This window comes from Lytechinus pictus, chromosome 3 (genome assembly GCF_037042905.1).
Source record: "Lytechinus pictus isolate F3 Inbred chromosome 3, Lp3.0, whole genome shotgun sequence".
Classification (NCBI taxonomy): Eukaryota; Metazoa; Echinodermata; class Echinoidea; order Temnopleuroida; family Toxopneustidae; genus Lytechinus; species Lytechinus pictus.
Window position 1 is genome coordinate 81,805,177 of NC_087247.1, and position 63,882 is coordinate 81,869,058.

General features: G+C 36.4%; 1 protein-coding gene across 1 annotated transcript; it reads left to right on the forward strand.

Moving 5' to 3' along the window:
- Positions 1–37,398: 37,398 nt before the first annotated feature.
- On the forward strand, positions 37,399–59,556 carry LOC129257840 (uncharacterized). The gene is made up of 8 exons (XM_064096117.1): positions 37,399–37,584; positions 39,567–39,685; positions 45,872–45,947; positions 46,676–46,799; positions 49,042–49,075; positions 49,706–49,792; positions 54,215–54,348; positions 59,510–59,556. The coding sequence occupies exons 1-8, from the start codon at positions 37,399–37,401 to the stop codon at positions 59,554–59,556; spliced, it is 807 nt and encodes a 268-aa protein (XP_063952187.1).
- Positions 59,557–63,882: the final 4,326 nt, after the last annotated feature.

Sequence of the window (63,882 nt, forward strand, 5' to 3'; positions counted from 1 at the left end):
GTTGTGGGCGATTCCATCAAACTTAAAACACGTGTAATACAGAAAGCAACTCGGACGCAAAAAGAAAGCCTATTTTCTTCTCTTTCGACTGATGATACATATATTTTGATTGCTTGAAAACACTTGGTTATTTACCATCTAATCAAAAGATACATAACATAATTTCACCCAAGACCACAATAATATATGCATGTGCTTAAGCCCGTTTTTATACAGTATTCAATGGGGCTTCAGCAATGTGCCCGTACCGCACGTTCCAGGCACAAATTTTGTGTTTAATTTTTAGCCATCGAACCCATGACGATATACATTGTTTAGCTCAAAATTTTACATTTTCTTGTCGAAAAATTATGAATTCCACGATATATAATTTGCAAGAGAAGTTCAGTTGTTGAAATCTATCATATGCGATATAGCTCCCATCGTTTTGCCTGTAAAACGGGAAATCTACGCAGTTTCAGACTCGTAGCAAGGATTGGCGATAGTACCATGACAAATCTGTGTGGTGGAATAGTGTATTCCATGGAGGGTGAAATCAAGCTCATACAACAACGGTCACCCTTCGCACCCATTGTTCACCTGACATGTATATCTACCATGCACCCCTATCGACGTGTCTTTATGTATTGGTGATACGCTTAAGTGCACTCGAACGTTTGCAGTGAAAGGGAGAAGAAATTTGAGGTCTTATTTTTCGATATGCATGGCGGCCATCTTGGATTTCAAAATGGCGGCCGACCCGATGGTCAAATCACTTGGGGCCGGCAATATTTGAAATCAGCACCCCGAATTAAGCCTATATGCCAAATTTCAATACCGCAGTTCACATAAAACTCGAAAAAATGATTGCAATAATACATCATGTTGGCCATCTTGGATTTCAAGATGGCGGCCATTTTGCCTCTGACCAAATGGTCGAATTGCTGGGGCTGGCAATATTTGAAATCAGTGCCTCAAAATCCCGTAACTGTGCCAAATTTTAGTGTCACATGTCACGTAAAACTCAAGAAAATGACATTTAATGATTTTTCATGGCGGCCATCTTGGATTTCAAAATGGCGGCCGACCCAATGGTCAAATCGCTTGGGGCCGGCAATTTTTTTAATCAGCACCCCAAATTAAGCCTATGTGCCAAATTTCAGTACCGCAGTTCATATACAACTCGAAAAAATGATTGCAATATTATATCATGGCGGCCATCTTGGATTTCAAGATGGCGGCCATTTTGCCGCCGGCCAAATGGTCAAATTGCTAGGGGCCGGCAATATTTGAAATCAGTGCCCCAAAATACCCATATATGCCAAATTTCAGTGTCACATGCCATGTAAAACTCAAGAAAATGACATTTAATGATTTTTCATGGCGGCCATTTTGGATTTCAAAATGGCGGCCGACCCGATGGTCAAATCGCTTGGGGCCGGCAATTTTTGAAATCAGCGCCCAAAAATACCCCTGTATGCCAAATTTCACACTTTCTGCCAGATCCGAGCATCTTGGCCATTTTTTGTCACATAACCGCTCCACTAACGCTCACCTTTAACACAACACACACAACCTTAGAACAATATGCACACCAGGACGCACATACACTACACATCAGACTGGTAGTTGAAGACAATTTGAGCATGTTGATGGGCGACATTATGTGGTTCAAGGTTTCCTTTTTGCTTACACAAATTGGCGCCTCGCGAGACGACAATTTGTGCAGGGGTGACAATTTGTGGTGTCAGTATATTTTTGCACAAATTGTCGCGGGGTGACGATTTGCGGTGCAACAGAGGTCGAAGGCAATGCGAGTATAATTCTTAAGTGGGCCACACATGGTGTAAAGGGCAAATTAAAACAGCGAGAGTGCAAAAATTATGACTTTTTAAAATAAAATGAAATTTAGTAATAAATTATTTTGACATATTTTAACATATATATCATATTCGCCATTTGTCTTTTCCTTTCTTTCTAATGTGAGATATACATGTATCCTCCATCCCCGAGATCAATCCTTTTAATTTCTCAGAATGTATAGATGAATTAAACCGAGTCGATAAGTGTTTACTATTAAATGTACATCTGATCTCTTCATCATAAAAAGAAAAGGTTCATAGTTCTTCGTATGTTACGTAATAAGGGATATTAAGTACTCAAGTTTGAAATATCATTTACTTTGGATATGAATGTCATCTCTTGATATTAAAATTTTATATTTGTGCTAGTGCTTAACATGTTTGTCATTTTTAATTTTTGTAAAAAAATGTCGATTTCGATAGAACGTCAAATCAAGCAGTAAACTGCATTCCATAAAAACAATCATCAAATAATCGGATTTAAAATCTGAATGTTCCCAGGTAACAATACAGCGTTGGACCAACGTTGGATCAACGTTGGGAAATTTTTTCCCAACGTTGCCTCAACGTTGGCAGGCCAACGTTGCATCATCGATAGAAGTGCACGCGCATACATCGTCAGACCAACAACATTTCCAACGTTAGTTCAACGTTGTCCAGCAACAATGTTTCAACGTTGTCTGGCAACGTTGATCCAATGTTGGCTAAATAGTCAAATACAACATTGCTACAACGTTGGTAAGCAACATTGTATCATCGATAGAAGTGCACGTCCATACATCGTCAGACCAACAACATTTCCAACGTCAGTTCAACGTTGTCCACCATCAATGCTCCAACGTTGGTATAATGTCGGCTAGTCATCAATAACAGCGCTGCTGCAACGTTGATGGGCAACGTTGAAGCAGCGATGGACGTGCACTTGCATACATCGTCAGTCCAACTATGTTTACAACGTTGGTTCAACGCTGTCCAGCAACAATGCTCCAACGTTGTCTGGCAACATTGCTCCAACATTGTTACAACGTTGTCACAACGTTGCTCCAACATTGCTCCAACGTTATTCCAACGTATGGCAGTAATTAACAAAACATTAATTGGTTTCAAGGTGAAGTCCACCATTACAACTCTACACTCAAATCTTTATCATCATATGTCTTATCCTATCCTAAAATCCTACATCCTAATCCTATATCCTATTCCTATCATCCTACACCTATCCACTGTATCCTGTCATTGACTCCTATATATAGAGCAACTTTGCTATACTTGGCAGAATACAGTTAATATCATTTTCCACACTTAACCTTGAATATTTCACTTAGAATAATATGTTTTGATTATATATGATATGGTAATGGAGCCACATACTTTTCTGAAACTTTTCATGGTGGAAATATTGAATAAACATAAATACTCTAATTATTATAGCAATATTACCTAAAATTTTGGTCATTTACTGATGTAATGAATATTCATGAGTGCATAATCATTGTCCAGATGAGGCAGGTATGGCAGCGTTGGTCCAATGTTGGTCCAACGTTGGGTGACGTTGATCCAACGTTGGTATAATGTTGGTCCAATGTTGATGGAAAGTTGATTCAACTTTAGTCCAATGTTAGTCCAACGTTGGCGTAAACGTTGATTCAATGTTTGTCTAATATCGGTTAAATGTTGTTGTAACGTTGATTCTTTGTTGGTCTAATTCTAAACAAATCCAACGATGCGCCATCTCCATCAAACAGTTTTCAACACTGTGCCATCATCATCTGTAATCTGTTCATGATTCTATCAAAAAACATTACAACTATTATTACAGCTATTCATTTCTTTTCATTCTTTCTGTTACAAGTCTCTTCACATAATTAAGAGAAATCAAGATAATTACGTGTGATATTTATTGAGGCCTTTGTAGCATTCAAACTTTTTTGACATCCTCTTTTTCTCAAACAAGACTAATACCAAAAAAACATATGCATATGTAATAAAAATTAAGATGTATTACATTTTCTTGCGAGTTGCAATCTCTGTTTCTGTCTACAATTGTTTAATGACTCGGTATGCAATGCCAATTGCAACGTCAGTAATCATCACAAAAACTCACATGTGTAATTGCAGTCTCTCAGTATTTACAAAATCAAAAAAGGAGGTCGCGTAACTTGGCCTCACTCAGAGTAACGTAGCTACTGCCTACTGTAACTAAAGAGTGCCTCTTTTTGATTAAGATAGAAGTCAACTGATATCTCAATATGCATGGCCATGGCCTAGTCTCGCTCGTGCCATAACTATTAAATGATATTTCAGCGTCAAGTGTAGCATGCCTCACATAGCAACTACAGGTTTGACTGCAGTTGGAAAACACTCGGTCCAGGCTAGGCCAGGCAGGACCGACCAAGTCAATTCAAGGCAGCGTATAATAAATAAGGCAGGAATGCCAGGTAGCAAGTCATTTGGGTGATTTCAAGTACGGTGTACGGTGTTGAGAGCGTGAAAGGGCTGCTGAACTGAGCTCCAACACCAAGCGTAATATTAATTTTCATTGAAATGTATTAAAACTCAAATGATTTGCTCTCATCTTAAATGTAAAAGATAATTTTACGGAGATGGTTCGTCGTGTTCGCCCCCTGTTCGTAATTAAGCTACAGTTCATCAACACCAACACTGAACTTTAAATCACGATTCTCCCAATCCCTGGGGTACGTCGGTGTTGCTGAATGGGGAAATTGCTTGTAGATCATCAACACCATGCAGCCACAGTGCAGTGTTGGGTTCAGCAGATGACAATCAACACCAGCCTTCAACACAAACTGCCGGAAATACACCATATTTTCCGAGGTCAATCTTAACACCAGCCTGATTCAAGTACGGTGTTGTCACAACACCAACACTAACCCAGGGAGCTCCGGCCTGCTCAGCGGGCCGGAGCCCAGGGGCTTACCGTGTAATTCACCATACCCACGGTAGTAGCGTGAAGTATGGTCTAAATAATTATCCGAATAAATAGTTAAAACAGAAATTAAGCACTTACCACGATTATATGGATGAAGGTCTAACGATTGGCAGCTTCCTGACATCGAGGCACAGACTGGAACCTCAAAAAACGAAAAAGTTATGTCGCGGTAGCTCTCCTTCTTTCAGAATTCATAGCAAAATGGCCGTTCGAGACCGGTACCGAGGGTGTAGGGCGCATGCGCGAATTTGACAAAGTCTATATCATAGAGATGTATACTAATGCACTAGTGCTATTAGTCTCGGTCTCAAACGGCCATTTTGTTTTGAATTCTGAAAGAGGAGAGCTACCGCGACAGAACTTTTCGTTTTTTTAGGTTCCAGTCTGTGCCTCGATGTCAGGAAGCTGCCACTCGTTAGACCTTCATCCATATAATCGTGGTAAGTGCTTAATTTCTGTTTTAACTATTTATTCGGATAATTATTTAGACCATACTTCACGCTACTACCGTGGGTATGGTGAATTACACGGTAAGCCCCTGGGCTCCGGCCCGCGCAGCGGGCCGGAGCTCCCTGGGTTACACTCACACGTATTGCCAGGTTAGTATTAGTATACTAACCTCGCACCACGAACCGCGTTTGGCAGTGGATTTCTTACTAGTGGGTCGCACGTGCTGGGATCTCACTTCTTGGGTCCACAACACACGACTTCTATGGCTTGATTTTTCTGTGCGCGGCGGCATGTAATGAACCCTTGGGTGCCTGGGTTACACCAACACCAGATTTCAACACTGTAGGCTACTTGAATTTTGAAAATCATCCAATGACTGTTGCCTTGCCATTGCCTTGGTATCGCATACTCGTTCCCACTCACACGTATTGCGAGGTTAGTATTAGTCACTCACACAAGCTAATTACGAGGTTAGTTAGTATGTTATACTGTGCAGTGACTGGTGTTAAGTACTACTTTACTACTACTTACGGTACACGAATATACTAGCGTCGGACTGTACGCACACAGAAGCTGACTCCGTGATCTTTCGGAGGGGATCAATGGTTGCAGTTACCGATTATCTGCAAGTGCAAAGAAAATTCAACTGTAGATTGTAGGTCCTAAATATACAGCTTATAAGTACTGTTCCAGATCACTAGATATTCTGGAATTTACTTATCTATATCCACTATCCAGTCCAAATTCTGCCAGATTCTTCAAGTTCAAAATTGAAGGAAGCAGACTACACAGACATGACAGAAGGAGTCCGACGTCGCGACTAATTCTGCGCATCAGAATAGTATGGTATTTTTAAATAGGCACATTTGATGCTTGTATTTCCTTCTTCAATTTCTTCTAGTTATGTGACGGTAGGCCTATGACATATCTCGTACTTACTGTGAAAGGCCTTGCCAGCTGCAAAGGATCGACGAGGGCGTTTCTGGAAATTCTGGTCTTGAACTACATTTTTTTTCTTGTTTTTCTTCTTTATTTTCTATATTAATCGACACATTTGCATCCCCAGGTGCATGCAGCCTCTCTATTCTACCCCATCTTTATTTTTGTTTTCCCCTTAGACTTAGTTTTAGTTCCTCTTTCCCTTCCCATTATTTTCCTTCTCTCTCGATTTCTTTTCCCCTTATTGCTGGGGGATACCAAGGGTGACATGGATAGACAAGCAAACTTACTTGATCGACCCCCCCCCCCTTGGCCCCATTGGAAATTATGCCAGTAGTCTTGTCTTGTCTTGGGTTAAGTCGGCATATGCAGACTTGCTGTACTCCGCCAACTTTATCAATTATCAATTCTCCAATGAACCAATTTCTAACGTTCTCAACACTGTGTATATTATGCCGGGATATTATGTTGACTGTCAAACAAATATCCAACAAACTATAGTTTCCAACATTGTGTCAATGTTAACTGTCCAATAAACTATTCCAATTACGCTGTCCACGTTGTGCCATTGTCCGTTGTTCAACAACTCTCCATCAAACTAGTTTCCAACTTTGTCAACGTTGTGCCATTGTCGACTGTCCAACAAATCTCCAAGAAAATAGTTTCCAACGTTGTTCCTTTGTCGGTTGTTCAGCAACTCTCCATCGAACTAGTTTCCGACGTAGTCAACGCTGTGCCTTTGTTGGCTGTTCAACACCTATCCAATCAAACACGCGTTTCCAACGTTGTGACGTTGTTGGCTGTCCAACAAATCTCCAACACACTAGTTTCCAATGTTGTGCCATTGTCTGTTGTTCAACAACTTTCCAACGTTGCCAACGTTGTGTCATCGTCGACTATCCTACTGATCTCCAATCTACCAGTTTCCAACGTTGTGCCAGTGTCAGTTGTTCAACAACTTTCCATCTAACTAGTTTCCAGCTTTATCAACGTTGTGTCATTGTATACTATCTAACTAATCTCCAATCTACCAGTTTCCAACGTTGTGCCATCGTCGACTATCCAACAAATCTCCATCGAACTAGTTTCTAGCTTTGACAACGTTGTGCCATAGTTGGTTGTTCAACAACTTTCCATCGAACTAGTTTCCAACGTTGCCAACCTTGTGTCATCGTTGACTATCCAACTAATCTCCAACCTACTAATTTCCATCGTTGTGCCATTGTCGACTGTCCAACAACTCTCCAACTAACAAGTTTCCAACGTTGCCAACGTCGTGTCATTGTTGATTGTTCAACAACTTTCCAGCGAACTAGTTTCCAACGTTGCCAACGTTGTGTCTTTGCTGGCTGTCAACAACTATCCAATCAAACGTGTCTCCAACGTTGTGACATTGTCGACTGTCCAACAAATCTCCAACAAACTAGTTTCCAACTTTGTCAACGTTGTGCCATTGTCGGTTGTTCAACAACTTTCCAGCGAACTAGTTTCCAACGTTGCCAACGTTGTGCCTTTGCTGGCTGTTCAACAACTATCCAATCAAACGTGTTTCCAACGTTGTGACATTGTCGACTGTCCAACAACTCTCCGACTAACAAGTTTCCAACGTTGCCAACGTCGTGTCATTGTTGATTGTCCATCATCTTTCCATCAAACTAGTTTCCAACGTCGATTCAACGTTAATCCATCAAGTTTTCCCAACGTCCAACGACTTTCAAGTTTCCAACGTGGAGCCAACGTTGGCTTGTTACCTGGGTTATGACATTTGGAAAAAAAAGACACTGAAAAATGCATACAAATTAGTCAAGGAATAACAAAGTCATGACATTTCAAAGTCTTAAGATACTTTTTTCAGAAACGGCCCTATACATGCGCGTCTTAATGAATATGTGCAGACTGGTGTCATATATACTTTTTTATACTATTCAAAATTTGCCCTCCAAGAGTAAAAAAAGGATCGATTAAATTTTTGCTGCAACTTAATTTGCTACAAGGAAAAATAACATACACACATGCATGCAAATGTGAAATAATTATCCTTGATTCGGGTAATAACATGTAGGACATGTAAGAAAAGGGAAAGTCACGGGGACATGATATCATCAGCCCCTCTAATGAATATTCATTTACTTTGGATTTACCTTGGAAGTAGGCATAAAGTTATACACAAATTATTTGCCCCCCTCTGCATCCAAAAGTTGGTACCTAAAACTAGCTCATAAATGCATGGGTGCATTTCACTGTTTTCACAAAATATTACTGAACTTAAACATTGTAATATCTTCGTAATTTGTTTTCAGATTTTAATGAAACTGTATAGTGTTAGATATGATTATTTTCATCGCGGAGTTGCCTTGCTTCTGATTCCAATGCCGCTACTCAATTCCAACATCGGCGCTTGTTTATTCAACACTGGTGCATTTGACAAAGATCAGTCCATATATTGAATTCAACTCCGGCGTCGGTGAAAACCTACGAATGAAAAGTGCCACGAAGAATTAGAAAAGTGCCACGAAGAAGAAGAAAAACGCACAATATTTCTACTATGCAGATTGAGTTAAGCTCGTATACAGCTCGCAACATCTCTTACTGAGTTCGGAATGACTCGTAGTGCCAGTTGTGTACCGTGGGTCGCAGCATGGGGAGGGGGGGGCAGTGGCGTAACTACTGGGGGCGCCCCCATCGGCTGGCAAAAAAAGGGGAGGAGAAAAGAGGGAGAAAGAAAGAAATACTTAACGGGATAGAAGAAATTATATTATACTATGCATTATGTATTATCATTCCTGATGTTCGCAGTGTCTGTTTAATGAGCTACATAATCTTGTTGTACATAAAACACCCCGTTTGAGGTTAATATACACCTATATTTCCTCACACTTCGAGTTATTGTTGTTTTATGTAGTGATATATGCTTCTTTTTCATGACGAATTAATGTGGTTGCCCCCTATTAAGGTCTCAATATAAAACATTTCCAGTCCGTGCTTACTGCGTTCGCATTAGTAGATTGGTGAGATAATGTCTGCTCGCCATGAATTCATTTTTTACTTAAGTAAAAATTTTCTGGTCTGAATAAAAAAAAAATCTGCTCGCGCTCCTCGCTCGCTTCATTATTTTGGTCAGTGTCACTTATTCACATTGTCTTACTGAATTCCTATACAAACAAGTCTTATTATGTCCCTCTTCAGGTCAGAATATCAAAAATGTTCAGCTCGCGCTTCGCGCTCGCATCATTTGGTTATTGAAATCTATATGGTCTTTGTGAATTCCTACAGACAAACCTTAGAATGCTCCTCTTCAGGTCTGAATTAAAAAAAAATATTTAAACAGAAAACTATCATTCACACTAGTCCTCATTTATAAAGAACTAACCGAGCTTATTTACTTTTAAACGCAACCTCAAATTAACCAAATTAATCGTTCCAATCTAAACACTTAACTGTAGGGTGTTTTGTTAAATGATCATTGCTTATTATTTGACTGCTTTCACGAATGTATTGTATCATTTTATTCCAATGTAATTTGAATTGTATCTTTTCCATAATGACGCTGAGATGTAAAAATTTATTAACTTGCTGTTATTGTGGATATTAAAGAAATTTGAAAAAAAATCAGCTCGCGCTTCGCACTTGCATTCATTTAAACAAAATAGATATGCATCGTTTTCATAACAAGTACTTAAGTTTTCAGAATAAAAATATATGAAAATAATTTTAAAAATCAGATCGCGCTTCGCATTGGCATTACTCATTAAGGCCTTGTGAGATACCTCATTCTATTTTTTAGAATAAATCTCAGATTTTCTTTAACTTTGGTCCGTACCCCACACCCCACACCAATTTTTATCTTGGTGCCCCTACAAATATTCAAGCCCCCCCCCCCCCCCCGTGCGCCCCTGCTGAACAAATCCCAGGTACACCACTGATAAGGAGATTGTCATAATGAGTCGATTGCCTACGAGATTGCATTTTCCCCAAGAGGTCATCAATAATAATTTTTGAAGGCTACTCTAAAACGGCTAGTAAAGATATAGCTCCCGCTCACACAATTCTAGTAGGGCCTACTCTGGTGAGAGCTAGGTTAACGAAATCAAAACCCCAAAGGCTTAAAACAGACAAGCGGGGCGCCTCTGGCTATGTACCTGCATTACGCGATTCTATATAGTTTAGTTTAGTTTACTCCAACGATGTTGTAGGACTAAGCCTGTTCATCGATCAAAGTAAAATGTCTACTGCTGCTCTCCTTCAGACAATTTGCTGCTTATGTTGGCGGGGAGGCGTGGCAGGGGTATCAAAGACAGCAAAAAAAATTCCATGAGATCACACGAGAATCGAAAATCACTCAAAATCATAGGCAATCTTCTCCCAATGCTTATCCAGTCTATTCTTAAATGTAATCACTGAACAAGCAGTAACTACGTCTTCTGGGAGACTGTTCCAAACATCTATCACTCGGTTAGCAAAGAAAAACTTACGCACGTCAAGACGTGAATATCTTTTCTCTAGCTTTAAGGAATGACCACGTGTTTTACCACCATTTCTCAGACAGAAAAGATCAGAATTTGTATCATAGTAACCATGCAGATATTTGTACACGTCAATCATGTCACCTCTTTTACGTCTGTGACTGAGTGATGGCAATTTCAGGAGGCGAAGACGTTCAGAGTATGATAGGTGCTTAATACCTGGGATCAACTTAGTAGCTCTACGTTGGACACTCTATCCGCCTCTGCTCACCCAGCTTATATGGTGACCACGCAGCCTGGCCATACTTTAAGATTGGGAGAATAATACGCTTAATATAGGTCGATCTAAACGCACAAAAGTTCTTCTTATAATACCAAGCAGTCTATTAGACTTTGACACCACTTTGGAAATGTGCTTCTTGAAAGAAAGACGCGAGTCTACCTGAACTCCTAAATCTCTCTCACTCTCACATTCACGTAGAACAACCAATTGCGATCCTTTGGTCATATGATACTCAGAGTCAGACCTACTTCTTCCAATCTTCAAAACAGTACATTTATCTGGGTGAAAACGTAGCTGCCACTTCTCAGCCCAGACCTCAAGCTCAGTCAAATCATCTTGCTGACTTGAAAACTACTATAAATAATTATTCACAAAACACCATTCATATAATGATACAATACTACGTGCATTGACCCTAAATGACATTTGACCTTGATCGAGTGACCTAAGACTTGTCAGTTATACTTGGTTACCCCTATGTCCACAATTCATGAACTATATTTTTGAAAGGTATGACAGCAATTTGATAATTACCTCCAACATGGCCAAAGTTCATTGACCTTAATGATCTTTGATCTTGGGCATGTGACCTGAAACTCGCAAAGGGCCGGTGTTCAGTGATACTTGATTACTCTCATGTCCAAGTTTTATGAACTAGACCAATACAATTTCAGAGTTATGATAATAATTCAGCAAATACCTCCATAATGGCCAAAGCTCATTAACCTTAAATGACCTTTTGACCTTGGTCAAGTGACCTGAAACTCGCACAAGATGTCCAGTGATACTTACTTACTCTTATAGGTCCAATTTTTATGAATCAGATTCGTAAACTTTCAAAGTTATGGTAATTCAATCAGGGATGTGAGAGGGTCCCTGACTCAACAGATACCCCCAACTTGGCCAAAGTTCATTGACCCTAAATAACCTTTGACCTTGGTTATGTGACTTGAAACTCAGGAAGGGTGTTTAGTAATATCTGATCACCCCTATGGTCAAGTTTCATAAACTAGGACCATATAGTTTCTAAGTTATGATGTCATTTAAAAAACTTAACCTTTTTTTTTTCGATATTGACTCCCCCAAGAAAATTTGTCTTCAGTTTCCTTTTTTCATGTGATTATGAAATAGGATAATTCAAAATGCATGAAGGCATTTATGTTTGCCTAGCAGGGAGGGAGGGGGAGCCATTATTAAAAAAGTTCACAGGGGCGCCAAAATCAGGTCAAATTTGGGCCCAGCCCCCCCCCCCCTACGAAATCCTAGATCCGCGCCTGGATAGAGGAGAAAAAGAAAAACAGAGAAAGAAAGAAAGAAAGAAAGAAAGAAAGAAAGAAAGAAAGAAAGAAAGAAAGAAAGAAAGAAAGAAAGAGAGAGAGAAAAATGAAAAAAAAAGAAGAAAGAAAGAAAAAAAGAAAGAAAGGGAGGAAGGGAGGAGTAAAGAGAGAAAGTAAGAAAGAAAGAAAGAAAGAAAAAAAAGAAGAAAGAAAGAGGAATGAAAAAAAAAGAGAAAAAAAAAGAAAAGAAAGAAAGAGTGAGCCTGATAGAGGTACTACATGTACCTTCGAAGAAGGTTACAGAATGTAGACTTGTAGAGTAAATATAACCATTTGGCAAATCCAAGTCCATGTAGGCAGGCTCAGGGCCCTACAAAATACAAAGGACCAAAAGATAGAGCTTTAAAACACAAAGTGGGCAACAAAAACCCTGAAAGTTTTCAAATTATACCACAATTATTGACGATTTGACCGACACATTAGTTTTGCAAAATAGGGAGAGGCAGGACTAGGTAAAGAAGATGGGGTGGGTGAATTTCCAAAGTTGAACATAATGAGGCCATAGTATACTAGTAGTTGGTAAATTATGGAGTGGGCCTATCAAAGTGGCAAAACACTATAGGCTCTTCCAGTCGGTAAAGAGCTGTAAAATTACTGCCCAGTTGGCAAAAATCAGATCTGAAAAGAACAGAACACAAGACTAGTACCTCATGTTCAGCCATCTGCAGTTGGCAAAAAACACAAAAATATCATAAGTTAGTAGGTCTATTATATATATCATATTACATAAGATTTTTGTCATAACTTTATGAAACACATTTTGCTTAGGGCCTATGTGGTCATCACTCCTGGTGCTCGGATATTGTCTGTTTAATAAATAATCCTGTTTAAAGGGATTAAATGGCACTAAAACATCCCGTTTTTTAAGTCAATATACACCAAATATATTTGTTCGCACATCGAGCTTTTATTTTTATGTAGTTACTTCACATCTTTTTCATGACTTCTTGAAGTGATTGCCACTTTTTGAGGTCTACTGTAACAGTGCGTCCCCCAAAAAAACTATACACCTTTGTAATGGCTGCCGAATAAAAAAAATATATCACTTTTTGGGAAAACACTTACATAATAATGTCAACTTTCAAATGACACAAAAAAGTTGGAAAAACCATTCATGCTTGAGCGAGCACCACCCACTGAAACATAAGGGTATGAAAATTATGCTTGGCCGGAATTAGCCTTCCAATTTCTGTCAGTTTTTAAGAGGCAAATCCCTTGGAACTTGCAAAGTTAAGGGCGTTGTGATAAATCAATGATCAGTTTTGGTTGTTTTAGTAAATTTCAGAAATTATGAAATTGAACATGAATGCACGAGTGAACACAAATTACACTTTTTGGGCAGCATTTCAATTTTATCATGTGGATCGCAGCTATGTGTTCATGGGAGTCGGGAGAATATGGGGTGAGATAGGAAATAGTCAGAGAAGTAGGTTGATGGAAAAAGGGTCAGCAGAACATTTAACCCCCCCCCCTCCCGCCCTCCCCTCCTGTTCAGAGACTGATTGCTAGTGTCATGTACGCGTGACGTCCAGAGCAAAATGTTTATTTAATGATAAATTCCGAATTGGGGCATCAACTTTCTCCTATCAATCATTTTTTTCAATCAACAATTTATCAATAAATCAACTCATTCAATGTGCATTTTGATCAATCAAACATTCATTTTTTTCAATAAGTTATTTCAAAAATAATCATAATCAGTCAATTTCTTGGTAATCATTGAATGAAAAAAAAATGACCACCAGAAACCGGTCAGTTGGCATTTTTGAATAGGCTACAATCAACTAAGAGACCGAGACAGGGAGCCTGGGACGTACATGAAGGTGGAGGGGAGGGGGTACATATGACTTTTAATTGTAAAAGGACAAAAGAAAAGGCCCATTTTAACCAAGTCTTACCATATCTCACCCTCTTGCTTGTAACAGGTACCATTTACTCTGACTATCACGAACACTGCTGAGGTCCACATGATAAATATGCTACACTAAAATTACAATTCCTGTTCACTCATGCATCAAATTTCAATTGAGTGACTGATGAAATTTGCCTAAGAAACCAAAACTTATCTCACTCATTAATTTAGCATAACACCCTTAACTTTGCAAGTTCCAAGTGACTAACCACTCAAAGGCTAATTCCTGCCCAGCCTAGCCGAGCTTAGTCTCTCAGGAGGAGAGAAGAGGGGGGGGGGGGTAGAGATGGAGGGAGGGGTTGCTAAATGTTCCAATGACCTTTATCCCATCTCGGTATCCCATCAACGTACTTCACCTACTTAAGTCTTATATCTTACTCCCTTTTCTCCTGACTCTCATGAACACATTGCTGAGGTCCACATGATAAAGTCAAAATGCAGCACTATCTAAAAATTGTAATTCATGGTCACTCGTGCATTAAATTTCAATTTGATAACGCATGATATTTTCTCAAACAATAAACTGATCACAATTGATCATTAATTCATCACAAAACCCTCAACTTTGCAAGTTCCAAACAAAAACCTGAAAGAAATTGGAAGGCCAATTCCGGCCCAGCATAATTTTCATACCCTTTGTTTCAGTGAGCAGTGCTCGCTCAAGCATGAATGGTTTTACAACTTTTTGGTGTCATTTGAAAGTTGACTTTATTGGCTTTTCATAATACGTCTCCCCCCCCCCCCTCCCCCCAGTGATATATATATTTTTTTATTTGGTAGCCATTTCAAAAGTGTATAGCTTTTTGGGACGTACTGTAAATATAAAACATTTCCAGTTCGTGCTTACTTTCGCATTTGGTGAGATATAAGTTGCTCGTGAATTCCTAAAAAAACAGTCCTTAAAATGTCCCTTTATTCTGGTCTAAATAGTAGACTTGTTAAGAGGTTGAACGCTGCATTTTTTAGTACAAATGTCCCACTTGGCACAAATGTTCCTTGAGTCAAAAGAAAAAGATTCATCCAAAGAGACACGCTGTATCTATGCAAATAAACAAGTAATTTGCATAAATTTGCATATTATGTCGATATAGTAAAAACAAGTATTTCAGAATATATATTTAACCAGAACTGCCCTAAAATTGGAAATAAAGACTTAGGGTAAGAAAGGGAAGAAAATTGTCATAAAATAATTGGGATATCCTTGTTTATTATTACCTAATTTACATAAATTATGCAAATTATAATTTAAAACAGAGTATTTTTTCATGAATCCTGAACTGCTTTTAAAAAACAGCAACTAATACACAATGTCAACATTCTACATGAAAGATAATATATTAGCGAAAACATCGATATGCTTCATGACAGTATTAGTGTCTTAATTTGCTTAGAAAGAGGGCAAATATGTCAAAATGTATGACGTGATATTGCGCTAAAACGAGACCAAAACAATCTCTATGTCACAGTCACACTCACGAATCGGACAATAAAGCGATCAATGGTATGTCATTCGAGATAACACAATCTCAACACAATAGCTTCCATCGGCTTCTCGTATCGCTTTTGTTGGTGTGTATGCCACACCGTAATATATGGTATATACGGGCAAAATGCATTTCGGTATCGGTAAAACACTATTAATTTTGTTTTATTTGTTTCTAATTTGTTTCTCTTGGAAAATTTACAGGAGACATTGCTTTGCAGGTTACTGCTTTAATGAAACTCTGGCACATGAATCATGACGAATGTATCCTACCTCAATCCACATTTTAACTTTATTAAAATATATATCTTTTTGGAGACCCCGAGGTGGCAAAACTGCATCCCCCTGCATTCCCGCCACTTTACAAAACCAGTTTGACTTGTATAATCGACTTGGAAAAGACAGATGTATGAGACATCAGTCAACATGTTTCCTGAAGAATTTTTTTTTGTTTATTTAAGCCTACGCCCACGGGAGCCCTCCGAATTTACCCCATCCCCTCTCCGTATTTCGACTTTAAATAAAAAAAATATCGTGTTTTAAAACCATCGGCAAGGCAAATTGCGTTTATTGGTATAATAAAGCAACTTTTATATTTACATTCATCATTATTGATATTATTATAATTATTATTAATATTATTATTATTATTATTATTACTGTTATTATTATTATTATTATTATTATTATTGTTCTGCCATTTGTAATAGTGCTCTAGCACAGTAAAGGCTATAACCCAACATGAGCATGCCTAGGATACCCTCTCCCTTTTTGGTTTTATGTATTCAAAAATAGTTTATTGTCTTTAGAACTCTTAAAAGATTACTTTTGTTTGTATTGATATCTTGGAATAGATTGAGGAGAAAATACTCTACAACTGACATGAAGAGGAGCTGTGGTACATTGAAGAACAGCCACACAGCCCTTTATTGATTCCACTCCATGTTAAATTTAAATATTTTTAGAGCCCAACCGGAAGAAAGATGCATTTCTACTACACAAAGTAAAGCCTCTTTGCATTCTCCTCTTGAAAAAAAAAAAAACATAGAAGGCATTGTTTTATATCTCATAAAATAAGTTCGTGTACGTGACGGTGGCCTGTCGAAGTTGCCCAACCGTTTATTTTGTTTCGACAATATATATTTAGAATATCGTCTAAATGATCTGAAACCCTCATCTGGAAAAGGGCACTTATTAAAGGCAGCATCTACACCATATATAGGAGGCCCTGGCACTGGGAAGAGGGGACTGAAGCTTGTTAAATTTCTTCGGACCAAAATTTTACATTGAAACTTTTTTGCTTTTCAAATTTACATCAAGAAATTTAACAAGCAAATAAACAAAATGGATTGCACTACAAAATGAAGGGGGTTTTTTTGGTAACGTTTCTTTTTTTTTTTCGTTTTGTCACATCTGCCGGAATTCCAGGGGGTGCTGTCTATGGAGAATAACACACGCAGCACATCCCCCCCCCCCTTCAGAAAAATCTTGCGGGTGCTTCAGCCCCCGCTTCCAAGTACCAGGGCCTCCTCTATATAATGTAGATGCTGCCTTTAATAAGTGCCCTTTTCCAGATGAGGGCTTCATTTAGACGATATTCTAAATATATATTGTCAAAACAAAATAAAGGGTTGGGCAACTTCGACAGGCCACCGTCATGTACACGAACTTATTTTATGCGATATAAAACAATGCCTTCTATGTTTTTTTTTTCAAGAGGAGAAAGTAAAGAGGCTTTACTGTGTGTAGTAGAAATGTATCTTTCTTCCGAATGGACTCTAAAAATATTTAAATTTAACATAGAGTGGAATCAATAAAGGGGTATTTTAGAGCTTACGTGTGGCTTTTATTCAATGTACCACAGCTCTTCTACATGTCAATTGTAGAGTATTTTCACCTCAATCTATTCCAAGATATGAGTTCTAAAGACAATAAACTATTTTTGAATACATAAAACCAAAAGGGGAAAGGGTATCCTAGGCATGCTCATGTTGGGTTATAGCCTTTACTGTGCTAGAGCATTATTACAAACTACAAAACAACAACAACAACAATAATAATAACAATAATAATAATAATAATATTAATGATAATAATAATATTAATATTAATATAGATAAATATGAAATATAGATATAAAAGTTGCTTTATTATACCAAAAACGCAATTTGCCTTGCCGGTGGCTTTAAAACACGATATTTTTTTTTATGTAGTGTCGAAATACAGAGAGGGGATGGGGTAAATTCGGAGGGCTCCCATGGACGTAGGCTTAAATAAAAAATAAAAAACTATCTTCTGGAAACATGTTAACTGATGTCTCATACTTCTGTCTTTTCCAAGTCGATAATACAAGTCAAACTGGTTTTGTAAAGTAGCGGGAATGCCGTGGGGAATGCAGTTTTGCCACTTCGGGGTCTCCAAAAGATATATATTTTAATAAAGTTAAAATATGGATTGAGGTGGGGTACGTTCGTCATGATTCATGTGCCAGAGCTTCATTAAAGCAGTAACCTGCAAAGCAATGTCTCCTGTAGATTTTCCAAGAGAAACAAATTAGAAACAAATAAAACAAAATTAATAGTGTTTTACCGATACCGAAATGCATTTTGCCCGTATATACCATAGATTACGGTATGGCAGACACACCAACAAAAGCGATACGAGAAGCCGATGGAAGCTATTGTGTTGAGATTGTGTTATCTCGAATGACATACCATTGATCGCTTTATTGTCCGATTCGTGAGTGTGACTGTGATATAGAGGTTGTTTTGGTCTCGTTTTAGCGCAATATCACGTCATACATTTTGACATATTTGCCCTCTTTCTAAGCAAATTAAGACACTAATACTGTCATGAAGCATATCGATGTTTTCGCTAATATATTCTCTTCCATGTAGAATGTTGACATTGTGTATTAATTGCTGTTATTTATAAAACAGTTCAGGATTCATGAAAAAATACTCTGTTTTAAATCATAATTTGCATAATTTATGTAAATTAGGTAATAATAAACAAGGATATCCCAATTATTTTATGACAATTTTCTTCCCTTTCTTACCCTAAGTCTTTATTTCCAATTTTAGGGCAGTTCTGGTTAAAAATTTATTCTGAAATACTTGTTTTTACTATATCGACATAATATGCAAATTTATGCAAATTACTTGCTTATTTGCATAGATACAGCGTGTCTCTTTGGATGAATCCTTTTCTTTTGACTCAAGGAACATTTGTGCCAAGTGGGACATTTGTACTAAAAAATGCAGCGTTCACCCCTTTTTTGCAGTTAACAAGTCTACTAAAATGTAAAAAAAAAAAGATTCAAATCGTTTGGTTAGTGAAATACTGATGGTCTTAATGAATTCCTACAAAAAAAAAGCCTTAGAATGCCCATCTTCAGGTCTGAAAAAAAATTCAGCTCGCGCTTCGGGCTTGCAAAATTTGATTAGAGAGATATACGTACCATGCCATGATTACCTTATGTTTTTAGGTGTCATTCTAAAGAAACTCAGCACCCACTTGGCGCTTGCATTAGATGACTATAGCGAGATATGTATGCTCTTCATGAATTCCTTAAAAATAAAGTCCTTAAAATGTCCCTGTTATGTGGTCAATAATACAAAAATTCGGCTCGCGCTTCGCGCTCGTATTGTTTGTTTCGTGAGACAGGTATGTATCATGAATACAAAAATTGCTTACAATGTCCCCTTTTAAGGTCTTTTATAGGTCTGCACTTTCCCTTTTATCAACATCATAATTATAACTTTCTCATTTGAATATTTTTCCTATATACTTATTTGGTAATATTCCTGTTATTTTGTGCAATAAAAGATAAGTCTCTTTTATTGCACTGTTTATTTTTTCCCCTTTCCTTTCGAGGCCTTATCAATTTAAAAGCTTAAAGGACAAGTCCATCCCAACCAGGAGTTGATTTGAATAAAAATTAAAAAATCCAACAAACAATTTTTTAAAAATCGGATGTAAAATAAGAAAGTTATGACATTTTAAAGTTTTGCTATAAATTTCACAAAATATGCACATCCTGGTCAATATGCAAATGAGGAGACAGATGATGTCATCCACTCACTATTTCTTTTGTATTTTATTATATGAAATATGAAGTATTCTAATTTTCTCCTCATTGTCAAGTGAAACAGCGATTAATTCCTCACTGAACATGTTGAATTGGCATTGTTTAATATGTCTCATTCAAGTTGGTCCTCATTGTCAAATCTGTAAAAAATGAAATAATGTATAAACTAAACAATAAAAAAACAAAAGAAATAGTGAGTGAAGGACATCATTGACTGTCTCATTTGCATGTCCCTGAATTGTGTATATCCCTGTTTTGTGAAAAATAAGCAAAACTTATTTAAAATGTCATAACTTTCTTATTTTCATCCGATTTTGATGAAAATTATGTAAGTAGGATTTTTTTCTATTGATTCACGTCAACATTTTTATGTGGTGGACTTGACCCTTAAGACGGAGGTCTCCCCCTACATCTCAAAATGTATTATGTCGATATATGAATATATTTTGTTCTGCTATTTGTTTTAATAATTAAAAAATGAAATTCATCAGGTGTAAATATATTTCAATTAGATTGTTAGAATGTATGTATGCATATATTATTCATTATGTCATTTGGTTGTTATGTTATGCTGAGCCTAAAGGATTTTACACTTTTGTTATTGGAATGTGGAAATAAATAAATCAAATCAAATCGCACTTCGTGCTCGCATTATTTGATCAGTGACATAATACATAATCTTTTAATGGCACAGTCCTTAAAATGTTTTATTAGCTCAGAATATCTGGCTATTGACCTGGCTTCGCGCGGCCACTAAGCCCGGGCAATTGTTGCCTACGCAAATTTTGTGACCGTACCAGGCATAAACCGGTCGGGGGCCCGTTGCAGAAAGAGTTGCAATCAATCGCAACTCTAAAAATCATGCGCAAGTCCGAAATGCGCATTGTTGATTGGTCGAAAATCAAATTGCGCATGATTTTTTGAGTTGCGATTGATTGCAACTCTTTCTGCAACGGGCCCCTGGTAACCTTGCTCAGTACGTGTTTCCACTTTGAAGGAAATTTCCCGAATTCGAGAAATCCGGATCATTTTCAGATAAATTTTGGGAAATGAAAAATTTCCAGGAAATTCCGGGAAATCTGAATATTACACCCTAACAAAAAGTTTATCGTAAAAATAGCCAAAAAATATAGTAAAAATATTGCCGAAGGTTTGAGAAATATCCATCAAAGAATTAAAAAGTTATTAGAATTTTTATTAGGGCCTATTAGATTTGTGACGTCACATGCGAGCATGGCGAATTGGAAAAAATGAATGGAACGTCATTTTATCAGAAAATTTATTTTTTACTGTACCTTTTGTATATCAATATACAAATCATTTCACACCTGGTGGCCGTTTCATAAAGCCAGGGGCGGAAATCTCTCCCAAAAGGTAGGGGGGACACAGGGGCGGATCCAGCCTTCGCCAATAGGAGGGGGGCGGAAATTTGTTTCAGCCATATTTTCCCCGATCGGCAGCTCGAAGATGATTTGTTTGTTTCTTTGAAGGGGTAGTCCTCATTAGTCACTTCTTAGCTTTATTCTTATAAATTCATATATAATCCTTATTTATATGATGCGAGCGCAAGCTAATTTTTTGGAAATTTTATGTATTTTTCCTAAAATTTGAACATTGTGGGCAATGTTTGTTATCCTGAAAAAATTACTACGAACTCAAAGCGCGAGCAGAAATGAACTGATGGAAAAGATACCTGTTAAAGACTGCGTGCAGTTAGCATTTAACAATCAAATAATGCGAGCGCGAAGCGCGAGTTGATTTTTTTTTTTACATTTTCACCTAAAGAATATAAATTCTAAGCGCTTTTTGTAACTCAAGCAGAATAGGTATATAAGTAGACAATTGATGGGAGCGCGAAGCGCGAGCGGAAAATTTCGAGATTTACTCCTATAATATATACTGAACGAGACACTCTATTCATGTTTTGTAAATCATGAAAAGGATGAGTATTAATAATGCGAGCGCAAAGCGCGAGCAGAAAATTTTTATATACGATTTGAACTGGTACCTGTTGAAAAGGTACCTGTTAAGGACTGCTTGCACTTAGCCATGAAGGCGTTACATATTTCAACAATCAAAAAATGCGAGCGCAAAGCGCGAGCTGAAAAACTTTGAAAATTTCTAAAGAAAGAATGGAAAATTTTAATCAATTTTTGTAATCGTGAACAGGGTAGCTATATAATTCAACAATTGATGCGAGCGCGAAGCGCGAGCAGAAAAAAAATCGAGATTTAGACCTAAAAATGGGCCACTCTGTTTATGTTTTGTAAACAGCCATAGGCTGATCGAGGGCTTTTTACCGTGTTTAAATAAAATAAATCAATCAAAATCAATGTTTTGTAAATCATGAAAAGGATGAGTTATAGGGGGTCTTCCTACATAAATAATGCGACCACAAAGCGCTAGCAGAAAATTTTTGATATTGTGATCTGAAACTGGATAATGATTTAAATAGAGAACAAGTTGAGTATTTGAATAAACATGCGCGCGCGTGTTTCATATTTAGACCTAGAATCTAGGCATTCTAAATACATCTTTAATCATGAAAATCATGAAACTTTGATATTCCGATCTGAAAAAAGAGTCAATTACACCTTTATATTTCAAGCATTTTGTAGGAAAATTGTAAGATGGATATGGATCGCACTTAAAAAAAAGAGCTAAAATTTTCATTATTATTACTTTGAGTTTTGACATAGGACAGGGACATCTTTATGACATGTAATGAAAATGATGACTATCTTCCTATTCCTCTTGCTAAGCGCGAGATGAAACAAAAGGGACAATTTAACTATTGAATTAATATCATATTTATTAATGCCTAATGAGGGCGCGAAATCTGGTGATATTATGGCATAAAAACTGGACATTTAACTTTTGTAATTATGAATAGGATGCATCAGGTAATATATTTTTAACCATTAATGCGAGCGCAAATCGCGAGCTAAAATTTTTGATAAACTGTCATGTAAAGGGGATTTTAAATAGTTTGTTGCATAATCAATATTGAAACATACATAACTCGCCAATCAAAATGCTAGCTGATACGTCTTGACAATCAGACCTGAAAAGGGATATTTTGAAAACTTTATGGAATACACGAAAATAATAGGTACCTGATAAATCAAAATTTGCGAGTGCGCAGCGCAAGCAGCAAATGTTGATAAAATTATTCAAACCATTAAACTGACATTTTTACAGAGCACTTTTTAAAAATCAATTTGTAAATCACACAAAATAATGAAAGTTCGATTTCCGAGGTGAAATATGTTTTGTATATTGACTTACAAACTTGATATTTGAGCCCCATATTGAACAAGATATGTAAATCACCTAACAGGCAATGCGAGCGCGAAGCACGAGCGAAAATTTTATATAGTGGCACGAAAGATTCTTTTTATTTTCCAAGTCTTCCCCTCATCTTATTTTATGCACTCGTCGTCTTTCTCTTCTTTTCCCTCCTTTTTCCTTCCTTCTTTCTTTCCCTTTTTTTTTTGCTCCGCCAATAGGGGGGGGGGGGGGAATTTGACAAGCAAAAAAAAGGTTATCATCCCAAAAGTACGGTCATCTCGTCCCAACTCGTCCCAAAATACATGTTTTATTTCGATTTAGAATGATGCATTTCTTACCGTCATAAAAGACAAAAAATAGTAGGGGGGACATTTGATATTGTGTCCCCCCTACTATTTTGAGTAGGGGGGACACGTCCCCCCTGTCCCCCCTGGGATTTCCGCCCATGCATAAAGCTGTTCGTAAGATAAGAACGACTTTAAGAACGACTGGTGAACCTTTCTCACGCGCTAAACCATCGCAAATGAATATACCATTTACCACAAGAAAGGATTACCAGTCGTTCTTAAAGTCGCTCTTAACTTACGAACAGCTTTATGAAACGGCCCCCAGATCATGAAAGGAAAACAAAAGTAAGTCATCAAAGAATGAAATTCATGCATCTCATATGGGCAGCTGCTTGTTAATGACGTCACAAATAAAAATTTAAATTCTAATAACTTCACCAATATTTGTTATTATTTATTTTTTTTATTTTTTACAACAAACTTTTATTCAGGGTGAACTTCCTCTTTAAATATACAATGAACGTAACAGTTGCTATACAGGGCAGGAGAGGTGGTCTTGCACGATTTCCTAAGAACTTTCCTATAATTGCTTCTTTCCTTTTACTTTTCCTAACTAATTTTTAGACTCAGTTTCAACAAAGAACTTAATGTTTTTGAAGAAACTAAAAAAAAGGAAAGCAAATTAACAAGGCAACAATAATCAAAACTGACTAGTTTGCCTATTCAAAATAACAACAACAACAACAACAACAACAACCACAACAGCTTTTATATTAATATTTTTATTTTTTTAAAAATCTTATACCGGTAGCCCGAGCTCTGCCGCTCGCGCTCCGCTCTCGAACTTTGTAATTTTGTTCCTATTGAGGCTGAGAACCAAAGATGTTGAATTCCATGATTTTGGTAATTTGGACCAAATTGAGGCTCGCTGTACTATTATCCGATTTTTGTTAATCAAACTTGAAAATTTCCACAGGAAATGTCTATACCGTAGGTGTATTGCGGGAAATTTGTTTGGGCGCAAACGGCTTGCCATACCGTACTCATGTAACACTCTTAGCTTTAGCTGAGCGCGAGCCAGCTAGCTGCATGCAAATACGGTACGGTATATATACGGTATACGGTACATGCTGCGCTGCGCCAGGCTATTGGCCTTATTGTATACCGGGAAATTGAGCCGATCGTCATGAAGAATCGACGACGAGTTCGTGGGTCTGCACGTGGCTCTGGCGGTCCTGGACCGGGCCATGGTCGTGATCGTGGCAGAGGTCGCCCTCGAAACGCAGGAGCTGATCCTGGTAATATCGATTTGTTGTGGTACCATACAAAAAATAACACGTTTAACAATCGAGTTCATTCTTACGTCGCACTGCACACTTTGACATCTAGATGATGTAGCCGGTGATTTTTCTCATGTACTATTCGAATGCATGGATCAAGAAATCGGGGTATGGCGTATTCGCTCGTACAGATAAGAAATTGCACACATTTGTAATAGGCATGGCCTCCCTTGAGCAGCATTTCGGGAAAAGTTCCATACATGTATCTTAGTTCATTTATTTCTTCCTTTCACGAAAACATTGTTAAGAAAATGATAATGAAATAAATAGCAACATAAAAGAATAGATTATCAGCGCTAAACATACAGGTTGTTGCATGAATCATATCATTTTTAGTAATTTTACAGTACAGAGACACTCATTCAATGAACAAGGACAAGGTTATGATATAACCTGTCCTTGTTCTCAGTTACAACTTACATCTCCATGTGTGGCAAAATATAAGGGTGGCAATTTGGGCTAATTTTCTCTTTTTCTATGGGACGGGACAAATGCTTGTTTTTCTTACACTGTCAGTTTCCATTACAGCTATTTATCATTATAACTTGGCTCTTAAGTAAATTTGATTCTTTAAATTTTTTTTTCTTATAAATAGAGATTGAAAAATGAAAATTTTCTTACCATATTACTTTCCACCAATAGAGGGCGTACACAAAAATATGCCCAAAATTCAAGTTTTTGAGCACTCTGTTGAATACAAAAATTATTCCCAAGTTACTAATGAAAAATAAATTGCAACTGTATGGAAATTAGTAATTTTGGTCACAAAAGTGTTATTTTAATGATTTTTTAAAGTGTGTGCTATGAACAGCATTGGCTTACCAATTACCATAGTCCTACCTGTAGATTCCCCACAGGCAGGATGGTTGCAGTGAACAAGTGTACAGAGACAAGATAAGACAGAGTCAGAGTATTCCTACTATCCACTCATTCAATGAACAAGGTTATGATATAACCTTGTTCTCAGTTATATCTCCATGTGTGGCAAAATAAGGATGGCAATGTTTGGCTTATTTTCTCTTTTTCTTTGGGACAAATGCTTGATTTTTTTACACTGACAGTTTCCATTACACCTATTCGTCATACAACTTGGCCCTTTAGTAAATTTGATTCTTTAAAGTATTTTTTTCTTAATTAAAAATAGAGATGAAAAATGAAAATTTTCTTGCCATATTATTTTCCACCAATAGAGGGCGTACACAAAAATATGCCCAAAATTCAAGTTTTTGAGCGCTCTAGTGAATACAAAAATTATTCCCAAGTTACAAATGAAAAATAGATTGCAACTGTATGGAAATTAGTAATTTTGGTCACAAAAGTGATATTTTAATCATTTTTTAAAGTGTGTGCTCTGTACAGCATTGGCATGCCATAGTCCAACCTGTAGATTCCCCACAGGCAGGATGGTTGCAGTGAACAAGTGCTACTATCCTAGACCTAGGCACTTTGCTCATGAGAGCGGTCGTGTGGACAGATCGCTCGATGTAGATTTTTGCATTGCAGTGAATGGGCAGCGCATGTCTTACACACACAGCACGTACGTGCATAGCGCCAACTTAATGTGTTCCGCCATCTTGCTTGTTGGTTGCCGATAAAATGCGCATATTCAGATTTTTTTACGCTCAGTCATTATCCATGACTGAAACATTGACCAATCAAAAAATAAGATTTGCAAGAAATATGAATATTCATATACGAAAGTATAAACATAGATAATTCAGTTTTATAATAATAATAATAATAATAATTCAATACTTATATAGCGCCTAACAAAATTTCTCTAAGCGCTTTACATCACAAAACCTAACTACTTAACTTAATAAACTAAACTTACTTATCAACTTAACTACCTTACATAACTAAACATCCAACGTAACAACCTTACATATTTAAAATACTAGCTTAACTACGGGCATATTAACTGTAAAAATCATACTATTTACGGAAAAGATATGTCTTAAGTGCTACTTTAAAGGAACTTAGAGAAGAATGGGATCTTAAGCTAAGAGGAAGTGAGTTCCAGAGTGTAGGAGCCACAACTGAAAAGGCTCTGTCGCCATGGGTGTGGGAGGTTGCACTGGGAACAACTAAAAGGTTCTTGTTGGATGACCGAAGTGATCGGGAGGGTTGGTAGGTGTTGATCATGCTCGCGATGTATGAGGGGGACTTTCCTTGGATGCTCTTGAATGTTATGACGAGGATTTTGAAGATAATACGCTTCTCTACTGGTAGCCAGTGCAGTTGCTTGAGTGATTTGGATATATCCTGTTTTCGAGGGACTTTATTGACAATTCTAGCAGCAGTGTTCTGTATTCTTTGTAGCTGAGAGATGAGATTTTGCGGAAGTCCAAAAAGGAGACTGTTATTGTTGTCAAGCCTGCTGGTAATGAAGGCATGGACCAAGGCCTGCGTCGCTTGGGTCGTAAGGTATTGTCTGATCTGTCCTATTCTTCGAATAGCAATCATGGCAGAGCGACAGACTGCTGCAACATGTTCTTTCATCATAAGATGGCGATCCATTATGCATCCGAGGTTTCTTGCGTGGGAGGATGATTCAACTACCTGGTTTCCAATAGCAACAGACACTGATTCAGGTGAGGGCCGAAAACGTGATGAGAAGTGAACTGTTTTAGATTCATTCATCGCGAGCATGTTTTTTCTAGACCAAGCTTTAATATCTGCAAGACATTCACTGATACTGGATAGCGACTGAGCCCTGTCAATTGGTTGAAAAGTCAAATATATCTGGGTGTCATCGGCGTACATCATCGCGTCCAATCCATGTGCTTTTACAATATCATATATTGGAGCACTGTAGAGTGTGAACGTAAGTGGGCCATTCACAGATCCCTGGGCTACCCCACACGTATCACTATAAACTCCTGAGGAAGAGCCGTTTATTGACACTACATGGGACCTGTCTTGCAAGTATGACTGGAACCAACTTAGGACCGTGTCACAAAAACCATAGCGTTCAGCCAATCTTCTTAAGAGGACTCGATGGTCGATCGTGTCGAATGCCGCACTGTAGTCTAAGAGGACAAGCACAACTTCCTTGTGACCATCAAGCGCCAGAAGAATGTCATTTTGGACTCTTATTAGAGCTGTTTCAACCGAATGATGGGCCCTATATGCCGACTGGACATCTGGCAAAAGATTATTAGTTGCCAAATAATCATTGACCTGACAAGCAACTGTTCTCTCAACCAGTTTTGCCGCAAAACTCAAGTTCGATATGGGTCGGTAGCTCTTGAGTTCATTTCGAGGAAGGTTGTCCTTCTTGATCCTTGGTGACACAATTGCCTGCTTCATTGTTTCTGGTACCACGCCTGCTTGAAGACTACTGTTGACGACATCAGTGAGGATAGGAAGCAATGTTGGCGTGCATTTCTTTAGCAAAGATGTTGGAATTGGGTCCAGATTGCAGGTAGAATTGGAGGCTGCTTTGATTGTCTTCAGCACTTCATCTTCTGTGACATCATCGAATTCTGCTAAAGAGGCATCACACGTGTCAGGAACTTGTACAGACATGTCTTGGTTGGGACAACAGTTCAACTCATCGCGCAACTTCTTGATTTTCGTTTCAAAGAAGTCACCAAATGACGTTGCGAGTTGTAGGTCAGAGTCATGTTCAGGAAGAACCATCAGCTGTGTTGGTATAGAAAGGCTGTTAGTCAGACGAAAAAGAGCACGACTGTCAGAAGCACGCACCTTTTCAAGGAAATAACTGGACTTTGCTTGCAGAAGTTGCTCGTTGTATGACTTACAACTATCCAGGTAGCTCTCCTTGTCAACAGTCAGTTTCGTTTTCTCAGCACGACGCTCCTTCCTTCGTCGTTCCTGCTTCGCCCGGCGGAGGCTCTTTGTATACCAAGGTGCATGGGGTCTCAATATAACATCCTTTTCCTTTGTTGGTGCATGGTCATCAAGGATTCTCCGAAGCTCTTTATCGTATAGTTCCATCAGCTGTTCCGGGTTAGAAACCGGTGTACCATCACTGTACAAATTGGAGGAAGTGATGTCAAGACAGAACTTGTCCATTTCGATGTCTTTCAGATTCCTTGCTGTGATGTGTCTCTTGACTGGGTTAGGCTTAAGCGTATTCAGACGGCATATAATGGCAGAATGGTCTGATGGTAAGCTCTGCGTCGATTTAACCGAGGACACCAAAGAATCATCATCTCTTGAAATGACAAGGTCCAAGGTATGACCTGCCATGTGAGTCGAGCATGTGATGTGATTCCTTAACTTAGACATTCGGAGGATATCCAAGAAATTTAACACTTCTGCTCTGTTCGACTTCTCAATGTGGATGTTAAAGTCTCCTGCAATGATAAGTCTCTGAGGTGATGAGAGAAGTATCTCAAGTAAAGACGAGAACTCCTTGAAGAATGTGCCCAGAGGAGTCTTGTTCTTTTTAGAAGCAGGTGGTCGGTACAGCGCAATAAGCCGAAAAGAACAAAATTTTGACGATGAAACATTCAAATCAAGGTATTCAAAGGACTTAAAGTACTCAAGAGGATTCCTAGATACATGATATCCTTTGTGTAGGAGAACACCAACTCCACCACCTCTCCCACTGTAACGAGGAATATGATGAAAATCAAGATGGGGCAATGTCTCCTTGAGAATAGCAAGAGAATGACTATCCCTCTCATTGCCAGTCAACCATGTCTCTGTCAGAACCATAATGTCTACTCTGTTGGTGATGATAAAATCACAGATGGCGTTACATGTACCACGGGACTTGATAGAGCGTGAGTTCCATAACGCGAACTTTGTAGACGATTCTTGGTTTCTACGAAGTGTGTCACTTGTAGGAATGCTCGTGAGTTGCCTTTCTCTCGATTCAGATGTTCGGTTTGTGACATTATTCTTAGATGTTCGTTGGGAAACGCCTATCTCAACGTTCCTGCTCCCGGTCCTCAAACGTAGATTTCTTCCCCCTCTACATCCTCTACGCTTTAGAATGTTTAATTCCTTCAGCAAATTCCATGTTGAATGGTTAATTCGATTCAAATCAGTGCCTTTGATAGAACGTTTAATTTGGTAAAGCTGCCCATTTGTGTAGTGATGAATTGGTCCGTTCATGATATCGATCTCGAAGTCCAGTACAATGGAGTGGGGAGTCGGACCGACATCAGGTGCACTTGACCATGTAAATATCACAATGGGAACAACTCTTAGGATATATCGCAAGATGTATTGTCCCAGCAGCATTTTCAGTCCTTGACATAAGACGACACTATCGGGGAAGATCCGGGGATAAACAAGATCACATGCTCGATGAATAACTACTCAAGATCCGTGGGAAAACTTCTCAGTAACTCTAATCAAATTGTCACACTTATGCACAATTAAAAACGATCCAAGTTGTTCAGACTGTCACATAACTTCACTTTCAACCAACATAGGAAGGTCAATACGACCAAAAATGTGAAAAACCTTACTTTAAAGACTTATTCTGAGAGCGACCTGAAAAGATCGTGCAGCTTGAGTTAGCGCGGAACATCTATCTATGTGAAATTTAAACCCAATACTTTAAAATAGGGTTAGTTTTATGTCTCTAAAATAACCCTTAAAACCAGAATTTTATTTCTAAAAAATAAGGGTTTTCCCAAGTTGCCATGGTAACGCGGTCTGAGTTAAAAAAATCTTAGCAAACATTTAATTTCAGTGATCGAGGATGCATTTGTTCACGGTATATGTTTACATAAGTTATAACATTTTTTCCAGACCATGGATGAACTTTCAAAAAAAGAAATTTTTCGGCAAGTTTTTACAATTTTCTGTAATTTTCTGACACAGGCACTTTGAAGACATAATTGTCTCGCCTGCGTAGCGGAGCGAGACATAGGTATCACTATTTCCGGCGTCGGCGTCGTCGTCGTCAACAATTGTGTTGTACACCCAATAACTTGCTATAGCTTCGAGGTTGGATCACCAAATTCATACCAGAGGTCCATCTCCTGAAGGCACAGGTCAAGTTCGAATATGAGTCAAATTTGAATAAGGTCAAAGGTCAATAAACTTTCCATGACTGGCACAATTGTGTTGTACACCCAATAACTTTCTATAGCTTCGAGGTGGGATCACCAAATTCGTACCAGAGGTCCATCTCCTGAAGGCACAGGTCAAGTTCGAATACGAGTCGAATTTGAATAAGGTCAAAGGTCAAAGGTCGAACTTTCCATTACTGGCACTGTGCTATGTTTTACTCATAATAACTTTCTATATCTTCGAGGTGGGATCACCAAATTCATACCAGAGGTCCATCTCCTGAAGGTACAGGTCAAGTTCGAATATGAGTCGAATTTGAATAAGGTCAAAGGTCAATGAATTTTCCATGACTGGCACTGTGCTGTGTTGTACACCCAATAACTTTCTATAGCTTTGAGGTGAGATCGCCAAATTCATAACAGAGGTCCATCTTTTGAAGGTGCAGGTCACGTTCGAATGTGTTGAATTTGATTGAGGTCAAAGGTCAATGAACTTTCCATGACTGGCACTGTGCTGTGTTGTACACATAATAACTTTTTATATCTTCGAGGTAGGATTGCCAAATTCATACAAGAGGTCCATCTCTTGAAGGTGCAGGTCAAGTTCGAATGTGAGTTGAATTTGATTAAGGTCAAAGGTAAATGAACTTTCCATGACTGGCACTGTGCTGTGTTGTACACACAATAAAGTTCTATAGCTTCGAAACAGGTATTAAATTGTTTATGGTCAAAATGAAGTCCCAGACAATTTCCATTGAAAAAACATAAAAAACAAAAAGTAAAAAAACAAAGAAATACTCAAGAAATTTAGAAAACAATAGAATACATAAGAAAATAAATGTGATGTTGAAATTTTTGAAAAATAAATTTGATCAGATGCCTATATCTAGAGTATGTGAAACAAAATTTAGCATTTAAAGGGCATTATTTTATTAATTAGAGCAAACTTATGATTTTATGCATAAATGAGCATAATTAATGATCAATGAGATTTTGTGCAGAATTTGATATTATAGTTTTGTAGATAATGCCATGGGTAACGTGCGTGCCAATTTTTGTCGCGATCACGTGATCGACAGCCGAGATCACAAGGGGGAGGGGGGGGCTGATTCAGCCTCCCTCCCAGTCTTCTTAAGCGTAAAAAAAGCCCAGTCTATTTATGGTTAACTGCCGATCCGATTTTCGATCTGATTTTTGTTCTGATTTACCACATTACCCGTTTGTATCACTGAGGCATCATGACGTATCCAGGTAAAATGTCTTGACATTGACTCGCCCCAATCCTCAAACTGTCTGACCAAATGTTTCTATGAAGGTATCCTGTGTCACTAATTTTTTGGTAAATGACCCTACCATGATGCACCATTCCTGGGGGTCGAGGGGTGCGTCTTACAATTGATAGACCTGCATTACTGGCCACAAAACTCGATCTCACTTTGCAATAATCATGACAATCCAAACATTTTGATGGCACTCGAGTACATCACTCATGTGTATCAAAAACATTTATAAGCGCAAGCTCTATTTAGTGACCAAAACAAGTACCAAATAATGTAGAAGCGACATGGCCGTGTGTTGCTGCCCTCTATGTTCGAAGATGTAACAGCATGAAATCCAAAATAACGGATAGGCAAAAGTCATTGACTGCTCAGAACGATGTCCAAAAATTCTTCAAATTATCAATAAAATTTCATCCAACCCTATAATAGTGCCAATAACGTGAAAGGGGAGGATATATTCATGCTAAATGATTTGATTAACACCTATTTTAAAGCGTTGTCGGTACAGTGGCAGATACAAATTTTGACTGGTCAGTACGAGTATTGTGGCATCGCTAATCAATGCAATGTGTATTGATTTTCTATGTAATAAATGGAATTGTCACCTACATGTATTAATAAAATGTTCTTTTGCCTAATTAATATACTCGATTTAGTAGGAAAATGTTAGCCAATAGGCCTAATCAACATTTTTTGGGGTTCAAATTTCTTTTAATTTCAAGATAGATTGTGTCTAATTCCACTGTAAAATTATTTGAAGATTATAGACAACTCTTTTAAGCTGATTTACATTCACAAAGAAGATATACAATGATATTCATGTATAATTAGGCCTGTGTACAGTAATAATATGAGAAACGAAAAGGAGGACTTGAAATAAAGCCAAAAGTGGCCTTGTGAGTTTAAGTCTCCTAAATTAATAAATGCTAATTTGGAGGCTACTTACTATATACAATAATCAAAGCATATATGACAACTTAGGTTACAAAGTAAGTGGATTAAGAAACGGACATACGGTATAAGATAAGCACACACACAAAAAAAAAAAAATTAAGGCAAATCGTCTAGAATATTGTAACATAGCTGCAAAATTAGGAATATTTAGAATAAAAGTATTGTTTTAATTTTCTTTTAAAGATGGAAAGAGACTTGCATGTGTTAACAAATTTCGGAATAGAATTCCAGATTGTTGGGAAGCTGAAACGTATAGCTTTTTGTACATATGACTTTCCTACTTTCCATAAATGAAACAAATTACATATACGTGTAGTGTGACAATGTACAACATTATTGATACAAAACATTTTACTGATCTTATTTGGTAATAATTTTTTAAAGTAGAAAAACCCCAATATTGCAACTTGATATTGATAAAGGTGGAAAATATTCAAAGTATTAAGTTGACAGAATAAAGGAGTTGAGGGTGAAAGGTAATGACTGTTGGTGCATATACGAACTGCTCTCTTTTGTAATTTAAATAGTTTATCTAATTTGGATTTACTGCAATTACCCCAAACAGCAATACAATAAAGAATGTGTGATAATATTAATGAATTGTAAATAGAGAGTAATGCAGGTTTAGGAAGAAAACTTCTCAATTTATACATAATTCCAGTACATTTCGATACTTTAGTAGTTAAATAGTTTATGTGTGAATCCCAGTTCAAATTTGCACTTACACTGCAGTGAATACTGTCTGTATGCCCACTACAATAGATAATGTGTAGCTACCGCTGTTAATCCCGACCTTTCGTTTGAGGACGCGCACGCTTATTTACGACGTTAGTTGATTTTGGAAGAGACTTTTTGGGCCCGTCATCATGGTCGTAAAACTCTGTCCTGCAATGCAAATTGTGTGACATGAGATTTTTTTTCATTTCGCATCTGCGACGGAAACATTCAATATGCGTTTCGTGTGCAAAATTTTGGTTGCTACTATGGTAACAGCGATATATCCGATTGAGGACGACTTTCCAAAGCCCATATTTGACTCCTCCTAGAGCTCGAGAGGCCGCCCGGGGGCCCACTTCCATTGATGAGTGGATACCAGGTGCGACCGCGCGTAAAGGGGGACAGAGTGGGCAGGTACGTGACGTATAGGCCTATGTAACGTTGTAAGGGGGTCAAAACGATGTTTAAAATGCTGACAAAAAAGGGATATATATCCAATACTTGTAGGGTTTCACAAGCCAAATTCATAATCTAAAAAAGAATTACTTCCCTCGTTTAGGGTACTTTTCGAAACCCCATGGTCGTGCCTGGTATCCACTCATCAATGGAAGTGGTCCCCTCGGAATTAGAATCTAATCCCCCATTTCTGGGGAAAGTAAAACATAATGCCCATTACATCGTGTGCGAGAGGCATATTGTTTGTGTAGAAGGAGTAAACAAAAGAAACAAAAGAAACAAAAAGAAACTAGTTCAAACGTATTGCATTTGGTGTGCACATATCAACTCACGCGAAATGTTCGGCTGGAGAGGTTGATCTGACCCATGAAATCAATTGCCAGTGAAACACCAATAATCCACATTAAATGTAATATCAATTCGATGGACTGTAATGATCTATACACAACAAAAAAAGTAAGTCCCCCCAAAATCAAATTGCTGTAACCTTTGAACGGAGTTATTTTGAGATATGATATTACGTAGGTGGTTTTCTACACTCATTAAGCAACTCCTGGGGAAAAATGAGATTGATCGGTTGAGTCATGCATGAGTCATTAAAGATTGAATTAAAAATGACCATTTTTGAAAGTCACAAGAGTCGTTTTTCAGATTGTGCAAATACAAAGTTGGGCAAAAATTGTTTTTAGGTTAATTCTATGGTGTTATGCTGTTTTGCTATCCATCATTTAGCCACTCCACGCACAATTTTAATATCGTCTGTTCATGGTTGAGTGAGCACAATATCGTAGGGGTCGCGGAAGCGGGGGTGGGGGGCCCACTTTTTTCCAAAATCATGTACAAAAATGTAAAAATGACTATACGATTGTGATTTTTTGCATGCTCAGCCCCCCCCACTTTTAGCTCAGCCCCTCCCCCACACTTTGAAAACCGTTCCGCGGCCCCTGTATTGTGATGTATCATCATAGGGGTTTTTGGTAGTATCCTCGACAACTTGTTAGGTCATATTAAAATTTTAAAATATTGGTGGCTCCCCTGATTATAGGCCCCTCCCCCATTTTTAAATTCTGGATCCACCACTGATTTGTCCATAAATTAAACTGATCATGAGAAATAATTTTATGCAATATAAAGAGTATTCATTCCTAAGTTTTCGAATGTGCTCGCTCAACCATGAAAATGTTAAGTTCGGTAAGTGTGTGGTGATAGAAATGATGGATGATAAAAACAACGGCAATTAAAGTCACATTTGAAACCGAATTTGCCCCCAATATTCACCTTATTACCTTTTAAAATGAGTCTGTGACATTGAAAATTACAATTTTCTCACTTTGATGCGTGCTCACTCATCCGTAAATAAACAAATCGATTTCATTTTTGCACAGAATTCTGCCCATAGGTTGATAAACATTACTGCCAAAATGACATTGCTAAAGACAGCCTTGAAAAAAAGTTCCACCATATTGAATAAGGGGTTACTTATTCTTAAACATATGCACCCATACTGTACACAAGTCTATGAGAGAGGAAGTCAAAATTTTAACAAATATGAAATAAGGGGTTTGTTTCATGGACGGTTTTGTTACCTCTGCCAACAGTTATTTCATGAAACTTCGCACATGACTTCAGAGTAACACTATCCAAAAGGCGCACACCAAAATAACAATTCGATACGGCACACAGTGGGGGCAAGGCCTTGAACTTTCTACTCATTTGCATAATTTTCGAATATTGTGTGCTCACTGATGCATTAAACATCGGGATTTTCATAAAAATTAAATCAAATGAACCATGCAAGGAGGTTTGTGACAGATATCCATCGTTACAAGTTGCATTTTTTCCAAGAACGTAAAAAAGAGCTAATCACATTTCACATGTTCATTCAAGTGTGAATGTTTAATTAAACGCCTTTGAATCATTGAAACATGTTAATTGGTCATGAACATAACGAAAAAGTTGATAAAAGATCAGTTTCAGATACCAAAATGAAACAATACTTGCCTATGATATTTGAAAATCGTATTTTTTGTTTTCAATAAATGTTCATTGAACCGTGAAACGATGAATATTGTTGAAGATACTCTCCCCAGAAATAACTGTCATCATATTCTATCATTTTTATTGATGAAAATGTGTAAAAATCCAATTATAGCAAATTTGGACTTGTGTTTATTCAACCGTGAAATTTTGCCAAAAATTGTATCGTCGTTTAGAAAGTACCTTTTACAAGCCTTCTGACTATTTTTTATGATGAGAATGTGGAATCAGTTCCAATAAAATGGAATCAAAGTCATGATTTTTGGCTTGTGACTTTTGAAAAGTGACATTTTTGCCTTCTGACGGTGCTCACTGAAGCATGACGTAAAATACGTCCATAACATTTACTCAGAGGGTAGCTTATAAAATTACCTACACGCTCATGTAAAAATATATAAAAAACTCGCATTGGTTCGGAAATTATTGATGTTTGTTCAAGGGGGGACTTACTTTTTTTGTTGTGTATATATATATCTAAGCCTTCATTCAGTAAGTTTTTCCTCACTCAATATGTACCCGATTTGTTTGAAAAACCACTTTCTTATCCATGTCATAATCTATTTTAGGTCTGCATTTCGAATATCTCCAGCCATCAGTCGTAATAGACATGCATGTATGGTGCGGGTGTCGCGGAAAAGGATTTTGCACACGAAAAGCAGATCTGTAGCGCCTGTAACCCCCCTGTAACACAAAGCTTAGCATTGATTGTAGAGCAGTTTTCTACGTTTGATTCTATTGACTATAATGCATAATCAATCTTAAAAATCAAGTGTATGATTAAGCGTTAACTTCTGTGTTAGGGGACCCTAATATTAGCGTCCATGAGGATTGCAAAAGGTCCCAATTGTTGGGGAGGCAGCAGCTGTGTGTATTTAATACTGGGTCTCCCAGATCCGGATAAATCCCTTATCCGGATTGGTGCTGTTCCCAACGTGTCCGGATAAGAGAGGTCAGACTTTAATTAGATTTAAATTAGTCATTTTAAGCAAAAACAAAAGTAATTTTGGGGTTAAAACCTCTTTCATTTCAATATTTAAAGAATGGTAATACCTATAGAGTTATATGAAAATAACTTTTTTGCCATTTTTACCCTGTTCGTGAGATTGGACCACCTTATGATATGCCACCATGAAGCTATTCTGTAATGAGGAAAAGTAAGCCACTGGAAGGAGTGTCATGAAGTGCAGAAATAGTGATGGATAGATGAAGCAATCTGTATAAAAAGTGATATAGTTAATTTTTTTATCCCAATGATTTAAATTTTGTTTATATTTATTTGAATAGAGACAATGATCGTGAAAGATGATAATGCAACTGTTGCGGCTGTTTTGAAGACCAAGGGACGCATCAAATGCTCTCAACCTGGGTGTACAAAATCCTTTAGCAATAAAGCAGGATATGATTATCATGTGAAAAGATGTGGGGTGAATCCTGAAGATATCCAGAAATACTACTGCCCTCACTGTCCAGATAAGGTAAATCATTTTGCACACTAGTCTCATATTGATTTCTGGTATTTATACCTAATGAAATGTTACCCAAAGCCTTATATCAAATATTAAACCTAATGTGCTTCAAATATTTATAATTTAGATACTGTAGGGATTTAAAAGGTGCAGATATTTTTTGACGTCTTGCAAGGTTGTTTCAAAGAGACAAAATATTAAAACTGATTTTTAAAGTGTATACCTATGACAACCATATTATCCATATTGGATGAAATGAATATTTTGCCCTGCCCACAAGATTATCATTGGTTAATAAATGATTGTGGGCATGAAGCTATTGTTACGTCACAATGAAATTGCATTGCGTATTAGTTGCCAGGAGGTATGGCAAAGGAGCGAGATTGCGTTAATTTATTGAATTCAAATGCACTTGCATTGTATGCTAGCGCATCTTTATGTACAGAGATTTCCTTTAAAAAATGACAATACTTGGTCACCATGCTCATGATTTACATGATTGACATAAAATCATACAATTTTTTTTGCTTTATAAATTTATGTTTAAATAGCTTTGTGGGGGTAGCTAAATAATAATAATGTTGTCTGACCAATTTTCGTGGGATGCGTAGAAATATTACTACTTGCTGAAGAAAAATATTTCTATGCATCCCACTCGATGCCATCTAATATTTTCTAAATATTGACTTGCTTACTTAGGTGCATAGGACGATGTGTCCCTTCATTCTCCTATGGGTGATCCTTTTCCATTCAGTTCTGCCCTGGGCTAGGTCTTCAATATCCAGTGGAGGGAGACCCACATCTCGTCTGACTTGGTCCCTCCAACTGGAAGGGGGACGTCCTGGTGGTCTCCCCTTGTCAAAGTCATTTCTATATGCCTGAATTTTGAAAGCGGTTTTGTGACATACAGCATATGTGCCCAAACCACCTCGGGCAGTTTTTTGTAGCTTCCTCACATATTTTGTTTTTGATATGTACATGTGTAATCTCCTGATGTCCACATTCCTGACTTTGTCCAATAAATGTACACTTATTATGGTGCAAAGGCATCTCATTTCAAAGACTACAAGCCTATCTTGATCCACTTTCCGCAGGGTCCATGTTTCTGCACCATATAATGCAATAGGAAGAGTGAGGGATTTGTAGATCCTGATCTTCAGTGACCTTGGGATGTTTTGGTTTGACCAGATGTTACTTTTTAGCCCAAATGCCCAGGCGGCTAAGGATATGCATTGTTTTACATCATTCTCCACCGTGGGGACTACACTTATGAGGAAAACAAAAGAATCAACTTTGTCAATGCTAGTGTCATTTAGGGTAATGTCACGATAGTCTTCAGTAATAATTTGGCACTTTGAGGCATTAATCTTCACTCCTGATTTTCGCCAGGCCTTCTCCAGGGTGTCTGTTGAGAGTTAGTTTTGGAGTTTATCAGACCCAAATTGACTAAAAATGTGAATTCATGTGCAAATCCTTTGTCAAGACAAAATAATGTATATGTAACTATCTTCAATTTTTACTTTTACTGATAACACTCATTTTATGTTGGTTTATAGCGGGAAAAGTATTTGCTGGTAGCTTCCATAAAAAGAAGAGCCAGGGTAAATATGCTGCATTACTGTACAGAGCTTAGAGACTTCTGATAAAGTAAATTGTGCTAAACATTATGAGCATGTATAGTTGTTCATTATATAAGTATTAATTGTCCAATATTTATTTATGTATAAATCAGCATAATTGATTCATATAACATGGAATAAGTACATAGCTTAGCTTTAGTGAACTCATACATTATGCAACCTTTATCAATATTGATGCACAGTCCGTGGCTGAGATCTTAAGGCACCCCCCCCCCCACCCTCGGCATTTGACAAGACTTAGAATACGTATAGAATATTATAGCCAGATACAGTATGCATATGTGTTCAGCATTTTGTATACAATGTGTTTGAAACAGCCTCTTATGGAGCAAAACTTATTTTTCTTCACAGGTTTATACAAGTAAAGCTGGTTTGGATATTCATCGGAGAACAATTCATGAAACACCTGAACCTATTCTAGACCAAGGACAGGATCTCGGAAGACATCGTCAACGCAAAGCTGCTCAGAAGTGCGTACTTTTATAAAAATGATGATGATAATGATACTACTACTAATAATAATGATAATAATAATAGTAATGATAATAATATTAATAATAATAATAATAATAATGTTCATGAAACTTAGACATAAGAGCAATCAAGTATTCCTGAACATCCTGTGCGAGTTTCAGGTCACATGACCAAGGTCAAAGGTCATTTAGGGTCAACAAACTTTGATAATGCTGGGGGTGTTTGTGGAATTGTGGTAACTTTAAAATGTTATGGATCTAGTTCATGAAACTTTGACACAAGAGTAAACATGTATCCTTGAATATCCTGTATGGGCTTTAGGTCACATGACTATAAAGATCAAGGGTCATTTAAGGACGTTCCACAGTTAAAGTAAAATCCATGTCATTTTCACCAAACTTTGCACATAGATACTTTAGAACCTTAATATCCGAAATATGCAAAAATTAACATAGGTCCATGTGCTTGATTTTTTGCTATATAGCTTCAAAGTTCACCCAAATTGATGTTCTTAAGAATTGCGCATTCAAAAGAATTTGGCATTTTTAGACCGCCCAAGATTACTACAATGAGTTTAAACCTCCATTACTCATTCAAAATACATGAAAAAGTCATCAAACTTCGCAAGAGAGTTAATAATTGTATCGTTAGAATGGAGAATCTATTAATAGTGCTATTTGTTTGCAATTTTAAGTTTAACAGCACTGTCAGTTCTTAAAAATGGCGTAAAAGATAACAAAATCCCAATCTGAAAAATGTAAAATTTCAGTAACAAACTACAAACATACAATAAATGCTGCACTTTATTCAAAATCCATGTCATTTTCACCAAAATTTGCAGAGTTGTAGAGAAAGGTATACCTAAGAGGTACAAACATTAAAAAATAGGGGTTCATGTGCTTGTTTTTAAACTATCAGCATTTTTATTAGAGCAAATGTGCTTTTTAAAACACCAAAAATAGGCCGAATGCTTAGTATCTATGTGAAGAAAAAATCAAAACCACTCTACCATTTATTCAAACTCGGGCTAATATTCGTGATTCTTGGCAGCACTGCAGAGTAAAGTATTTTGAAATTGTAGAGAATATTTTTTTGAATGGTCCATGGAATAATTCAATTTTTTAGTTTCATGAAAGAACGCATCGGATCTGCAGTTAAAGTGCAGAAGATGAGAAAAATCAGCTCATACCCGCAGCTAATTAATACCTGTTCATCCATTGTGACGTCAGCGCGCAGAGTGTAAACTATGCGCAGATCATAATGCGCACAAATATAACTGTGGAACGTCCTTAAGAACTTTGGCTGTGTTTGGGGTATTTGACATATTGGTATCATAACTTAGAAAATTATTAATCTACATATGTACTTCATGAAACATAGACATAAGGGTAATCAAGTATAAATGACTGTTATGCACGTACGTCTTAGGTCACTGTCACACGATCATGGTCAAAGGTCATTTTGGGTCAGTGGACATTGTATTTTATTATCATATGAATTTTACTTCTGTTAAGAATAATTTAATAGCTGTTTTCAAAGTCAGCACTGCTGCTATATGGAATTGCGTCATGCAGGCGAGACTGCCAGAGGTGTTCCACTTGTTATTTCACCTTATGCGAAAATCTTTCACCATCGCACTCGCCTATTTGCCTATTTGCTATTGGATTACTAATCTCCATTTTTGTCTCACCTGCATAGCAGAGTGAGACTATAGGCGCAGCTTTTCCGACGGCGGCGTCAACACCAAATCTTAACCTGAGGTTAAGTTTTTGAAATGACAGCATAACTTAGAAAGTATATGGACCTAGTTCATGAAACTTGGCCATAAGGTTAATCAAGTATTACTGAACATCATGCCTGAGTTTCATGTCACATGACCAAGGTCAAAGGTCATTTAGGGTCAATGAACTTAGACTATGTTGGGGGAATCAACATCAAAATCTTAACCTAAGGTTAAGTTTTTGAAATGTCATCATAACTTAGAAAATATATGGACCTAGTTCATGAAACTTATACATTAGGTTAATCAAGTATCACTGAACATTTTGCATGAGTTTCACGTCACATGACCAAGGTCAAAGGTCATTTAGGGTCAATGAACTTAGACCATGTTGGGGGAATCAACATCAAAATCTTAACCCAAGGTTAAGTTTTTGAAATGTCATCATAACTTAGAAAATATATGGACCTAGTTCATGAAACTTATACATTAGGTTAATCAAGTATCACTGAACATCCTGCATGAGTTTCACATCACATGACCAAGGTCAAAGGTCATTTAGGGTCAATGAACTTTGGCCGAATGGGGGTATCTGTTGAATTACCATCAACTTTGAACGTTTATGGATCTGATTCATGAAACTTGGACATAATAGTAATCAAGTATTACTGAACATCCTGTGCAAGTTTCAGGTCACATGATCAAGGTCAAAGGTCATTTAGGGTCAATGAACTTTGGCCAAATTGGGGTATTTGTTGAATTACAGCCATAACTTTGAAAGTGTGTTGGTCTAGTTCATAAAACTTGGACATAAGAGTAATCAAATATCACTGAACATCCTGTGCACATTTTAGGTCACATGACCAAGGTCAAAGGTCAATGAACTCTGGCCATAATGGGGATATCTGTTGAATTACCATCATAACTTTGAAAGTTAATGGATCTGACTCTTGAAGCTTGGACATAAGACTAATCAAGTATCACTGAACATCCTGTGCGAGTTTCAGGTCACATGATCAAGGTCAAAGGTCATGTAAGGTCAAAGAACTTTGGCCAAGTTGGGGATATTTGTTGAATTGCCATCATATCTCTATAATTGGTTTAGAAGTAATATGTTATCACTGAATGTAAAAAAGACTAATTATGTACACTTTAAAGGCAGGAAGTCTTGTCCTGACCATGATTTAAGATTGAAACTTGACAATGCTTTGCTTGAAAGACAGACATCTACGAGGTTCCTTGGGGTCTATATCAATGATCAACTTAACTGGAATGATCACATGAAACACATCAGTAAACCAATTTCTCGAAATATAGGTATACTGTATAAAGTTAAGTACCTTGTACCTTATAAAATACTTTACATGTTGTACAATACTCTTATTCTACCTTATGTGTCATATTGCAATATTCTATGGGCAACATCAACGAGTGTCACAAACCCAATTCTTTTGTTGCAAAAGAAAGCAATTCGCATTTGTGCTGGAGTTGGTTACCGTGATCATACACGCCCTCTCTTTATAAAGCTGCAATGTCTTACTGTTGATGATGTCCATTTTCTTCAAACTTCCCTTTTTATGTATCGGTTTAATGCCAAAATGTTACCTACCTGCTTTTCCAATATGTTTCAACAAAATAGTGCTATCCATACCTACCACACAAGACAAGCATCTAATATGCATTTGTATAACCCTCGCACACTGTTGGCTCACAAATCTATCAGACATTATGGACCTGATGTTTGGAATTCGATACCTACTAGTACTAGGAATATATTATCAGTGCATTCCTTCAAAAGTGCGGTAAAACGCATACTTGTCTCTAAGATGTAATTCTGTTGTACTGTACATTTTAAACTTAAATATTGATATAATTTCAAATATTATTACGCCTCACACACTCCTTGTAAATATTTGTAAATAGTTGTGGAACATAATAATTTGTTATTTGGTTTTCTTTGTTTGTTTGTTAGTTTTTTGTTTTTGTTTTTTTCTTTCCCCTCTTTGTGTAATCGTTAGTTTTGACTTTTCAGTATTGTTTTTATATTCATGTATGTATTTCATATATCCAAAGGTCTGACAACAGCTCAAGCATCTGCTTATTTTGTCATACCACTGCATGTCTGCAACCTTGCTATAATCAGTTATGTTAATGTTATGTTAATCATCATAATTATACATTAGTATTATGTAAAATTTAATGTAATCAATTTTGTGATGGTCACACTATGTACATTGTCATGACATGCAGAAATAAATAAATAAATAAATAAAAAATAAATAAATAAATAAAAAATAAAATAAAGTGTATTGGTCTAGTTCATAAAACGTGGAAATAAGAGTAACCAAGTATCACTGAACATCTTGTGCGAGTTATAGTAGTTTTCAAAATCAGCACTGCTGCTATATTGAATCGCGTGATGCAGGTGAGACGGCCAGAGGCATTCCACTTGTTAATATAAAAATGTTATATCGGTGAATTCAATATGACATTTAAGTGTGAAAGTGATAATTTTTTTTTTAATTAATGCTTGGCACTAACGTTAGTATGAGTTTTTAACATAATCAATAGTAGGAATTTTTATTTTAAAACAGGTGGGTCCATCTATGATTTCTGAATATAATTGTATCATCTTAATTTCCACTTCTCACATAGTAGATCTAAACATAGTTGTTAAAAGTAGTCGCATTTTCATTCAAGTGCACACGCATTACCAGTGTGAGTGTAGTGTAGTAGGCTGGGAATGGACGTAAATATCAATCCATCCATCCATTAAAGCCACTAGCGTACATGTACCTACGGGAGGGGCAGGGGGGCAGTCTGCCCCCCCTGACGAGCTACCACCCATGCAAAGGACGTATCCCTGCCCCCCTGACGAGCTTGAAATACCTTGTTTGCCCCCCCTGACGAAAATCCTGGAAAATCCTAGGTACGCTAGTGATTAAAGCGGCATCTCAGAAATCTGACATTGCCAGTCAAAATATGTTCTCTTTCTTAGCAATGACGTATGATGTTAATAGGCTGTGTGCCTGTAGCATCACTATAAAGCCAAGAGAGGAATGTCAAGTGCTGGCGTCCTTGTGCTCTCTTTTGTTCTATAGCACCCGTAAAGGCCACTGTCTCTAAAGCGTTTTTATGAAGAATGTGGCCCAAAATGCATATCTGTCGAGTTGCTGTAGTATGTAGTAAAGATCGGGATGATTTTGAATACATGTATTTCACGGCCGCTACTTCCGCATTCAGAGCATTCTGAGAGGGGTCTAAAAACCTCATGATTTCATGGTTTCCATTGGTAAACATGATGATTAACGACTTACACCATGTTCTGCATGATTTCTTCTTTAACTTGATATACAGTGCGTCCCAGAAAAAACGAAACCGAGATTTAGCGATGATTTATCATAACTTAATCATAAATGAAATAGACAAATGACCTACCAATGTAAAGCTTAGAATCTCCTCTTTCATCTGGTATTAGATTATTCCTCATTCACGCATGATTGAGCAAAGACAATTTGAAGAAAGGATGCCAAAAACTCATTTGGCGGGGGGCATCTGAATTTCAAAAAGAAAATCACATGACTAAAAAGTTCAATATCTTCTCTTTTCTTTGATACCTAAATTACAGAAAATGGTCAAGTAGTAAAAAAGTTATGATCCCTCGAAACAATGCTTGTATTTCTATGATTTCATTAAATAAACGTGTTTTCACCGGTTTCCCACTGAAGCTATCGCACGGTAACAAAAGACTTAATGCATGGCTGATCGTCAACAAAACGGAGTGTCGAGTGAGTTTGAACGCTAGCCTGTAAAACCTCTTCATTTTATGAAATTATTGAAATTCAAGCCTTATTTCAAATAACCAGAACTTTGTTATTTCTTGACTATTTTCTGTAATTGAGGTATCAAATTATAGAGCAGATATTGAACTTTTTAAAAATGTGGTTTTCTTGTTAAAACCCAGATACGGCCCGCCAAGTGACTTTTTGGTATCCCCTTTTCAAATTGTTTTTGCTCACTCATGCGTGAATGAGAAATAATCTAAGTAATTTCAGATGAAAAAGGAGATTCTAAGCTTTAAAATGGTAGGTCATTTGTCTATTTTATTTGCGATTAAGTTATGATAAATCATCGATAAATCTCGGTTTCGTTTTTTGTGGGACGCACTGTATAATTATAATTTGAGGATTGACTATGAAGCTCAAGATACAAGTTGATCTATGGAAATATTGAGCATGATTTCTCACTTGTCTTGCTTTGAATTTATTGGCCTGTAATAGTATGATCCCATTGCGTGGATGTTACCATTTTGTCCTGTTTATGACTTTTAGTTACTCTGCAGTACTGGAAGTTACAGTCACAAGTGGATGAAAAAAATGTGTGACCCCTCTCAGCTTGATTATTCCTCTATGTAAATTTATAATTGTAATATTGAAATTCTTTTTCATATATCTGTACGCAGAGCTTTGGCTCAGGTGAAGCTTTTGAAGGATGCAATATGTGATGTTCCAGGTATCATAAAAAAGGATAGTCAAAAAGTAAGTTTGAATATAAAGCAGATAACATTTAAAAAAAGAGGAAGATGATAATTAGGGATGGAATGTATCAATACATTGTATGTGCACCATGCAAGTTCATATGGTAGTGTACATAAATATTTTACATTTAATTAGATGGGAATAGTGTTTCTTTACTTTGCCCATATAGTTGTCTACTTGGGTTTTAAATTCAATGATTAGCTTTGAAAAGTTTGGTTTACTTACAATCATTTCAAGGAAAAGTTCACCTTGACAGAAAGTTTATTGTAAAAATAGCAGGAAAAAATAGTATAAAGTATTGGTGAAGATTTGAGGAAAATCGATTAAAGATAAATAATATACAAGCAGCTGCCCCATATGTTATCAAGTATAACCTGTATAAATGTTAATTTTTGAATGGTTCTTTATGACTAAATATTTCTCCGTTCAGGAGATATTTTGTCTGTTGGTATAGTGAAGTTACAATAAAACCTGTTACCAATTTTTTAAAGAAATGATATGTCATTGATTTTTTGAATTCATAATACATCTGCTCGCATATGACCTCACAAATAAAAAAAAATGAAATCTAACTTTTTAAATCATTGATGGATTTTCCTCAACCTTCACCAATATTTTTTTATAATTTTTTTTGGCTATTTTTACAATTTTAGTTAAGTTTACATATATGAAAAATGTTTTGATGTTGATATTGTGCATTTTATTTCAATTGTCTATCTTGCTTCTAGAAACGCAAGCGGGAGTTGGATCGAGATGACTTTTTGCCAGAAGATGGTGAGTCTGAAGATGATGATGATGAGGATGATGACTGTGATGAAATCAATCGCTCATCACTCAGATGGGACATCAAGCGTAAGCTTAAATTTTTAACTGCTTTTTTCACTTTGCTCTTATTGTAAACATTCTCATTTTGGTTCTTGAAAATGGGATAAACGTAAAGTTTCAAAGTATATCTAAAGGAACTATTTTACAATTTTGGAGACTTAAACCAATGTTTGAAAATGAGTGAGGGTTGGTTTCATTGACTATGTATGTAGAGCGAATCTGTACTAAAACACATAAACTCTGGGTGAGTGTACTATGACCTACATACAGTGTGTATAAGTACCTGAATTTACAGTGTGGATAATGATAGTGTGTTCCAGTACCGTATGCAAGGGGTTGGTTACAGGCGTTGGAACCTTTGACAACATTTCATTTCAGCTTGAAAATCCCCCCTTTCAAAAATGCTGCATATGCTACTGGTGTGTTAATAGGAGTTACACACAATGAAATGTAGTCAACACAGCCAACAGACTTTTTAAAGGAGAATCCAACTTTAGTTATTAAACGTTGTGTGGGAAAGGAGAAAAATAAGTCAAATGGTGAAAGTTTGAAAGAAATCTGAAAAGCAGTAAGATCCCTAAAACTGTTATTATAGATAGATAGACCAGTGTGTTGGCTCAGTTGGTAGAGCGTCCGTCTGACAACCGGGAGGTCTGGGGAGCATTTCATGAAAGGAGTTGTTGGATGTTTTATCCGACAAGTCCTATTTTATCCGACAGTTACCATAGTAACACTGCTTCTTAGCCAATCGACATGAAGGAAATTTGTCGGATCTGACATCTTTTCGGACAAAAATGTTGATGAAACGCTCCCCTGGGGAGCGTTTAATGAAAGGACTTGTCGGACGTTTTATCCGACAAGTCCCATTTTATCCGACAGTTACTATAGTAACAGTGCCTCTCAGCCAATTAGAAACAAGGAAAGATGTCAGATCTGACAACTTTTCAGACAAAAATGTTGATGAAACGGTCCCCAGGAGTTCAAACCCCGGCCATGTCAGACCAAAAGACATTAAAAAATGGGAGTAGCTGCTATCCTGTTTGGCGTTCATCAATTAAAGGGATAGAGCCTCATCGATCTGGCACTGCACAGTGGCTGCCGGGCCAACAATCAATTGGGCAAAAGGAATATTTGGAGTGATACAGTGCTGATGTCCATTCGAACAATAAAAAAATACTGATATCGATATGGATGGATCATGGATATATAGATATATTTTATTTTCACACAATAAAAAACCTAAACAGATACAGAGTCTGATTTGCATTAGGGCTGTGCTATGAATGAAATATACAAAGTAAAATGCACCCAATGTACATGAAAAACACACAAAACATAATAATCTTACCAGGTAATAATACAAATAATTGGGTACTTTTATACAAATTATTATGAATTATAACCAAATGCTAGGTTGAAAATATACAAAATACCAAAAATTATTTTTAGAAATATAAATTCATATTTAATAACATGATGTAAAACTATTAATTCAATTATGGTTTATTATGTGGCATTTATATGTATTGGCCACTTCTCATCATTTGTGATGGCAACACTAGGCCCCAAAACAATAAAAAGAAATCAAATTGACACTTGGATAAGTAAATTATGACAAGTGGAAAGGACAATTTTTAATAGGCCATGTACTTATTTATATAGGATTTGTGGTTTTCTCCCCCCAAGTACCTATTCTCCAAGGGCAGTAATCAAAATATAACTAATGTAGCATAATATTTAATATCCAAATGAAAGAAAAATGTAGTTTGAAATATTAAGAAAAAAATAATTTGAGAATTTTATGTATTGTATTTCTAATGGGAGAGTATTCTTTGCCTTACATCACTATGACATCACCGATGCAGCCAAATCTCCATGGATATAGCAATTACCAATTTTTACAACTTCTAAAAATTCATAACTTTCTCATAGATTGTCCGATATTGTCAAAACTTTCACCTATGTACTTCACCCAAGCGTTTCAGAGATGGTTATCAATTTGATGGATTGCCTGCCTTAGCTGTCACATTATGGTTGACAAAAGACCTTATGCACGGTCGATGCACATCGAAATGAAGTGTTGAGTAATTCTGGTTCTGCACCCTTAATGTTTATTTTTTTGAGGGGGGTGGGGGACACCCCCCCCCCCTGTGTGACACCCATGGTGCAATGCAATGCACTCAAATCTCTTTTAAAAAAGAAAAGAATTATAAATACTTTTATTTCAATTTGAAAGTAAAAAAAGGATTCTTTTTCTTTTTATTTTCAGGAAATGCAAAGTTACATAAGATGTCATATTACCAGTAAGTATTTACAATTTTAAGACTTTTTGTCAGAGACCTGAAATATATTGCTGCTTTTTTATTATTAAACTAAAGCTACATTATGATTATGGTATTAAAGACCCAGACTGGACACAAAAGTGAAATTGACAAATCATATACCAATCAAAAGCTTACATGTCTAATCTTCTGAACACAGCAATGCATGCTTGGTGCAATTTCAATGTTTACCAGCTTAGTATTTTTCTCAGCGTTGTGATTTCATAGGTTTGTACAGTGAAAAACTTGGTGAATGTTTGGGTGAATGGAATCTTTGACTCCAACTTGTTAAAATGGAGCACTTTACCCTTTACCAAATTGAGGCAGTGTGGCTCTTATGTCTGATGCTACAGGATAAAAGTTCAAATTAAGTAAAAAGAGCATGAATGCCAGACACATTCTTGAGTGTTCTTGAGTCTACTTGTGGTATACTGATAATGCCTTTCTATACTAAATCAATTTGGCCAACTTTGATATTGCATGTCAATAAACTATATGGTGGACCATTACTTTATCATCACCAGAGAAGTTGCATTGAACAAATTTTTCATGAATGCTTGTTTTCCACAACAGTGTGAATAATTTAATTTTTATATTTATAATATTTTACAGCCACTGTGAAAGATTATGTTTGATGCAGGAAATACTATTCCCTGGTCTTAGGAGCAAGGTATCTACATGGCCTAAAATTCTAGAAAGGTAAACAAGAAAACGTTATTTTTTTATGCTAACACTTACTTCCTCTTACTCCTTCTACTCTTAATACTTCTGCTGTTATTGCTGCTGCTGCAACTACTTCTGTTTTTATACTAGTAATAGTGCTACTTCCACTCGTACAACTTCTTACATGTACTACAGGGAATTTTTTTTTTCAGGGGCTCCATTTTCAATTTTTTTGTAAAATTTCGGGGGCTACATTTCTACCTTTCAGGGGCTACTTTTTGCATTTCGGGGGCTCTTTTCAAATGCTAATTTTTTGTATTTTGAAGAAAACCTGTTCACTTATCAATGAATTATTACTTATAGTTAATACATGTATTGTATGATTTCTGTAAAATTATTTTTAAGTTATTTTTTTTTTCATGCTTAGAATATTGGATGTGGGTGTGGGTATGTGTTTGTGTGCGTGTGACTGTGAGTTGGACTTGGATATACATGCAAGTAAAAGAAATTTATTCAATATCTTATTTCTACTCCGTCTATTCCAGTACAATTACTTAGCCATGTAATAACTAATATGTAATGCAGGCCCACATACCCTAATTTTTCCTGAAGTTCTTTGAAAATGCAGATCTCCATGAAAATTGCATTTCTATATGAGGGAGTCTAAATTCGGTGAGAATTCATTAATAACTTAAATATACATGACAATGAAGAAATCATAAAACTTTATTGGCAGTTTAGAACAATATACTTGAAATGTAAACTCTATCTGAAACAGAAAATCACCCTCATTGAGGCCTTTACTGAACGAATTGTCCTCCAGAGCTCTGGCAGAGAGACAGAGCTCAGACTGGCTAGCTAGTACATGCGCCAATGCGTGCGTGTGTGCGTGAGCCTCCCGCTGGCCTTGTAAAATATCTATGGAGCTTTGTTTGATGATTTATTGTCTGATATTTACCCCATCCCCTAGAAAAATAAAACAATTGATTTTTAAGTTATCATTCACAAATAAGGTAAGTTATTTTGGATGTTAATAGGCTCTTTGACAAGCAAAGCCAAATGACAACTCATCAATGCGTGGTTACTAGACTCTTGGATTTATCCCCTGTTTAATTCAGATTATTTTATCACAGAATTGTGATATCTGTAGGGGGAATATGTGCATTAGAATTTGCACATGGTGGTAGTCATAATACATGCAACTGTTTCCCGACCGTTGCATTGATTTTTTTTTTCCATACCGTGTGTATGGAAAAACGTGGTACAGAAAAAAAGACGCAACTTGGGATTTTGAAACTGCATCCTACATGTAGCTATTTTCAAGGCTTGTTCATGACTTTGAGTGCGGGAGTTTGGAAGATTTCTAAATGGCAAGCGGAGCTCGAGCATATAGCGCTAGGGGCCCACTGAATTGTTTTCGTTCGGCGATAATTTCAGGGGGCGACTTCCAGATTTTATGTTGCCCCCAAAAGCATGATTTGGGGTGATTTCGAGGGTGAGTTTGGGCATTTCCGGGATGTATTCACCCACCGCCCCCTGATGTACTACCACTACTGCTACTACTAATTCTACCACTACTTCTTACGCTGATTTGTTTATGTTTGCTTTGATATGATAAAGAGATGAATTAATGTTGAAGTAGAAAAACCTACTTCTAGTATCTTTCCTAGTTTTATAACGTCAGTAATTGATAGTTCGAGACAAAATGAAATCATATTGAGATTACTTGTGTACCATCCCTGAGAATTGCCTGTTATACTATAAAGCAGAGCACTAAATTGTGCTGAAGCAGCCTCCACTCTCTGTGACATAATGTGAACTATGGCTATGAAGTACAGTAGAACTCTTTAAGGTACATGTATGGTGTTCGTAAGACATGAGTTCTGTAACCGCTTGGTCTTTAAAGCTCAGACCATTCATGTCTGTTCTACAGTGTGTCCCAGGAAAAAACAAAACCGAGAATTATTAATGATTTATCATAACTTTAACAAATACAATAGGCAAGTGTTATATCCGTTAAACAACATTTGCTCTGGTTGGACAATTGCTCTGGGGGGTCATTCCATCTGGATTCACCCAGTGGTTGCACCCGACCGTCTCAGAATTCGTTGTAATTTGGTACATATAAAATTCACCATGGCCCACGCACAAAAAAAAAAAAAAGTCCAATTGGTCCGTCGGTTCTCGCGCTACGGCCCGCCCTTTTCTCCTTGTTTTGACAAAAATGCGCGTGACCTTCAACTTTCAATGGCCACTGCGTCGTAATGTGTTGACCAATTTTCATGAAACTGGTACCATTTATTAGGAAATTCAGAGAGGAATAAAAAACATGCATCAAAAAATGTATTGGAGCGATTTATAAGGTCGTGACCTTTGACCTTTACTTTGACCTTGAATTTGACCCCCGGTCAAATAATTTTTTAACTTGATTTTCGTGTATGTTAATTATTAGTATGATATTGACAAAATATGTTAAAACCAATGATGATATTTTATTTCTTCACCTTTAAAAACTCTTCCAAAGATACCATGAAATTTCACTCTAGTCCCACATACTAATATTCATGTTAGTAAAGTGTTGACCAGTTACATGATTTCTTATAATCTTAAGTTACGTATGCAAACACATGAAAAGAAATTAAGCTCATCAGTTCACAAATGAAACATTAAACATTTATGCTCATGAAAAGGTATCTGTTTAGGCATTTTGATGTTCAGCAATATATATCATATATATATATTCTTGTTAGTAAAGTGTTTACTTTTATCATCAAATTGTTGAGTATATGCCTATTTACTAACAAGAAGATATATATATTTATATATGATATATATTGCTGAACATCAAAAGGCCTAAACAGATACCTATTCATGAGCATAAATGTTTTATGTTTCATTTGTGAACTGATGAGCTTAACTTCTTTTCATGTGCATGCATACTGTAACTTAAGATTGGAAGAAATCATGTAACTGGTAAACACTTTACTAACATGAATATCAGTATGTAGGACTAGAGTGAAATTTCATGGTATCTTTGGAAGAGTTTTAAAAGGTGAAGAAATAAAATATCATCATTGATTTTAACATATTTTGTCAATATCATACTAATAATTAACATACACGAAAATCAAGTTAAAAAATTATTTGTCCGGGGGTCAAACTCAAGGTCAAAGTAAAGGTCAAGGGTCACAACCTTATAAATCGCTCCAATACATTATTTGATGCATGTTTTGGATTCCTCTCTGAATTTCCTAATAAATGGTACCAGTTTCATGAAAATTGGTATACACGTTACGACGCAGTGGCCATTGAAAGTTGAAGGTCACGCCCATTTTTGTCAAAACAAGGAGAAAAGGGCGGGCCGTAGCGCGAGAACCGACGGACCAATTGGACTTATTTTTTTTTGTTTTGTGCGTGGGCCATGGTGAATTTTATGTGTACCAATTTGCAACAAATTCCCAGAGGGTCGGGTGCAAAATTGCACATTCATTGGGTGAATTGGCATGGAATGACCCCTGGGCTTTATTTTGTCTAAGATATAGGTTTAGAGTTGCAGTAGAGTTTTATAGTATGTTGAGGGTCAGGTTAAGGATAGGGTATAGTGTTAAATCCAGGGTTGAAGTTAGTCATTTCATTAGTGTGTTTAACTTGCAGCAGAGCGATTGTCTCCTTAGGAAATGTCCTAGAACCGACATATCAGTCTGAAGCTTATAATCAAATGACTCTTCATTTACGCATAAGTGAGTAAAAACATAAAGCAACGTATCAAACAGTTTCTCAGAGGGCTTATCTTAGTTTCTAAAAGAAAATCACATGTTGAAAAAAGCTCATCATCTGCTTTTTGTTTCACCTGTATAGCAGAGTGAGATGAAAGGCGCTGCTTTTCTGACGGGGCGTCAACATAAAATCTTAACCAAAGGTTAAGTTTTTTAAATGACAGCATAACTTAGAAAGTATGTGGACCTAGTTCACAAAACTTGGTCATAGGTTAATCAGGTATTACTGAATATCCTGCCTGAGTTTCAGGTCACCTGACCAAGGTCAAAGGTCATTTAGGGTCAATGAACTTTGACCAAGTTGGGGGTATTTGTTGAATTATCATAACTTTGAAAGTTTATGGATCTGATTCAGAAAACTTAGACATAAGAGGCGCTCCACTTATTTTGTATTGTTTTGCATATCGAGTAATGTGTTATATTCTGAAATTTCTTATGTGAATTTTAAGCCTCAAGCCTTAAGCCTCAAGTTTTATTTTTGCAATTATAAGATCATTCTGATGTTGAATAATGAGGGAAATAAGCACAAACTGGGGAAACATTCTTTCACTATCTGTGTATTGAGAATTTATTCAGTGAATTTCTTCAACTGAGTTATGAAATGAAAGCTTTATTCCGATCAGTATGAAAGTAATAATTTGGCTTATTGTTAATTGTAATCTTGCCTTTTTTTTATACTTAGACCTGATGACATGACTTCTGAGAGCCTTGGAAAAGTAATTCAAGATGGCACTAAGAAAGGTGTAGAAAGTTTGTCATCATTGCCATTATATAGTGCAACTGAGATCAAACATGACACCAAAAATGGTGTAAAAGGTATGTCATCTTTACGTTGTATAATGCAACTGAAAGTTTATCATCATTGCCATTATTATAGTGCAACTGAAAGTATGGGATAGTTCTTAGAAAAAAAAGGTAGCAATTCATTATCCCACCCATGTTTTGGCCTAGAGCTTTGTATTTGTCTATGATTTCTGTTACATGGATGGCTGGTCATGGCATCATCTAGTGGCCTCTATTAAGTAGTTTATAAAGGGATCGTCCGGGCTGAAAGTATGTATAGCTTAATGAATAGAGTAGAATTCACTGAGCAAAATGCTGAAAATTTCATCAAAATCGGATAACAAATAACAAAATTATTGCATTTTAAAGCTTAGCAATTTTTTGTGAAAACAGTCATCATGAATATTCATTAGGTGGGCTGATGATGTCACATCCCCACTTGTTCTTTTGTATTTTATTATTTGAAATTAGGTTTATTCAAATTTTTTCCTCCAAGAACTAGAAACATTGGATTGACAACTGATTTAGTGCATTAGATATTTATTGCAGCAACTTATTTTATTATAAGGGAGCAGAGCTTCCAAGTCTCCCGGATCCTGCGGGAGAATACTGGATTTCGATCCAATCTCCTGTTCTCCCGACCCCATGCCAAAATCTCCCGGATAATTGTGATTTTTAGCTGTTAAATTGTAAAATTCATACAAACGACTGTTTTACGAGTCTAGCATGTTCAGCTCCCTTTACACCCACGTGGAACCTCCTTATCACATTTTCATTAATAACCAGTAACTTTTACCAGTTTTTGTATAATCGTACATTGATTTCCAATGTAAATGAAGATAATTGTACAGAACGACTGGTGAATTAGTCTAACAAGCAATATTTTTTTCTGGTTCTGCAATGCGTGTGATGGAAACACTTCAGCGGCACTCCATGCACATGCCCCCCGACGCGCCCGGCGCGGCCCTGCCTGCGCCTGGTCTCCAGCTGGCCGTGGCGCGCCAGGAGGCTATGCGAGAAGGGAAGTCCACGAGCACTGCGATGTATTTTTTGGAAGCTTGTGTGCGCTTTATTCGAGCTGAAACTGTGGATCAACAATGGGATTTACAAGTGGATTACTATTATAATTGCACCCAGACTTTTCGCCTACCTTTAACTTGGGTTGATCGGATTCGAACATTTTTTTTTTGTGAGTGAGCTGGCCTGGCGCTAACCCAGAGAGCTCCGTCTCGCGAAGCGGGCCGGGCCGGAGCTCTCTGGGTTAGCCTGGCGCTGGCTGGCTGTGCGTGCCTTGCTACAAAAGGCAATTTTCACAGGAATCCCTCGACTTTCAAAGACTTTAAACAGGCCACATATTTTTACAGGGCCAGGCAAACTCATCTACCACTACTGCAGCCCCTTCCCCCTCTGGACAATGAAGGTATTTTCATGTTGAATGCATTCTTTTATGAATCATTTTATGTTCTACTGTATTGACTGAAGTTAAGTTGAAGTATTTTAGTCAATGACAATTCATGAAATCTCTCTAATGTGCATTTAATCTATGTTCCAAAAGTTTTAATGGTTTAGACAGCTGTCAGATACTATCAAATGTTTCTTAATGTGTTTTGCTACCCAAAACTCCCGTCCGTGGGACGTTTCGCCGCGCGCTCCCTCACAAAATCATACCTCTGCGAAATCTTCTGGATTCTATCATCCCAATGTTGGCAGCTCTGAGGGAGACATATTATTCACACAAGTATGAAATAATGAAAAATTATGATTTTATGTAATAACATAAGAAAACGGAAAGTGGAGATGTGACATCATTAGCCCACGTAATGAATATTCATGACGACTGTTTTCACAAAATATTGCTAAACTTTAAACTTCAATAACTTTATTATTTGTTATCTGGTTTTGATGAAATTTTCTGCATTTTGCTCAGTGAATTGTTCTCTATGTATTAAAGGGATGGTCCGGGCTGAAAGTATTTACAGCTTAATAAATAGAGCAGAATTCACTGAGCAAAATGCCAAAAATTTCATCAGAATCGGATAACAAAGTTATTGAATTTTAACAAAATTTTGTGAAAACAGACGTCATGAATATTCATTAGGTGGGCTGATGATGTCACATCTCCACTTTCCGTTTTCTTATGTTATTACATAAAATCATAATTTTTTTCATTATTTCATACTTGTGTGAATAATATGTCTACCTTATAATGAAATAAGTTGCAGCAATAAATATCTAATGCACTAAATCAGTTGTCAATTCAATTTTTCTAGTTCTTGGAGGAAAATATTTGAATAAACCTTATTTCATATAATAAAATACAAAAGAACAAGTGGGGATGTGACATTATCAACCCATCTAATGAACATTCATGACGACTGTTTTCACAAAATATTGCTAAACTTTGAAATTCAATAACTTTGTTATTTGTTATCCGATTTTGATGAAATTTTCGGCATTTTGCTCAGTGAATTCTAATCTATGTATAAAGATGTAAATATTTTCAACCCAGACCATCCCTTTAAGATGTAAATGTTTTCAGCTCGGACTTTAAAGTTTGACATTTTTAACATTATATACACAACAAAAAAAGTAAGTCCCCCCTAAATCAAATTGCTGTAACTTTTGAACAGAATTATTTTGAGTTATGATATTTCGTAGGTGGTTTTCTACACTCATTAGGCAACTCCTAGGGAAAAATGAGATTGATCGGTTGAGACATGCATGAGTAATTAAAGATTGAATTAAAAATGACCATTTTAAAAAGTCACAGGAGTCGTTTTTCAGATTGTGCAAATACAAAGTTGGGCAAAAGTTGTTGTTAGGTGAATTTTATGATGTTAATGCTGTTTTACTATCCATCATTTAGCCACTCCACACACAATTTTGATATCGTATGTTCATAGTTGAGTGAGCACAATATTGCAGGGGCCGCAGAAGCAGGGTTGGGGGCTGGAGGCCTCCCCCCCCCCCCACTGTTTTCCAAAAGCATGGACAAAAATGTAAAAACGACCATACGATTGTGATTTTTTGCATGGTCAGCCCCCCCCCCCCCGCCCCACTTTTGGCTAAGCCCCTCCCGCACACTTTGAAAACCATTCCGCGGCCCCTGTATTGTGACTTATCATCATAGGTGTCTTTGGTAGTATCCTCTACAACTTGTTAGGTCATATTAAAATTTTAAAATGTTGGTGGCTGCCCCGATTATAGGCCCCTCCCCCATTATTAAATTCTGGATCCACCCCTGATTTGTCCATAAATTAAACTGATCATGAGAAATTGTAAGGAAAAGAATACATTTATGCAGTATAAAGAGTATTCATTCCTAAGTTTTCGAATGTGCTCGCTCAACCATGAAAATGTTAAAAGTTCGGAAAGTGTGTGGTGATAGAAATGATGGATGATAAAAACAACAGCAATTAAAGTCACATTTGAAACCGAATTTGCCCCCAATATTCACCTTATTACCCTTTAAAATGAGTCTGTGACATTGAAAATACCCATTTTCCCACTTCGATGCATGCTCACTCATCCATAAATAAACAAATCGATTTCATTTTTGCACAGAATTCTGCCCATAGGTTGATAAACATTACTGCCAAATGATATTGCTAAAGACAGCCTTGAAAAAAAGTTCCACCATATTGAATAAGGGGTTACTTATTCTTAAACATATGCACCCATAATGTACACAAGTCTATGAGAGAGGAAGTCAAAATTTTAACACATATGAAATAAGGGTTTGTTTCATGGACGGTTTTTGTTACTTCTGCCAACAGTTATTTCATGAAACTTCGCACATGGCTTCAGAGTAACACTATCCAAAAGGCGCGCACACCAAAATAACAATTCGATACGGCACAGAGTGGGGCCAAGACCTTGAACTTTCTTCTCATTTGCATAATTTTCGAATATTGTGTGCTCACTGATGCATTAAACATTGGGATTTTCATAAAAATCAAATCAAATGAACCATGCAAGGAGGTTTGTGACAGATATCCATAGTTACAAATTGCATTTTTCCAATAAAGTAAAAAAGAGCTAATCACATTTCACATGTTCATTCAAGCGTGAATGTTTAATTAATCGCCTTTGAATCATTGAAGCATGTTAATTGGTCATGAACATAACGAAAAAGTTGATAAAAGATCAGTTTCAGTTCCAAAATGAAACAATACTTGCCTATGATATTTGAATATCGTATTTTTTTTTTTCAATAAATGTTCATTGAACCGTGAAACGATGAATATTGTTGAAGATACTCTTCCCCAAAATAACTGTCATAATATTCTATCATTTTTATTGATAAAAATGTGTAAAAAATCCAATTATATTTCAAATCCAATTTGGACTTGTGTTTATTCAACCGTGAAATTTAGCCAAAAAAGTTGTATCGTCTTTTAGAAAGTACCTTTTACAAGCCTTCTGACTATTTTTCATGATGAGAATGTGGAATCAGTTCCAATAAAATGGATTCAAAGTCATGATATTTGGCTTGTGACTTTTGAAAAGTGACATTTTTGCCTTCTGACGGTGCTCACTGAAGCATGACGTAAAATACGCCCATAACATTACTCGGATGGTAGCTTATAAAATTACCTACACGCTCATGTAAAAATATATCAAAAACTCGCATTGGTTCGGAGATTATTGATGTTTGTTCAAGGGGGGACTTACTTTTTTTGTTGTGTATATTATTATTGATTCGATTCAATTCAATTTATTTCACATTTGCATAAAAAGACAAAACATACAATTACAGTGATAAAAGGCAAATAATACCTGAGATCACACAAAATACAATGAAAACAATTGTGTAGAATTTAAGAAAGGCCAACGGCCTATCAAAGGCAAATCCCAAACGGTTGTAAACAGAAAAAAAGTATTAAAAACAGAACTAACCTAGGCAAAAACACAAATAGCAAACAACAAAACGGCTTAACCCTATCTAGGCTGGGGTTTGGGAGTTCGTATGGCCGGGGGGGGGGGGGGGGAGGTGCCACCCAGGCCTTGAGATCTCGACCGCGCGATCGCGTCGAAAATTGGCACGCAGGTTGTCGGGGATATAATCTACAAAATTGTATAGTAATTTATTTCATGCAAATTCTTATTAAGTAATTATGCTAATTTATGCAGATAGGGTTAAGGAACAATTCACAAGTTTTATAAGAATTTTTTTCATACTCTCGTTTAAAAGAGTTGAGTGAAGGGCATGATTTAAGATCATTGGGTAAACTATTCTAGAGAGTGGGTCCAACATATGCGATTGGAGTTCTTGAGATATTTTATTTGAAATTAGACAAATGAAAGTTGTCAGACTGTCTGGTAATGTAATTACTAACATATTTGTTTTTCACAAATAAATCATAATAAAAAGAGGGAAGAGAATTGTGGGGAAATAAGTACATGAAATTAGCAATTTGATAGTTGTTTGTATGACTGATAGAGATTAAATTAAGTTTTTTGAACAAAGGTTGTGAACTGATTCTTGGGGAGGAATTGGTAATAACTCTTAGGCCTATAGCACGTTTCTGTAAAATGATTATTCGGCTTAGATGAACCATTTCACAATTACCCCAGAGTATATTGCAATAATTGAAGTAGGGCAAGACAATAATATTGATATATTATTAGAAGTATGTTTAATGAAATTGAATTTTAATTTGTTTATTGCACCAATGGATTTAGATACTTTGCAAGATATATAATTTATGTGATCTTTCCAAGTCAGTTTGTTGTCTATTACCACACCCCAAAATCTTGTAGAATTAACCACAGGAATTTAACTATTTTGAATATAAATGTCAAAGTTATCAGGAGAAATGTTCTTATTTTTTAGGTTGATATATCATACAACATGTCTTGTCAGCATTCAATTCTAATTTATTGGCAAGACACCACTCATTTTCAATTCAATTCAATAATGGTTTATTAAAAACATGCCTTGCAGCCAAAGTCTGAATAAAAACGTGTACAATTTACAATAATAGAATAATACTCAAATACAAATATGAAATGATATAAAATTACTAGTACTTATTATAATACAAGGAAATAAATTGTTAAAAGTAAATAAAATCATACATAGTATTGAACATTATAAATATTAAGTACGCAAATTATAACCACCACAATGAGGCACATTGTACATGCATGAATGAAAGGTATTAGAAAAGAGAAGATGGGGAAGGATAAAGGTACTCCAGCATTATTTTCCAAACATTGAGATATTTTACCCTGATACTTAACACACTGTTGACGACATTCTAGGAAATCAACAACCCACTGAATTAAGCATGGTTGTACATCAAGATCAATCATTTTACGGATAAGGATGGTATGGTCACCCTGTCAAAAGCTTTACTAAAATCAGTACACACAATGGGGCAGGTCCAAGCTATTTGACTTGTGACGTATGGGACATTTAGAGGCTTTAAAGTTGTGTAATATAAAAAATGAATGCATAACAGAGAATCTTTTATGGATTTTGGAAGGCCAGTCATGCCCTCGTTATTCATTAAAAAAATTAGTGATCTACAATTCCATTAACGATGTAATATTTTAATTAATATGCGCTGTGACGTACTGGACCAGACAAAAGCTGATTTTTTTTTAAAAAAAGTTTGTCATTAAAACTCTGTGAATTGGAATAAGCTGGAAATCTCTCATTTTCATGTTTTCATCTTGTAACTTATCAAGTTTCATTAGCCATGAATGAAATGATAGAACTCATTCATGTTATTATGTAATAGCTCAAAGTATAAACATCCGCGCTGTGACGTACGGGACATGTGACGTACAGGACATTTGTCCATGTGTAAAACGAATGGGGAAATTGAAATTTCATCAAAATTTATAATTAACTTGATGTAAACCAAAGTTAGTTAAGTTTTACATGGATTATCGTAATTGAGATATATTTTTTTTAATAGCATACACTGAAACTAAACAAAGCAAACACTTTACGACCTTCTAAATATTATGAAAGATGTCTTGCAAATAATTCCATGTGTTAAACGAATGGGGAAAATGAAATTTCATCAAAATTAATAATTAACTGGATATAAACCAAAGTAAGTAAATTTTAATGGATTATTATGATTGATATATATTTCTATTATAGTATATGATTAAACAAAACATAAAAAAACTTTATGACCTTATGATTATGAAAGATTTAATTAATAACTTAATTAATTAATAATAATTAATGTTATTTATTACAAATCCCAACTTTATTATCGGCCTTTTACCAATATTCAACCACTGATATAATATTATTTATCCCAGTTTACAATATCTTTGCTCCTTATTGAAAAATAACCCTAATTAGAATTACATAGAAATCCTATGGTGTGTCCCGTACGTCACGCATTTGTCCCGTACGTCACAAAGCTTAATTAGCTGATATAATTAAACATGAAATTAATTCAGTAAATTCAATTTACTTTTTGGATGTATAGTAATATAAATTAGAACTCTCCAAAGTGTGAAGAAAACTGTTCAACTTTTTCCTAATTAGAATCTAAAAAAACATATGCTAAATTGTGACGTACGGGACACTGCCTGTTGGACACCGGATAATTTACTTAACTAATCAATTTTCAAAATCATTTTTTTTCCTCAAATGTTTGCATGAACTTAGCACAACAAGTCCCCACAAAAATATTTTTCAATATATAATTTGTATTATCTGCAGATCAAAAAATGTGATGTCCCGTACGTCACGCTAATTAATGATTTCTTGGAATCGTGACCTTGGCATTCATTAACTTAACGTTTTTAGAAGAAAAAAAAATATAGGGCAAAAAACTTCATAGTATAAGCTTTAAAATGACATACAATATGTTAGATTTAGGCAAAGATTTAATTTTGGCTTCAGAGGGGACAATAGCTTGGACCTGCCCAATGGTAGAAATCGATTTACTTTTTTCTGCATTTCCAAAAAAGACAATGAAGAAGCTGTACTAAATAGTGAGTAGTGGAAAGTCCAGTCCTATTACCAAACTGACGTGAATCAATGTGTTTTTCAATGTTTTGCAAAAGCCATTTTGCCACAAAACATTCAGCTATTTTGGCAAAGTTACTTGTGAGAGCGATTGGTCGAATGTTGTCGGTTCTAAATTCAATGTTGAAGTTAAAACATGTGTATCATCCCCAGACAAACAAAATGTTTTGTATCATCTGCAAAAAATGTTGACATGTTTCATCTCAGGAGAGACATTGTCAATAGAAACATATTGTTTTTTGTCCTGAAGGTAACTCTTAAACAAGTCAAGGGCTACTCCTCTTACACCATAATGTTGTAATTTTAAAAAATAAGATTGAATGACTAATACAATCAAAGGCCTTTGATAAATCTAGACATATACCAACTGTGAATTGTTTGTTTTCAAAGGCCTTTGCAATTGTAGAAGTGAATTCAAGTAATGCCATGTAAGCGGAATTGCTGTCTAAAACCAAACTGTTTCGAATACAGAATGTTATTTTTGCATAAAAAGGGCATGAAGCGACTATATTTTAAACGTTCAGATATCTTTGAGAATGTTGATAAAGTGGATATTGGTCTCTAATTGGAAAGCGACTACCTTTTCTGTAAGTAGGAATAATTTTTGCTATCTTGAGACATAAGGAAAACAACCAGCGTTCAATGACATGTAAAAAATAAAATACAATGGTTTATCTATAAAGCATATACATTTTTTTCAGAACCTTTGTACTTATGTTATCATATCTGACACTTTTGTTTATATTAAGTTTTGACACAATATCAAGAATTGCATATATTTGTCCAGGTTTTAAAAAAATGGACAGTTCACGTAATTTCCTTGTAACAGATGACTGAAGTGGATAGTAATTAGGTAAATTGTTAGCAATGTCAGAACCTATTGATGAAGAATAGCTATTGAAAGAATTAACAATACTCTGCGTGTTGGAAATCACTAGACCATTGCTTTCAATGAGGTCATATTGCACTTTACCCTGGGTTCTATTGAATAATTCATTGATAACATTCCATGTTGATTTGACATCACTTTTTACATCATTAAATTTGGTAAAATAATAATTCTGTTTTCTAGTACGTACTTCGTTTGTAACAATGTTTCTATAATTCATTTACGATAAAATAAGTTTTTCTTATTGCACAATTTTCTTAATTCATTATCATATCATGGTTTATCAATCTATTTACATTTAACCTGATTTTCCATGTAAGGAAAAGATTCATTTTAAGTATCAATAAACAATTTCATTAATATACCGAAGCAAACATTTACATCGTCATCAACTAGGTTTCTCTCCCAGTAAATTTCTTCAAGCTTATCACAAAATGTAGAAAGACTTGCATCATTTTTGTCTCGCGTGCATAGCAGAGCGAGACTATAGGCGCCGCTTTTCCGACGGCGGCGACGTCATCAACATTGAAATCTTAACCAAGGTTAAGTTTTTGAAATGTCATCATAACTTAGAAAATATATGAATCTAGTTCATGAAACGTAGAAATAAAGGCAATCAAGTACTACTGAACATCCTGTCTGAGTTTCAGGTCACATGACCAAGGTTAAAGGT

What these genes read in the sequence shown, in the direction of transcription:
- LOC129257840 (XM_064096117.1), top strand. Translation starts at nt 37,399, where the DNA reads ATGATCGTGAAAGATGATAATGCAACTGTTGCGGCTGTTTTGAAGACC. An exon ending in TGGCCTAAAATTCTAGAAAG is followed by an intron (nt 49,793 to 54,214) that starts GTAAACAAGAAA and finishes TTTTATACTTAG; the next exon opens with ACCTGATGACATGACTTCTG. An exon ending in CACCAAAAATGGTGTAAAAG is followed by an intron (nt 54,349 to 59,509) that starts GTATGTCATCTT and finishes CTCGTTTAAAAG; the next exon opens with AGTTGAGTGAAGGGCATGAT.